The sequence below is a fragment of the Schistocerca nitens genome, chromosome 4, assembly GCF_023898315.1.
Source record: "Schistocerca nitens isolate TAMUIC-IGC-003100 chromosome 4, iqSchNite1.1, whole genome shotgun sequence".
In the NCBI taxonomy this organism is placed as follows: Eukaryota; Metazoa; Arthropoda; class Insecta; order Orthoptera; family Acrididae; genus Schistocerca; species Schistocerca nitens.
In genome coordinates this window covers 255,594,686-255,666,774 of record NC_064617.1, presented here as the reverse complement: position 1 = coordinate 255,666,774, position 72,089 = coordinate 255,594,686, and positions in this window count along the sequence as shown.

The window sequence follows — 72,089 nt, the reverse complement described above, 5'->3', positions numbered from 1 at the left end:
TATGACAGTCATGTGCGCCGGCCCCGGATCGAATCCGACCGGCGGACTCACGAAAAGCGTCGGTGGGGCAGCAAGCCTAGGTGTGGTTTCCCGCCTCCCACTAGGTGAATACTGTCAAGTACGCAAGCTTGGTCCCTGACACACGATTTCCAAACATTCTGAAAAAATTCTCTCACTTTCACGCGAATGACACTACATCAAGACAGTTGAGGTAGGCGACACATACTCCGTCCCAGGGCGAATGAGGTGGCGAAGGAAGGTCATTGTGAAACTTCCTGGCACATTAAAACTGTGTGCCGGATCGAGACTCGAACTCGGGATCATTGCCTTTCGCGAGCAAGTGCTCTACCAACTGAGCTACCGAAGCACTTGCCCGCGAAAGGCAAAGATCCCGAGTTCGAGTCTCGGTCCGGCACACAGTTTTAATCTGCCAGGAGGTTTCATATCAACGCACACTCCGCTGCAGAGTGAAAATCTCATTCTGGAAGGTCATTGTGCCACCCCTTAAGCTAACCACGTTCAATCCGTTAATAATCAGGGTGACCATGCGCCTATGGGGGCAAAACTAAACTAAACTCCGTCCGGAACGCCTTGGAAGGCCCAGCGGTACCGGCCGGCCACCGTGTCATCCTCAGCCCACAGGCGTCACTGGATGCGGATATGGAAGGGCATGTAGTCAGCATACGGGTCTCCCAGTCGTATGTCCGTTTGCGAGACCGGAACCGCTACTTCTCAGTCAAGTAGCTCCTCTAGTTTGCCTCACAAGGGCTGAGTGCACCCCGCTGCCCAACAGCGCTGGGCAGACCGGATGGTCACCCATCCATGTGCTAGCCCAGTCCGACAGAGCTTAACTTCGGTGACCTGACGGGAATCGGTGTTACCACTGCGGCGAGGCCGTTGGCCTATGGGGGCCAAGGGTACAAAAAAAAAGTAGAGACATGCGTGCCACAATTCCAACCTCTTCGTCAAAGAGTGGTCTATATCCATTGTATTGCTCCAATATAAAATCAACACACTGGTAGACGTTATATGGTGCGTCACAATCATGCACACAAGCTGGTTGTCGTTCCATACTACGGTTTCTTTGCCCAGATCAGTACCAAGTCGTCCCGGCATACCGTGCTCATTCATTCACTAACTCCGCCCACAAACCGCTGTGACATCAGCATAAATTACATCATGACAAACCCATTTCCAGGTAGTCAATCATTGCGACTAAGGAAACTCACTCATCGTGTTACTGCACCTTTTAACGACTTGCGATCACATTTATATTTGCTCTTATTAATCCAAATTTTTATTCATATCTCCATTATCGGAGCCGCATTTTCCACAAACGCTAACGTATCTTTCATGATGTCTGCCACGATAAAAGCCCATTCCCGAGGTAATCAACTTATCAACGACTAATTCAAATAAAAAACAAAAGCTGTCTCAATAATTTGGTATTCTGGTTAAGACTGATTAAAACGAAAGTAGTGTTTTCATTAGCAGTTTTCAAGCTGACAGGTAGGTTTATTTAAATTGTCTGAAATTTTTGTGTAAGTATTTTCCATTTTGCTACAGTACATCTTTTAGATAATTTTATTTTTATTATTCTTTCTTTTTTTGGATGTACATATACATATACACATATATTTCTGAAATAATTTCAGTCTAACAGTTATTGTTAGGCTACATCCACTGTTGTTCTGTACCCAGCCCTAAATCTTTGCTGATTTCCCGTCTAATATACAGAAACTAACTATCAAAACATCAACAAAAGTTAAATTTGGAAACCAAAGCAAACGTAAGTACATTATGTGAATGCGGTTCCTTTTTATCGGCATGGCAAATTTTCCTAAAGAAATATCTTGCCATAAATTTACGTTCAGAAAATTTTCTTAGTGGTTCATGGTGTGGGTTCCTGCATACATGTCCTAGTTCATGAACCACGGGCAACGTATGAATGGCCAAGTAAGTGGTCCCGACAGTCGGGATACCAGTTACTTTGGAATAAGGCTGGGCATCTCGGACATATTCTGAGTCGTGGTCACCTTTGTGCTCATACGGCAAAGACAACCAAATCCACCGGTTAGTCCCTCAACCGTTAGGGGTAAAACTCAATGGGACTCGGGGCAGGTAAGGCTAGCAACCTGCTTCCCTGGTACTTTAGATATGATGCTGCCAACAATCAGAACAAAATACCTCGGACCTTTGGAGGTGACGGAGTCCCACCTCTAACTGACAAACCAGGGACTCCTAAGATACGACTTGGCAAACAAATTGTAATGATATGGGGAGCTAGTAATATCAATGGGGACTACTCTGGGAAGAAGGTAGAGCTGGCATAGGCTGCAAGTAAGATGGGGCTGGACGTTTTAGCTGTTAGTGACATTCGGGTAAGGGGTGAGAAAGAAGAGGGAGTGGGAGAATACAAGGTCTACCTGTAAGGAATCAAAGCAGGAATAGGACAATGGGGTGTAGGGCTTTACATCAGGAAAGAAATGGAACCCAGCGTAGTTGCAATAAGGTATGTAAACGAACGACTGATGTGGATAGATTTGACAGTGTCTAGCAAGAAAATTAGGATTGTGTCAGTATATTCGCATTGTGAAGGGACAGATCAAGATAAGATGGATAGTTTTTATGAGGCACTCAGTGATGTAGTTGTTAGAGTAAAGGACAAGGACAGTCTTCTGCTCATGGGTGATTTTAATGCCAGGATTGGAAATCGAAGGGTATGAAAAGGTTATGGGTAAATTTGGAGAGGATATGGAGGCCAACAGGAACGGGAAACAACTCTTGGATTTCTGTGCCGGTATGGGCTTAGTAATCACAAACTCCTTTTTTAAACATAAGAACATTCACCGGTATACTTGGGAAGGCAGGGGAACCAGATCTGTCATTGACTATATAATAACAGATCAGGAATTCAGGAAGGCTGTGAGGGACACACGTGTATTCAGGGGATTCTTTGATGACACTGATCATTGTTTAATCTGCAGTGAAATTGGGATTGTGAGGCCGAAAGTGCAGAAGGTCAGGTCCATATGTAGGAGGATAAGAGTGGAGAAACTTCAGGATAAGGAAATCAGGCACAAGTACATAACAGCGATCTCAGAAAGGTACCAGTTAGTTGAATGTAGTCAATTACAGTCATTGGAAAAGGAATGGACAAGGTACAGGGACACAGTACTAGAAGTGGCTAAAGAATGTCTTGGAACAGTAGTGTGTAAAAGTAGGATGAAGCAAACAGCTTGGTGGAAAGACACAGTCAAGGCAGCCTGTAAAAGGAAAAAGAAGGCGTATCAAAAATGGCTACATACTAGAACTCAGGTAGACAGAGAAAGTTATGTTGAAGAAAGAAACAAAGCCAAACAGATAATTGCAGCATCCAAGAAGAAATCTTGGGAAGACTTTGGAAACAGGTAGGAGACTATTGGTGAAGCTGCTGGAAAACCATTCTGGAGTGTAATTAGCAGTCTTCGAAAAGGAGGTAAGAAGGAAATGACAAGTATTTTGGACAGGTCAGGAAAACTGCTGGTGAATCCTGTGGATGCCTTGGGCAGATGGAGGGAATATTTTGAAGAGTTGCTCAATGTAGGTGAAAATACGATCAGTAATGTTTCAGATTTCGAGGTAGAATGGGATAGGAATGATGGTGGAAATAGGATCACATTTGAGGAAGTGGAGAAAATGGTCAATAGATTGCAGTGCAATAAAGCAACTGGGGTGGATGAAATTAAGTCAAAACTCGTCAAATACAGTGGAATGTCAGGTCTTAAATGGCTACACAGGATAATTGAAATGGCCTGGGAGTCGGGACAGGTTCCATCAGACTGGACAAAAGCAGTAATCACACCAATCTTTAAACATGGAAACAGAAAAGATTGTAACATCTACAGAGGTATCTCTTTAATCAGTGTTGTGGGTAAAATCTTCTCAGGTATTGTTGAAAGGAAAGTGCGAGTATTAGTTGAGAACCAAGTGGATGAAAATCAGTGTGGGTTTAGGCCTCTTAGAGGTTGTCAGGACCAGATCTTTAGCTTGCGGCAAATAATGGAGAAGTGTTATGAGTGGAACAGGGAATTGTATCTGTGCTTTATAGATCTAGAAAAGGCATATGACCGGGTTCCTAGGAGGAAGTTATTGTCTGTTCTACGAGATTATGGAACAGGAGGCAAACTTTTGCAAGCAATGAAAGGTCTTTACATGGATAGTCAGGCAGCAGTTAGAGTTGACGGTAAATTGAGTTCATGGTCCGGAGTAGTTTCAGGGGTAAGACAAGGCTGCAACCTGTCTCCACTGTTGTTCATATTATTTACGGATCATATGTTGAAAACAATAGACTGGCTGGGTGGGATTAAGATATGTGAACACAAAATAAGCAGTTTTGCATATGCGGATGACTTAGTTGTGATGGCAGATTCGATTGAAAGTTTGCAAAGTAATATTTCAGAGCTAGATCAGAAATGTAAGGGCTGTGGTATGAAGATTAGCATCTCTAAAACGAAAGTAATGTCAGTGGGAAAGAAATATAAACGGATTGAGTGCCAAGTAGGAGGAACTAAGTTAGAACAGGCGGACGGTTTCAAGTACTTAGGATGCATATTCTCACACGATGGCAACATAGTGAAAGAACTGGAAGCGAGTTGTAGCAAAGCTAATGCAGTGAGCGCTCAGCTACGATCTACTCTCTTCTGCAAGAAGGAAGTCAGTACCAAGACTAAGCTATCTGTGCAACGTTCAATCTTTCGACCAACTTTGTTGGAGCGAAAGCTGGGTGGATTCGGGTTACCTTATCAACAAGGTTGAGGTCACGGATATGAAAGTAGCTAGGATGATTGCAGGTACTAGTAGATGGGAACAATGGCAGGAGGGTGTGCACAATGAGGAAATCAAAGAAAAACTGGGAATGAACTCTATAGATGCAGCAGTCAGGGCGAACAGGCTTAGATGGTGGGGTCATGTTACACGCAAGGGAAAAGCAAGGTTACCCAAGAGACTCATGGGTTCAGCAGTACAGGGTAGGAGGAGTCGGGGCAGACCAAGGAGAAGGTACCTGGATTCGGTTAAGAATGATTCTTAAGTAATAGGTTTAACATGAGAAGAGGCACCAATGTTAGCACTGAATAGGGGATCATGGAGGAATTTTATAAGGGGGCTATGCTCCAGACTGAACGCTGAAAGGCATAATCAGTCTTAAATGATGATGATGAAAATGTTCTTTTTTAGCGTAATGTAGTGTGCCTTCTTATTCAGCTAAACACTGGATAATGCTTAAGAAGATGAGATTACTTGTGAAATGGAGAAAAAGTTTAAATAAATAACAGCCAATGTGGAAAAATGCATTTTCCGTTTAAAAAAGAAGTGTCACACTTAAAGTAAATTAGCAGGTTGTCACAGACTTGTGTAATGAAAGTTAAGTTTCTCCTTTTTCCTTCTTTTCATTAACAGCAACAGAAGCTCGTTGGTTTTCAAAGTTTACCAAATGCTCGCCCGAGAGAGGAACTTCGAGAAGGGAATTTATTTTAAGCTCGTGGCTATGCCGATAGAGGTAAAATTTTCCAGCGTATCGTGGGATGAAAAAAAAAACAACACAAAAACACGACGTTAAGAGCAATACACGCAAAAATAAAGGTTTCCAGGTCGACCCCAGCTCGGTTACAGACTTTTAATCTCACAGGAAGTTTCAAAACCCTTATGGTAAAAAATGTAGGTGACGTCAGTAAAGTTTTCGTTAAGCATTGTGTTAACATGGTGTAAGTAGATATTATAAAAGTGTACCTTCTTCGAAACCACTGAACTGATTCCCACCAAACTTGGCATACATATCCCTTACTGCCTCGCAACAATTTCTGTCTGGTAAGAACCACCTACCTATCATAGTTTAGTAGACTGGTGTCGTAAACAATGAGATGCGTAAAAAAAACCTACCGCACATCTATAACGTTCAAATTTATTAATTCTGTGCTACTAACTCCATTCACAATAAATTTCGGAGGCAGAGTTGTAAGAGGTCGATGATTAAGGAATTTGTTGCTAGCGCACTCGAGAAGATGTAATTTCGATGGATTGCTCGCGCTGCCTGCGATATGTAAGCTATAAGAGAATCTCAGACCAAAGAGCAGTGTTGTATGCAGTAGGAACTGTGTAGCAGTAGGAGTAAGTTGTTGCTAGCGAGGAGTCGTGTGTATCGAGTTGGCTGGGCCGGTCGTGGGGAGCGATGGCGGAGCCTGAGCGATATAATACACTCCTGGAAATGGAAAAAAGAACACATTGACACCGGTGTGTCAGACCCACCATACTTGCTCCGGACACTGCGAGAGGGCTGTACAAGCAATGATCACACGCACGGCACAGCGGACACACCACGAACCGTGGTGTTGGCCGTCGAATGGCGCTAGCTGCGCAGCATTTGTGCACCGCCGCCGTCAGTGTCAGCCAGTTTGCCGTGGCATACGGAGCTCCATCGCAGTCTTTAACACTGGTAGCATGCCGCGACAGCGTGGACGTGAACCGTATGTGCAGTTGACGGACTTTGAGCGAGGGCGTATAGTGGGCATGCGGGAGGCCGGGTGGACGTACCGCCGAATTGCTCAACACGTGGGGCGTGAGGTCTCCACAGTACATCGATGTTGTCGCCAGTGGTCGGCGGAAGGTGCACGTGCCCGTCGACCTGGGACCGGACCGCAGCGACGCACGGATGCACGCCAAGACCGTAGGATCCTACGCAGTGCCGTAGGGGACCGCACCGCCACTTCCCAGCAAATTAGGGACACTGTTGCTCCTGGGGTATCGGCGAGGACCATTCGCAACCGTCTCCATGAAGCTGGGCTACGGTCCCGCACACCGATAGCCCGTCTTCCGCTCACGCCCCAACATCGTGCAGCCCGCCTCCAGTGGTGTCGCGACAGGCGTGAATGGAGGGACGAATGGAGACGTGTCGTCTTCAGCGATGAGAGTCGCTTCTGCCTTGGTGCCAATGATGGTCGTATGCGTGTTTGGCGCCGTGCAGGTGAGCGCCACAATCAGGACTGCATACGACCGAGGCACACAGGGCCAACACCCGGCATCACGGTGTGGGGAGCGATCTCCTACACTGGCCGTACACCACTGGTGATCGTCGAGGGGACACTGAATAGTGCACGGTACATCCAAACCGTCATCGAACCCATCGTTCTACCATTCCTAGACCGGCAAGGGAACTTGCTGTTCCAACAGGACAATGCACGTCCGCATGTATCCCGTGCCACCCAACGTGCTCTAGAAGGTGTAAGTCAACTACCCTGGCCAGCAAGATCTCCGGATCTGTCCCCCATTGAGCATGTTTGGGACTGGATGAAGCGTCGTCTCACGCGGTCTGCACGTCCAGCACGAACGCTGGTCCAACTGAGGCGCCAGGTGGAAATGGCATGGCAAGCCGTTCCACAGGACTACATCCAGCATCTCTACGATCGTCTCCATCGGAGAATAGCAGCCTGCATTGCTGCGAAAGGTGGATATACACTGTACTAGTGCCGACATTGTGCATGCTCTGTTGCCTGTGTCTATGTGCCTGTGGTTCTGTCAGTGTGATCATGTGATGTATCTGACCCCAGGAATGTGTCACTAAAGTTTCCCCTTCCTGGGACAATGAATTCACGGTGTTCTTATTTCAATTTCCAGGAGTGAATAAGGTAAAAGCAAATGGTTCAAATGGCTCTGAGCACTATGGGACTCAACTTCTGAGGTCATTAGTCCCCTAGAACTTAGAACTAGTTAAACGTAACTAACCTAAGGACATCACAAACATCCATGCCCGAGGCAGGAGTCGAACCTGCGACCGTAGCGGTCTTGCGGTTCCAGACTGCAGCGCCTTTAACCGCACGGCCACTTCGGCCGGCTAAGGTAAAAGCAGCCTAGCGCGTATCTACTATTGTTATGTCAAGTCCCATGTAAATGTTTTTTAAAAAATCTCTTAATAATAATCTTTCTTATAAAAAAATTAGCTTTTGATAATCATTTATCTCAATTTAAAGAACTTACTAATTTCTCCAATCCATGGTCACCCCGATTATTGTAAAGAAAAATCAGTTGTCTCTTTTTATACACGACAAATCTATCGGCCAGCATTGCACAGGGCTGTGCCAGAAAAATTTCTTATAGGAGCAGATATATATACGTTATCCGGCGACCTTATTGAGGTAAGAATTTTGAATTTATGCAGAATGATCTTACAGGGCCATGACGCAGCGCTGCTGACGTCCAAAATTTACCAGTTTAAATTCACAGTCAATTATTGAAAGGCTATCTATGAGTCAATTTTTTTTCTTTTTTTTATGAGAAAGATTATTATTAAGAGATTTTTTTAAAACATTTACATGGGACTTGATTTAACAGTACTACATATGCGCGAGGCTGCTTTTACCTTATACTACAACGCTCAGGCTCCTCCATCGCTCCCCACGAATGGCCCAGCCAACTCGATACACACGACTACTAGCTACTACTAACGCCTACTGCTACACAGTTCCTACTGCTGACAACACTGCTCTCTGGTCTGAGATTCTCTTACAACTTACATATCGCAGGCAGCGCGTGAGCAATACATCGAAATTATATCTGCTCGAGTGCGCTAGCAACAAATTCCTTAATCATGGACCTCTTACAGTATCTATATATGCAGCTAAATGCAACTACAAAATTGTATCATGATACCACGTGTAGTTCAGGAGATATGACGTCATAAGTACTGAGATGTCTAAAAAACTTCCACATTCTGCATGACGTTTAAATTTATTACTTCTCTGCTTGTAACTCTATTCGCAAAACATTTTGCATACAGTATCTACATATGTAGCCGAAAATACCTACGGGAGCATATCACTGTAAGACTCATAGTTCAAGAGATGTTGCGTCTTGAACAGCGAGATGAGTGAAAAAAATGGGGCATCATGCTTGAAGTTTTAATACATTTATTATTTTACTACTAAGACACACCTACAGTCCAATTACCTTAAGGAAATGCCTGACACCTGGTAACGCTTTTGACAGCTTTCAATTGCGAGGCGCAAACAGCTGTAGGCGGAAACAGTCGCCTTGTATAAAACTCTGTAGAGGCATTGCCATAGAGACGTTTACAAAATAGCATTGTAGGCACGCGAAGCAGCTACGATCAGGGGTACAGAAACTGTCCGGGAATTACACAGTTCATTTTTTGTTTTCGTTTCCAACAGAACATTGGCAAAATGAATACTGGCACAATCCCTGCTTTGTCAGTTAGTAAACAATAAAATACAGTAGATGGGTTAGCTGAATGTGAGATACCTCGTCAATAGCTGATATTGCCGTATAAAACGCTTGTCGTACTCCACAGTCACGTTCTTATACTCATTTGCTTATATCAGATGGTCATAGAACTACGTCTGCAACGCTTTTTGTTGTGTGACTCTTACAATAAACTAACCTTCAATGCACACGAATTTGGTGTAGATAGGCATTAAATCTAATGAAAAATATACAAGTTGTACCGAGATTCGCGGTAGTATGAATCAAGTGGCAGAATTTTTAAACGTGATAAGCTGCTAGCTCGCTGCTGCAAAGCGCAGTCATTGTCTCCAGCGTGAATGCCTTTTTCTTAAATGACGTTCTCCCTGTGAACCAGTGTGGCGAGTATGTTATGTGCAATGATGCAGCAGTCTTGTTATTGGAGAAGCGACAAACACCTTTGCACGCATTCCCGTGCCTCACACTGGGAGGGAGGATGGGAGGACGACGGGGGTGGCGCTGGCCGGCTGTCAGAGGGCAGCCATTTTTCTTCTCATTGAGCCAACGGAGGGTGGGAATCCAGCACATTCCAGCACATGAGCCGCCATCAACGCATCGTACGCTCTCTATACCCTGCCCGTAGCGGTCGCCGGCGATTTGTTCACAACATTCAGTTCACAGCTGTGTTTCACTACGCATCGGCATGGTTCACATATTTCCAGACGAAGCACATTGAGTAATTTATTTATACAAGTTTTAATTACACACCAAGTGACATAAACACCATGCAAGTTAAATTCGAAAATAGTTCAGTAAGTTGCATCACAGAACAAAAAGAAAAAACTAAAGAAAAACATAAAATAAATACAAAATACCTACATTCTCCTATAAGGAATTTATCTGTGGCCACGATGCAACGTTGCACCATTTATAAATGTGCTCGAAATTGTCGATGACGGTCAGTATTGCGGTTGATCACATCACTGATGTCATACGTCATACATATTTCAGTGACCCATGAAATGAGGTGTACGTAGTTGTACACAGCAACGAAGACGGTTTTCTTCCTTCTACATCTACGTGATTACTCTGCTACTCACAATTAAGTGCCTGAACCACCTTCATGCTGTCTCTCTACCGTTCCACTCTCGAACGGCACGCGAGAAAAACGACCATTTACAATTTTCCGTGCGAGCCCTGATTTCTCTTATGATGATTTCTCCCTATGTAGGTGGGTGCCAACAGAATGTTTTCGCAATCGGAGGAGAAAACTGGTGATTGAAATTTCATGAGAAGATCCCGTCGGAACGAAGAACGCCTTTGTCTTAATGATTGCCAGTCCAATTCACGTATCATGTCTGTGGCACTATCTCCCTATTTCGTGATAATACAAAATGGCCAGCCGTTCTTTGAACTTTTTCCAATATCTTCCGTCAGTCCCACCTGATACGGATCCCACACCACACGGCAATACTCAAGAATAAGGAGGATAAGTGTAGTGTAAGCAGTCTCTTTAGTAGATCTGTTACACCTTCTGAGTGTTTTGCCAATGAATCGCACTCTTTGGTTTGCTCTACCCATAACATTATCTATGTGATCGTTTCATCTTAGGTTATTCGTAATTGTAATCCCTAAGTATTTAGTTGAATTTACAGCGTTCAGATTTGTGTGACCTATCACGTAATCGAAATGTAGCGGATTTCTTTTAGTACTCATGTGAATAACATCACACTTTTCTTTATTCATGGTCAATTGTCACTTTTCGCACCACACAGATATCTTACCTAAATCATTTTGCAATTCATTTTGGTCATCTGATGACTTTACAAGACGGTAAATGGCGGCATCGTCTGCAAATAATCTAAGAGGGCTACTCAGATTGTTTGCTATGTCGTTAATACAAGATCAGGAACAATAGAGGGCCTATAACACTTCCTTGGGGAACGCCGGATATTACTTCTCTTTTACTCGATGGCTTTCCGTCTATTAACATGAACTGTGATCTTTCTGACAGGAAATCACGAATCAAGTCGCACAACTGATACGGATAAAACTGGCAGCAACATGTCTTAACTCGTGTGTTGCTGATATCTGTAAAACGTGAGTCTCAGATATACAGGGTGTCCCATGTATCTTGACCACCCTAAATAACTGTTTGTCCAGATGCAAATTACAAAATGCTTCAAGGAAATGTTCTTTAGCCGTCAGAGGGACATCAACCAGCATGATTGTCTTCGTTGTAGCTTTGTTTTTTACAAGGATATGAATAGCGTTATTGCTTTTTTTAAATGGCACCCTGTATTTCTTATTCGGTAATTCATTTCCTCTCCTAAAGACCTATTCAAAAATGTATCACAGTGTACCATTCACTGAAAACTAATAGAGTTTTCTTTTTTTTCTTTTTTTTAATCAGGCCTGACCTGGTTAACCCTCCTCCGTTATTAGCCTCAGACACAGTGGCCTCTTTGGTGCCCCAATCTGTCACACTCCTCTGTGTCGTCTTCCGTTTGACGTACGACATATACGTGGAGTACCACAAACAGTTTGCGTTCCTAAATTTTAAACTCATAGGTTCTGTTCCACACATTTATTTCAGCATCACAAAAACGAAGTATTGACGCACTGATCCATTTGAGCTTGATACGAATACTCACCTTCGCAGCTTGCGATCGGCTACATCAGTCTGTTTCAACTTCGTGTGACTGACGCCACGTATCACTTATCCATTTTTTTTTCATCCTAGTTCTGATGCAAGACTTTTTAGGACATGATATCGTTCAGATATAGATCTGTTTTGTGAAGTTCTTTTCTTAACACATCTTTTACTGTGCAATCTGCGATCCTGTTGCCTTGGAGTCAGATGTTTTGGACACTAATTACAAAGTGTGTTCACAGCAGAAAACAATCCGATGAATTTTGAATCCATTGTTTTTGTTTCTCTGATCAAAAGCATATGTATTTTTACAACTTCATCTTCGGTAAATCACCAACCGTTCTTCTTCAGTTTCTTTGTCAGAAGTATTTGAACACGTAAGAGCAATTTTCAGTCGGCTTATGTTCATCTGAAGAAAAAGAGTGAGAACCAGTGAAAATCGCACACGGTTGATAAAACATGACTGACTAATAAGAAGGTGTTTTTCAGAGAATAGGCTTCCAAATTCATCCAAAGAGGCTGTCAGCTTAAGGTGCCTCATTGGTGTACAATATACGCATGGAAAATTATTGGAGGGTGTTGTTGTTGTTACTGTAGTCTTCAGTAAGAAGACTGGTTTGATGCAGTTCTCACGCTACACTATCCTGTGAAAACATCTTCATCTCCGAATAAATGCTTTAAACTGTATACTGTAAACATTTCTTGGTCTCCCTCTACAATTTTTAACCCCCACACTTCCCTTCGGTACTAAATTGGGATCCTTCGATGTCTCAGAGTGTGTCCTATAAACAGTTCCCTTCATTCAGTCAAGTTATACCAGAAATTTCTCTTCTCCCCGTTTCTATTTAGTATTCCCTCGTTAATTACACAATCTACCCATCTAATTTTCAGCATACTTCTGTAGGACCACTCTACGAAATCTTCTATTCTCTTCTTGTCTGAAATTTTTATCTTCCACGTTTCACTTCTATAGGAGACTCCACTACAGACAAACACCTTCAAAAAAGGATTTCCGACACTTAATGTGCATTAGATGTTAGCAAATCTCTCTCTTCTTCAGAACTTTTAGCTTGCCATTGTCAGACTACATTTTATATGCTCTCTAGTTCGGCCACACCAGTTATTTTACTGTCCAGGCAGAAAAATTTATCTACTACTTTTAGTGCCTCGTTTTCTAATCTAGTTCCTTCATCATCGCCTCATTTAATTTGACTGCATTCCATTATCCCTGTTTTGTTTTTGTCAACGTTCATCTTGCGGGATAAAAGAGACAGTATTCGGAAACAATGTGTGTGTGTGTAGAATAGCTTTAGTTGTGACATTAAAAGTGGAGTCAGGAACAAGCATTCTTGTATAAAATCATGCATATATCATTGATATTCCATGGACGTAGATAATTCTATATTTGAATAAATTAATTTAGTGACTTTAAATTATTTATCGATGTTAAGTACTAAATATTGTTTATTATTCCACTAAATCCGTCACGTCTAGTATCACCGTAGAGATCGTTAACAAACTGTAGATGAATAAACAACTAAAAGTGTAACCAAGCGATAACAGAGAGCTGTGTCACGGAAGAATAAATAGTCTGCTTCGGTTTTGGACACATGCATGTCAAATGAATTAATAGAAACAAAAAAAACAAAGAGAATTACATGCCTACTCATGCGATCTTTCCACACTTGCAATGTGATTTTCATATTATTCGAGAGGTGAACTTTGAATGGTAATGGAAAAAGGAGTTATTCTTAACATGAGTTAGCAGCTCCAACAAACTGTCGGTGCTAGATTTTATATTCATTTACCAAATGAATCAACAATAATTAGAGTAAGTCACAATTGTTGAGTATTACGATCGTATATATACACCTACTTGGGCATCATCAATTGTTGCAGGTCGTTGTTGACGTTTCACATGTGGCTGAACACTTCCTGTTTCCTTAAATAACATAACTATCCGGCGTTCGGTCCGGACACTTGGATGATGTCGTCCAGGATACCAAGCAGCATACATAGCACACGCCCGTTGGGCATTTTCATCACAATAGCCATACATCAACTGGATATAGATCTTTTCCGCAATTGGTAAACGGTCCATTTTAACACGGGTAATGTATCACGAAGCAAATTCCGTCCGCACTGGCGTAATATTACGTGATACCACGGACTTATACGTTTGTGACTATTACAGCGCCATCTATCACAAAGCGAAAAAAGTGATCTGACTGCAACATTCATATTTCTTTACGTACTACACGAATATGTAATAAAAAATGGGGGTTCCTATTTTAAAAAGCGCAGTTGATATCCGTTTGACCTATAGCAGCGCCATCTAGTGGGCCAACCATAGCGCCATCTGGTTTCCCCCTTCAAGCTAGACGAGTTTCGTTCTTTGTAGTTTTTTCTTTTGATGCTTATATCGTGAGATATTTGGCCCGGTCACTATCAATGGACCACCCTGTATAAAGGAGACTGACATTGTCACGTACGTCTTGTAAATAGTTGTTAACGCTTATTGCATGAAAGGTGACGGAGTGTCTTTATTATAAAAACGGCGTAATGAATGATTGCCTATACTAGTAGAGGTTGGAACGCCAGTGGAAATGAAACGGCTGGCGAAACTGAAGCCCTGGGTGGAAGGCCCACACAGGTGTGTCAGTCATGCTTAAACACAGGAAACAGCAAGACAGACGTCGTTAACACCTAAGCGCCTTCTGCCGTCATAGTATTTGAAAGAGTTTATTTGTGACTGGAGTTCTTCCATCGTGGCAGACGTGTACGAGAACCATCACTTCGACGCATTGGACGCAGTACATACGGTGATATCGCAAATTGCTTCTGCTTATTAGGGCTATAAAAGCTGAACAGCTGTGATCACGTTAGTTAATTTCCACGGAGGTTCCACATCACCGTAGATCATCTCTGGAAGTAGTGTCTTCTAGGGTTTGGTACGTAGAGGATGTCAGTCATTCTTCGTTATTGATATTAGACCCCGCAGTCATAATAGGGGGCAGAGTTGTGTAATTGATCAGTAATTTTACTTAGGAAATGTAAACTTTGTAATATAAATGTCTTTTTTTTAATCTCTAATAAATACAGGGTGATTCAAAAAGAATACCACAACTTTAAAAATGTGTATTTAATGAAAGAAACATAATATAACCTTCTGTTATACATCATTACAAAGAGTATTTAAAAAGGTTTTTTTCACTCAAAAACAAGTTCAGAGATGTTCAATATGGGCCGGCCGCGGTGGTCTAGCGGTTCTAGGCGCTCAGTCCGGAACCGCGCGACTGCTACGGTCGCAGGTTCGAATCCTGCCTCGGGCTTGGATGTGTGTGATGTCCTTAGGTTAGTTAGGTTTAAGTAGTTCTAAGTTCTAGGGGACTGATGACCACAGATGTTAAGTCCCATAGTGCTCAGAGCCATTTGAACCATTTTTTGTTCAATATGGCCCCCTCCAGACACTCGAGCAATATCAACCCGATACTCCAACTCGTTCCAAAAAAATGGCTCTGAGCACTATGGGACTTAACATCTATGGTCATCAGTCCCCTAGAACTTAGAACTACTTAAACCTAACTAACCTAAGGACAACTCGTTCCACACTCTCTGTAGCATATCAGGCGTAACAGTTTGGATAGCTGCTGTTATTTCTCGTTTCAAATCATCAATGGTGGCTGGGAGAGGTGGCCGAAACACCATATCCTTAACATACCCCCATAAGAAAAAATCGCAGGGGGTAAGATCAGGGCTTCTTGGAGGCCAGTGATGAAGTGTTCTGTCACGGGCTGCCTGGCGGCCGATCCATCGCCTCGGGTACTTGACGTTCAGGTAGTTACGGACAGATAAGTGCCAATGTGGTGGCGCTCCATCCTGCTGAAATATGAATTGTTGTGCTTCTTGTTCGAGCTGAGGGAACAGCCAATGGTCTAACATCTCCAGATACTGTAGTCCAGTTACAGTAGCACCTTCGAAGAAAAAGGGACCAAAAACTTTATTGGCTGAAATGGCACAGAAAACGTTCACCTTAGGCGAGTCACGTTCATACTGAGTTGTTTCCCGCGGAGTCTCAGTGCCCCATATACAGACATTGTGACGGTTGACTTTTCCGTTAGTGTGGAAAGTTGCTTCATCACTAAACACAATCTTTGAAACGAAAGATTCATCTGTTTCCATTTGAGCAAGGATAAAATCACAGAAATCGATTCTTTTAATCTTATCAGCTGCAGACAGTGCTTGAACCAATTTCAGACGATAAGGTTTCATAACTAACCTTTTTCGTAGGACTCTCCATACAGTTGATTGTGGAATTTGCAGCTCTCTGCTAGCTCTGCGAGTCGATTTTCCTGGGCTGCGAACAAATGCTTGCCGGATGCGTGCTACATTTTCATCACTCGTTCTCGGCCGTCCAGAACTTTTCCCTTTGCACAAACACCCATCCTCTGTAAACTGTTAATACCAACGTTTAATACACCACCTATCAGGAGGTTTAACACCATACTTCGTTCGAAATGCACGCTGAACAACTGTCGTCGATTCACTTCTGCCGTACTCAATAACACAAAAAGCTTTCTGTTGAGCGGTCACCATCTTAGCATCAACTGACGCTGACGCCTAGTCAACAGCGCCACAAGCGAACAAATGTACAACTAAATGAAACTTTATAGCTCCCTTAGTTCGCCGAAAGATAGTGCTTAGCTCTGCCTTTTGTCGTTGCAGAGTTTTAAATTCCTAAAGTTGTGGTATTCTTTTGAATAAGCAGAAACAACGTTTATCATTTAGTAGGATTAGTTGCCTTTATCATTCATTTATGTTTAGATTGTAATTTATATGTTAAAGTCCATTAAGTGTTCCTAAGATCTGCTTCAGGGGATAGTGAGACAGGGCCCAATCTTCATTTTAGCGTTTAATATTTTCCGTTGCGCACTTTCATTTAACACCCGCCTGCAGTAGCTTCATGGAGACCTAAACGCATGGGACATTCCATTTTGGAAGTCGTTATGGATATCAGTATCCCGAGATCCACAGCGTCAACAGTGTGTCGAGAATACCAAGTTTCAGGCATTGCCTCTCGCCTTGGACAAGGCTTGGACATCACCTGTAGTGTATCTCCTGGGATCGTGACCATATCGATTGTACCCTAGACGACCGGAAAACTGTGGTGTGGTTAGATGAGTCCCGATATCTGTTGGTACGGCACGATGGTAAGATTCAAGTGTGGCGCAGATCCTACGAAACCGTGGACTCACGTAGTCAAAAAGACCTGTGCACCTGTTAGTGGCGCCGTAATTCCTGTGTTAACATGGAACCGAACAATGGCTGGAAATGTTTTTGTTCAACTACTTGCAGACGATTTGCAGCAGTTCATGGGATTCAATTGTGGATGACAATGCGCCATGTCACTGGGACACAACTGTTGGCGATTTTTTTGGAGAGCGTTCTGGACAATAGGAGAGAATGATTTAGCCACCGAGATCGCCCGACACGAATCCCATCGAACATTAAACTGAGAAGTTAGTTCGTCCACAAAACCTTGCACTGGCGCCATTTAGCAGTTATGGGCACAGCATGGTTCAGCATTTCTGTAGGGGACTTCCAACAATTTGTTCAGTCTATGCCACGTCGAATTGCTGCGCTGCGCCAGATGAAGGAGGTCCGACACGATATTAGGAGGTATCCCATTACATTTGTCACCTCAGGCTAAAGCAGCAACTGTGAGAGAATTGTTTATGGACAATTATATTCCTAAAATGGACAGGCCTGCCAACAGTGCCAACCTAAACCCAGTGAAACATCTGTGGGGATGAGTTAGAATGTCGACATCGTTCCAGACCCCAGCGTCTAACATTTCTACCTTCTCTGATTTCGGCTATTGATGAAGAATGGGCCACCATTCCCCCACAGTCATTCAGCCTCCTCGTTGAAAGTGTCCCCAGCAGAGTTTGTGGTGTCACAAGGCTTAGGCCTGTTCCGCCCCTAATTAAATCGACCAAGACTTATACGAATATTTGTAAGAACAGTTATTATTATTATCTTCTTTAAGTTTGTTTTTGGGTTTTCAGAAATACTGGGTGAAGAAAGTTTATTTATGTTGCAGATAACGTGGAAGACGTTGCCCAACGATCACCACGAAAGTTCGACGTAGCGGCAAGTGGGCAAGGAATAAAATGAATACTGCAAACTACCGCGAGCCATGGAAGAGCCTGGGCCACAGAGCGTCGAGCTTCCTAGGTCGTTGTTGGACATCGTCAAAGGAAGAGATATTCTGCTTTCTCTTTGTAAACAGATCGATCGAGTCTTGAAAGGTTCATGTAAAACGTGTAGACGGGTGACACATTAGGTGGGCCCCGATGCCTGTAATACTTCCACAGTTATTAAAAAGGTGTTAAACGGCAAAACCAATAGTTCATCATTTATACAGATAAAAAGTAGTAAAGATATAGGAAAGGAAGAGTTGCGGCGTCTCAACGAAAAGTGATACATCGCTCAGCAACGAAGAAGGACGTAAACCGCGGGTGTTACGTGATGAAAACAAATCAACTGATGAAACAGTAAGTCTGTAATTAAGCATAAAGCCATGTAACACTGCAAGTTCAAACCGTCATAAACGCGATAGGTGGACGCACACCATATAAATGTCCAGTAACAGGTGTTTGGATACTTTTGTCAGATAGTATACGCAGAGATTCCGGAGCAGGAAGGAGCGCCTGGTCCCTGGCACGAATCCGCCCAGCTAGTTTGTGGATGGTTTTTAGGCGGTTTTCCATCTGTCTCGGCGAATGCGTGCTGGTTCCCCTTATTCCACCTGAGATACATTATGTCGGCGATTGCTGCGCTAATAAGTTCTCCACGTACGCGTACTCCACCATTACTGTACCACGCAAACATAAAGGTTAGACTCGTCTGGTGTGAGACGTTCCCTGGGGAGGGGTCCACCGGGGGCTGAACCGCACAACAACCCTAGGTTCGATGTGGGGCGGCGGAGGGGTGAAGTGGACTGCGGTAGTTCAAATGGCTCTGAGCACTATGGGACTTAACATCTGAGGTCATCGGTCCCCTAGAACTTAGAACTACTTAAACATAACTAACCTAAGAACATCACAACATCCATGCCCGAGGCAGGATTCGAACCTGCGACCGTAGCAGTCGCGCGGTTCCGGACTGAAGCGCCTAGAACCGCTCGGCGACAACGGCCGGCGACTGCGGTAGTCGTGGGATTGTGGACCACTGCGGCTGCGGCTGCGGCGGGGACAGAGCCTCTCCGTCGTTTCTAGCTCCCCGGTTAACATACAACATACATACATACATACGTAGAGATAGAGATGCAGACGAACTGTGCAAGCAGAACAGTCTGCGCCGTTGAGTCTGAGGCAGCGCTGTGCTGACGGCGGCCGCCCGGCGGCGGCGGTGGCGGCAGGGGGAACAATTAATAAAGGAACTGAGGGGGCGGCCGGGGGGGGGGTTAGGACGAGGGAGGGGGTGGCCACCCTCGGGCCGGTTCCAGCCCCCCCAGCGCGGCATTCCTGCCCCCTGCGGGCCGCGCGGGCGCATTTGTCATCGCCGGTTGCGCCGCGGCTCCACACCGCGTTCGCGGCTTTTCTCTCCTACCTGGACGGGTGGCGGCAAATACAGGGACAGTCGCCACGGTTAGAAACGCAGAGCCGCTGGCCTAGCCTTGCCTAGCCTAGCAGTGCAGGCAATACGACGTCACCCCGTCAGTTATTTATCCAGCACGCTCAAGCTTCAGAAGCAGCTCTTCGCCTGAGACGGGTTCGGTCCCTACCCAAGACGCAGACAGATGCCTCTACAGTCCGGTTACTGTTAGAGAGCCAATACAGGGTGATTTTGCTAAATGGTGACAATCTGCAAGAAAATGCATACCAAGGACGGCATACCCTTTTGAAGGTGGTGGTAAAAGTCCACTATGCTACTCCAGGCAAGTGCAAAAATAAATGTGCACAACGGAAAATAATAAACGCTAAAATGAAGATTTGGTTCTGACTACCCCCTGAAGCAGATTTTAGGATCCCTTAATGGACTTTAACATATAAATTACAACCTAAACATAAATGAATGATTAAGGCAACTAATACTACTAAATGATAGTCGTTGCTCCTTCTTATATAATAAATAAATACAAATGTCGTGTGACTAGGACCTCCCGTAGGGTAGACCATTGGCCGGTTGCAAGTCTTTCGATATGACCGCACTTCGGCGACTTGGGCGTCGATGGGGATGAAATGATGGTGATTAGGACAACACAATCCAGTCCCTGAAGGGAGAAAATCTCCGATCCAGCCGGGAATAGAAACCGCGCCCTAAGGATTGACATTCTGTCACGCTGACCACTCAGCTACCGGGGACGGGCTCTCATATATTTATTGTTGATTACAAATAACCTTTATATTACAAAATTTACATTTCCTAAGTAAAATAACTAATGAATTGCCCAACTCTGCCCCTTCTTGTGACTGCACGATCTAATATCAATAACGCGAAATAACTGACATCATACACGTGCCAAACACTAGAAGACACTACTTTCAAGATGATCTACGGTGGTGTGAAACCTCAGTGGATATAAACTAACGTGATCACAGCTGTTTAGCCTTTATAGCCCCAATAAGCCGAATCAACTAGTGATATCACCGTATGTGCTGCATCCGGTGCGTCGAAATGATGGTTCTCGTACTCGTCTGCGACGATGGCAGAACTCCAGCCACGAATAAACTCTTCCAACCACTGCGACGGCAGAAGGCGGTCCTCTGACTAATATACTCTAATACTGTCTTCTACTCTCTGTGTTCTACAGACGAGAAACGCGAACTCCCAGCCACAAGGACAGAGTTCAGATAACGTCTCAACGTAAGTATAGGCAGAGGAAGTGCTGTCAATTACTGAACGCTGCGTACTCAATGACGACTTCCAACCCGGAGGTGAAGTCCAGAATCGTATAAGTTCGCAACAGTACAGTGCCTAACGGTTCTAACTATAAACTCTTCTGAGGGTAAAGACAGCAAGTCCGTCTGTACCAACAAAGCTGATATCGAGCAACAGTCACACACGGGCGCTCACAACGGAGGACCTCGTCTCTCCACCACTGGCCTTCCAGCAAGGCTCAGCTCCCCATCATCGTAATTCCGAAAACGAATCATATTCCCCAAACCACTGAATATTCTCCCTCTCTACATATTTCTCCGAACACCATATTTTAGTGTTTTGTCGTCCAGCGCGGAAAGTTTGCGAGGAAATACCTATACTTATGCAATGGTACGCTTCTGAGTAAAAATCAGCGGAAATAAACCAGCCAGTGTGGTTGCCGAGGTGCCGCTTCTTCGTTCCTCTCACCTGCGTTGAAGATCTGCAGAGTTCAGAAGTATTACCCGGTAATCCTTCCGGCCCCTACTACAATAGCGGCCGGTAGTCACCCTATTGTGCTCCAGAGCTCAGGTGCCACGACGTCCGTCTAGCTACCTCCTGTGTTTAAACAGGACAAACACCTGTGCGGGCCTTCCACCCAGAGCTTGAGTTCTGCCTGCCGTTTCATCTGCACTGCCGTTCCAACCTTTACTAGTATAGGCAACCATTGGTTACGCCGTTCTGATAATAAAGATACTCCGTCACCTTTCATGCAATAAGAGTTAACAATTATTTACAAGGCATATGAGATAATGTCAGTCTCCTTTAAATATTCATATATACAATGTACAACCTATCACATGATACCTAATTGTGTTTGTAGATGACGGCAAAGTATGTGGATGGGTGCTTGTAAGGTGAGAAATTATTGCCGTCTTACAAAAGAGTTTCGACAGTGTGGTTTTCAGTGGCTTAAGGCACACATGCAAACACACCAGGCAGGTACGAGTGTTCTGCCTGTTCTAGAGCTTTATGATGTAGCAGCCAAATTACCCTTCCTACCAACAGTGGCAGATCTTCCGTCAGGGAAGGTAGTTTACCCACAGGAGAGGCAAATATGCTGCACTCTCTCTCTCTCTCTGTGTCTCAACAGACAGTAATAGCCTCCAGCATTGGAAATATAGCGAGCTGCAGCTTTACTTTGCCTGTTAGAATCACAAACGTCGTGTAGGATCACGATGCTTGCAGACCTTTGACCTAAATCTTAGTCTTTCATTGGCCTCGCTTCATACTGATTTTAAAAGATGGTTCAAATGGCTCTGAGCACTATGGGACTTAGCATCTATGGTCATCAGTCCCATATAACTTAGAATTACTTAAACCTAACTAACCTAAGGACATCACACAACACCCAGTCATCACGAGGCAGAGAAAATCCCTGACCCCGCCGGGAATCGAACCCGGAAATACTGATTTTACATGACTATCACCTTTCTTAGGATTACCCATAAACAACTATACGTCGTGACCTTGTCAAGAGGCTCACCGCTAATTTTGTAACCAGATGCCATCACGTTCTTCCTCTTTATGCCAGACATTATCTTACATCTATCTACATTTAGAGACAGCTGTCATTCGTTGTACCAAGAGTAAATTTCGTCCAGTTTCATCCAGAATTGTTTACCATCGAACACAGACGATACTTTCCTGTACATATCAGGTTAGTTAGCGAAAAGTTTTATAATGCTACTGATCCAATACGATAAATCGTTTATGTAAATTGACGGAAGAAACATCGCAACACGAAGAAGGAGTTGTGACGCATAACGAAAGATGGCAGGCGTATGTCTACGTATGAAAGATGATTTCTATTCAGATTTAAAGTCAGTCGCTTACGAATGGAGCTAGTAGCGCCATTGAGAACATGCTAATCAGGTTTGCTTTAAATACATGCTGTAACGGTCGTGAGAGTTTGTGAGCTGATGTTAGTCAACAACGGCACAAGACGACAAAGAAGCCATTATCCACACGTCAGTGAGTTTAAACGAGATCGTGTAGTTTATTTATTTAATCATATGGCTAGGGCCCCCCGCCGGGCAGGCCGTTCGCCGGGTGGCCCGTCTTTCAATTTGAACCCACTTCGACGACCTGCAGTCTATGAGGATGACAGAATGATGTTGAGGACAGCACAACACCCAGTCCCTGGGAGGAGAAAATTCCCCGACCCAGCCGGGAATCAAACCCGGGAATAGAGGATTGACAATCCGTCACGCTGACCATTCAGCTACCGGGGCCGACATCGTGTAGTACATTGGACGACAACTTTAGCGTCATCCACAAACATCATTAACCGTCCCTATATTGATCGGCCGAGAGCAAAATGGTTCAAATGGCTCTGAGCACTATGGGACTTAACTTCTGAGGTCATCAGTCCCCTAGAACTTAGAACTACGTAAACCTAACTAACCTAAGAACATCACAAACAAAAATGCCCGAGGAAGGATTCGAACCTGCGACCGTAGCGGTAAACGCACATTGGAAGCGTGTATTCGTCGCCACCATACTGGCGTATCACCCGGCATGAACGCACATTGGAAGCGTCTATTCGTCGTCGCCATACAGGCGTATCACCAGCATGATGGTATGGGATGCCATTGGTTACACGTCTCGGTCACCTCTTGTTCGCATTGACGGCACTTTGAACAGTGGACGTTGCATTTCAGATGTGTTACGACCGGTGGCTCTGCCCTTCATTCGATCCCTGCGGAACCCACCATTTCAGCAGGATAATGCACGACCGCATGTTGGAGGTCCTGTACGGGCCTTTCTGGATACAGAAAATGTTCGACTGTTGCCCTGGGCAGCACATTCTCCAGACCTCTCACCAATCACTACTGTTGATGAACTGTGTTATCGTGTTGAAGCTGCACGAGCAGTTGTAGCTGTACACGCCATCCAAGCTCTGTTTGACTCAATGCTCAGCCGTATCAAGGCAGTTATTACGGCCAGAGGTGGTTGTTGTGGGTACTGATTTCTCAGGATCTATGCACCCAAATTGCGTGAAAACATAATCGCATGTCGATTCCAGTATAATATGTCTGTCCAATGAATACCCGTTTATCATCTGCATTTCTTCTTGGTGTAGCAATTTTAATGGCCAGTAGTGTATGTTACCTAGAGAAATGTGTTACTGAAATTTCATTACAGGCATTAATTCTTTTTTGGGATTGCTTTTTTCCGTCAGTGCATACTGGAGACCTTAGAGTTCTCATACCTTCTTGGCCCGAGGAAAGCCCACCTGAAGTCGTTACATTTGCCTCATATACTGTGCATGAAACCGCATCGTGGTACTCCACAGCATGTTTTCAGCTTCTGTGACGGCATTTGCCTTTTCGATTAAACTGCGAGGGAAATATAATCATTGTGCTGCAGTCATTATTGACAACCACTTGTCTCTCCACTGTGGTTTGGGACGTGGGCATACCGCCTGTTGAACGTGTTCTGCTTTGCCCACCCGTGCGGTACCGGCTGCGTGCGGGCTGCAAGCAGAGGGATTGCGGCAAGGACCGGGAATGCGGCGCCACCGCACGGTCCGCGCATGCGCGTTAGCCGCCCGGTTGCCAATTAAAGTAACGAAGCGTCGCGCTGCGCTGCGCTGCGGGCGCTGACGCCGGCGCCGAATGATGGACGGCTGCGCCGCTCGGTAGCGGGCCGGCCGCTGACGGGTATTGATTCCGGCGGCCGGCCGACATGCCCGCGGCTAACTACGCCGCCACGCCGTATTAGCCCGCGGAGTGCCCTCCAGAGAGCGGGCCCCCCAGCCAGGCAGGCTCCTGTTCGTGTCTCTTCTGAGCGTACCGGCTCTGCAAAATGGACGTGACACCTGCTCATCCTGAAGGCTGGTTGTGCTGTCTGCATGCAAGGAAACTAAGATTAGTCACATTTCCGGTGCTTCGTCATCCTTCAGCAGACAAAATACGAGTACCTGCTCAAACAACGATACGATCTCAATTTAGGTATTCCTGAGGCAAGAAATTTTTGGTCACCAGAGCACATATGTCTTTGTTAGATTGCGCGTAGATTGCAACGATGACGTCCGGCTACACAAGGATGACGGAGTGACTTCCGTGTGTTGCGACATCTCGCGAATGGCCGTGGAGGTGGAGGAGTGGGGAAGCGGCTTCTCAAATGGGCCCCCCTACAAGCTGTGGGTAACGAATGCACCATTATTCTTATACACGGTTGTTCATAAATACATCTGGGGTTTCAGATGACAACTTCGAGGAAACTGCAAGACATACACTACTGGCCATTAAAATTGCTACACCAAGAAGAAATGCAGTTGATAAACGAGTATTCATTGGAGAAATATATCATACTAGAACTGACATGTGATTATATTTTCACGCAATTTGGGTGCATAGATACTGAGAAATCAGTACCCAGAAGAAACACCTCTGGCCGTAATAACAGCATTGATACGCCTGGGCATTGAGTCAAACAGAGCTTGGATGGCGTGTTTAGGTACAGCTGCCCATACAGCTTCAACACGATACCACAGTTCATCAAGAGTAGTGACTGGCGTATTGTCACGAGCCAGTTGCTCGGCCTCCATTGACGAGACGTTTTCAGTTGGTGAGAGATCTGGAGAATGTGCTGGCCAGGGCAGCAAGCGAACATTTTCTGTATTCAGAAAGGCCTGTACAGGACCTGCAACATGCAGTCATGCATTATCCTGCTAAAATGTAGGGTTTCGCAGGGATCGAATGAAGGGTAGAGCCACGGGTCGTAACAAATATGAAATGTAACGTCCACTGTTCAAAGTGCCGTCAGTGCGAACAAGAAGTGACAGAAACGTGTAACCAGTTGCACCCCATACCATCACGCCGGGTGATACGCCAGTATGGCGATGAAGAATACACGCTTCGAATGTGCGTTTACCGCGATGTCGCCAAACACGGATGCGACCATCATGATGCTGTTAACAGAACCTGGATTCATCCCAAAACATGACGTTTTGCCATTCGTGCACCCAGCTTCGTCGTTGAGTACACCATCGCAGGCGCTCCTGTCTGTGATGCAGCGTCAAGGGTAACCGCAGCCATGGTCTCCGAGCTGAAAGTCCATGCTGCTGCAAACGTCGTCGAACTTTTCGTGCAGATGGTTGTTGTCTTGGAAACGTCCCCATCTGTTGACTCAGGGATCGAGACGTGGCTTCACGATCCGTTACAGGCATGCGGATGAGATGCCTGTCATCTCGACTGCTAGTGATATGAGGCCGTTGGGATCCAGCACGGCGTTCCGTATTACCCTCCTGAACCCACCGATTCCATATTTTGCTAACAGTCACTGGATCTAGACCAACGCGAGCAGCAATGTCGCGATACGATAAACCGCAATCGCGATAGGCTACAATCCGACCCTTATCAAGGTCGGAAACGTGATGGTACGCATTTCTCCTCCTTACACGAGGCATCACAACAACGTTTCACCAGGCAACGCTGTTTGTGTATGAGAAATCGGTTGGAAACTTTCCTCATGTCAGCACGTTGTAGGTGTCACCACCGGCGCCAACCTTGTGTGAATGCTCTGAAAAGCTAATGATTTGCATATCACAGCATCTTCTTACTGTCGGTTAAATTTCGCGTCTGTAGCACGTCATCTTTGTAGTGTAGCAATGCTAATGGTCGGTAGTGTATCTTTGTTAGACTGGGCGGAGATTGCAACGATGACATCCGACTATGCAAGGGCGGCGGGGTGGCTTCGGTGTGAGGTGGCGTCTCCCAGGTGACCGTGGGGAGGTAGGGTCTTCTCCTAATGGGCGTCACTACCAGCTGTGGGTAACGAATGCACCATTATTCTTATACAGGGTTATTCATAGATACATCTGGGGTTTCAGATGACGACTGCGAGAAAACTGCAAGACATACATACAACAGTTACATGAAACATGGCGTCTATTCAGATTTTAACTCACTTTACAGGTGTACAAGACTCCCATCTGCCCCATATTGTCACATCAAATTATGAGGGCCAGGTGCACAATAAAAAGTGGTTCAAATGGCTCTAAGCACTATGGGACTCAACATCTTAGGTCATAAGTCCCCTAGAACTTAGAACTACTTAAACCTAACTAACCTAAGGACATCACACACACCCAAGCCCGAGGCAGGATTCGAACCTGCGACCGTAGCAGCCTCGCGGTTCCGGACTGCAGCGCCAGAACCGCACGGCCACAGCGGCCGGCTGGTGCACAATATGGGCGCCATTTGCGACACAGAAAATTTCAGTATGTGCGAGCAACAACAGAAGTTGCTGACACGAACTGCCTGGATTAAGGGCGACAACAGCCCACTTTGGAAATCTGTTCATTGGGTTCCGTGTAAGGAGGCACAAACTATGAGGGCGTGCAATAAGTAATGCAATACACATTTTTCTCCAACAGTTTCGATAGACAAAATGCGGATTGTGTTGTGCGACATCGTGGAATATTCTGAATTCATCATCTATAGTTTCAGGAAGTTCTGACAGGTGACGGCGCACTACGTAGCTTTCAAAACGGCATCTGTAGCGGGGGTGTGTTGCAAGCATGAGAGCTGTAGCTGAGTTTCCTTTGGTGGTAAACCAGAGCATCACAGATATTCACAGGTGTCTGAGGAATGTCTACGGAGACTTGGCAGTGAACAAAAGCGTGGTGAGTCGTTGGGAGAGGCGTCTGTCGTCATCGCAACAAGGTAGCGCAAGCCTGTCGGATCTCTCGCGTCCTGGTCAGCAGCACGCAACTGTGACTTGTTGCAATGTTGGAACGTGATGTAGCGAGGAGTTGACTCTTGACGTCGACCAGTAGAGTGGTCCCTTGCAGGCTCAAAAATGCTTCAAATGGCTCTAAGCACTATGGGACTTAACATCTTAGCTCATCAGTCTCCTACACTTAGAACTGCTTAAACCTAACTAACCTAAGGAGTTTTGAGTTTGATTTAGTTTTTCATGGGGGACTCATTGCCTGAAAGGCACACCTGTTGGCTCTTGCAGTGGATACCTGATATTATAATTTCTTTGAGGTTGCAAACATAATTTGCGGCAATTTGCCAGTATTTGCTCATGGATTACTTGTTCCTCAAAATAGAAACATACAAGCAAGTCTTTCTGCAAAACTTTTTCACATATGAGATGTAATACAGGCTGATTTTTCTTCAGAAAATCTATACCAAAAATTAGGTTGATTAATAGCTTTAGCACTTAGAAAAAAATCGATTCTAACTGGTGACCTTGACAAACAAACTCCAGCTGCACCTGCTGCCTTAGATCAGTACTTTTTGCGACTCTTTTTCCTTTAACTTTGGTCTTCTTTAGCCCTAATGTCGGCCAGTTATTGTTCTCGTCCCATCTTGGTTTGGTATCTTTGAGATGGTCTGAACCTGACTACAACTGTGCAGAATGTCCTCCGATTAGATCACCTTCATCTTAGTGAGTAATGGGTGTAAATTTTGCTTATTGTCACTTACCTGCTCCTCTGCTCAGTCAAATTTAGTTTCGTTGTTCTGAGGATAGGGTCTTCTAATTCCATTCATGTGCCAGTCACCCGTCATTCTGGTGACGTATTTCGGACGTTGGTATTGGTTTGGGGATCGTGAGACTGAGTCTCAAGAATTCGGCCTCTGGTCTAAGCCTCCCTTCGTCATTCAACCCTAACCCTAACCGTCGGCCATTATTAGTAGTTGTTTCAGCTACAGTTTTGTTTATATCGGTGATAATGTCCTCTGTCCTGTGGCCGGAACTGATTATTCTGATGTTGATTGTGATAACGCTGTGCCCAGTAAAGTTGTATTCTAGATCGAATTGCATCTCTCAATTATTGTCCTTTCCTTGGACGAACTGTAACTGTTGAAGCAGTGTTTTGAAGGCTTAGATGTTCTCTCCACAACATCTGGCAAGAATATTTTGGTAACTTGCAGGTAGTTTCAAGTAACAAAACCATACATTTTTGAACGAGATGAACAGTACATCAGGGAACTGATTCTTCTGTAATGAGGCTTCAAAGAATTTTATTAGACTTTGGAAACCAGATCCTTTCAGGTTCCAACTCTTTATTAGCTCTTGTCCGATACTCTCCTGCACTGTCTTAAACAAGTAATAAAGGGACAAGAATACTTCCTCAAAATCTTTGTATGAAGTACCTCGGTGGCCTTCTTTTCGCTGTTTCGCCCTCGAAATATCTGTGCAGAAATTTTAGCCGATATCTGAATGGTCACGAGGGTGGCAAAGAATGATCAAACGGTTGAGTCCAAGCCATCAGGTTCAGTGCGTGGCCATTGACCCGAAAGATTTGGAATTTTCATGCTAGAGGAAAGCTCTTGTAGTAAAAGAGTTCATCTTCAGCTGACCTTGCATAACTGTTGGATTCACGTAAGGCAGGAGAATATTCCTAACCATGGCTTGTCCCTGGACTAACACGCCCTGGTTCATACACGTGGCTATCTGGAAGCCATGCACAGCTATATGCACCAAGCACATCGTCTTGTAAACGTAACAACACCACAATCTTTGCCTTAAAACTTCCATAACCGTTGGCCAAAACTTCACTCCTTTGCCACTGTCACCGATTTACTCCTTCTTGCTTATGTTTATACGCGAGAAGCGACTACCTTCCCCTGTTTCTGCTACTAGCACTAGACACGTGTCATCCGACCTTTCACGCACTATCCTGGCTTCCTGCTCGATCATCTATCAGTAGTAGACCATAAGCTGCTCTGTTGCTTCACATAACTTATTTTCAGTTTCGCCGATATCTACCTCACTTACTCCTCCCGCTTATTTGTCTAATGTTCTGTTCGCTCAACAGATCTCATTTGCTCATCTTGTCACTGTTCTACTCGGCCAGTTGTTGTTGCATTATTGGGATTTTCTCCAGTTGGATCCCAGTTTCAAGCAAATTTGTCTCGTGCTCATTCAACATGTCTCTCGTCCTGTCCCAATGCTTTCTTGCTTCTTCACACTTCACCGACATATGCACACATTTTTGTTCTTTTCATAAATTCGGCTAATTCATAAAGCTTCTTCTTTTCCCCAAAGGGTTTTACCGGTGACGTACTAGGATGGCTCAATAGAGCCCTCCAGGTGCCATGAAATTTGATCCTGTGCCACTTTTCACATTGGCCATTTCAGAGGTCTTGATTCTGTTTTCATTTCCTGATACTACCGCTTTTGACTTACACTGAGCACCCTCGTACTAACTCACATCTATGCTTCCTACCATCACTGGTTACCTAATCAACGCACCACCTAACGACAATGAATCCCTAATGTATCACACACTAAAAAGCCTTCTAACAAAGGTGTAACAAAACATGCAAGCACAGTGTAAGAAAATGCTGAAAGAAGACGTGGGACCAATTAAATATGACAGACGCTTAATAAACTTTCCCAATTTTATACAATTCGTTAAAGACTTCATCCAAGTGAATTATAAACTGTGTTGCTAATTTTTTATGCAAAATGTGAACAAATTTATTATGCAAGTGTGAACAGTTAGCTTCAAATATCGAAAAACGAATCTGCACTTGATCCTTTATTTCATGGTAGAAAATCTGACTGCAATCTGAATATTTTGGCTAATAAAGTCTTGAGCAGGGTCAACAAATGCTTTAAGACGCCAAACGAACTAGCAAGCTTTTTGGATGTAAAAGGGATCTGCACTAGCTGGTCCGATAAGGAGACAGATAGCCCCCACGAAAACAGATAAGTAAATGATTCTTTTGCGCAACAGATTGAATTCTCGCACTCCATTGCACAAAGGAATCATTGGATGGGCCTCGTAAATGAGTCCTGGATGCTGGTTCCTACAAATGGTAGTAAAGATTTAATAGCAAAAGGAGGTTTCATCTAACGACTGAATCAAAATTCTGGGACCAATTTAATCCCAGTTTGTTACAATCAATCCTCGTAAACACGTACTGTAAATAATTAAGAAAGCTACAATTACACAATAACATGAGCAATAAATAAAAAAGTTAGAGGAACCACTTGTTTCGAGCTGACTGATCTGGAAAAGACTACAGGCAACAAATAGGTCGGGATCGACTATTGTCTCAAAAATGGTTCAAATGGCTCTGAGCACTATGGGACTAAACATCTGAGGTCATCAGTCCCCTAGAACTTAGAACTACTTAAACCTAAATAACTTAAGGACATCACACACATCCACGCCCGAGGCAGGATTCGAACCTGCGACCGGAGCGGCCGCGCGGTTCCAGACTGTAGCGCCTAGAACCGCTCGGCCACTCCGGCCGGCGTCTATTGTCTCAGTAGGTCATACTCGAAAATGCATAACCAATACACAACAACAGTGGATGTGCAATGGTTACTCCGATTGTGTCAGAAAGTCATATGCAATCTGCTTGCGAAAGACAATCTACTTGGTCATGGATGAACCCTCGAATATCTGAGCAGTTGTTAAATCAAGGAACCTAATCAGTTTTGGATGCAACAGACCGAAAAACGCTTAAAGGTTTCTCCACCTACATCTACATCTACATCTACACGGATACTCTGCAAATCACATTTAAGTGCCTGGAAGATGGTTCGTCGAACCCCATTCACAATTCTCTATTATTCCAATCTCGTATAGTGCGCGGAAAAAACGAACACTGTCCTTCTTTGAACTTTTTCGATGTACCCCGTTAGCCCTATCTGGTCAGGATCCCACACCGCGCAGCAGTATTTTAAAAGCGGTCGGACAAGCGTAGTTTAGGCAGTCTCCTTAGTAGGTTTGTTACGTTTTCTGAGTGTCCTGCCAGTAAAACGGAGTGTTTGGTTAGCCTTCCCCACAATGTTTTCTATGTGCTCCTTGCAATTTAAGTTGTTCGCAATTCTAATACCTCGGTATTTAGTTGAATTTACGGCTTTTAGATTAGACTGATTTATCGTGTAACCGAAGTTTAACGAGCTCCTTTTAGCACTCATGTGGATGACCTCACACTTTTCGTTATTTAGGGTCAACCGCCAATTTTCGCACCATTCAGATATCTTTTCTAAATCGTTTTGCAATTTGTTTTGATCTTCTGGTAACTTTATTAGTCGATTAACGACAGCGTCATCTGCAAACAACCGAAGACGGCTGCTCAGATTGTCTCCCAAATCATATATATAGATACGGAACAGCAAAGGGCCTATAACACTACCTTGGGGAACACCAGAAATCACTTCTGTTTAACTCGATGACTTTCCGTCAATTATTACGAACTATGACCTCTCTGACAGGAAATCACAAATCCAGCCACATAACTGAGACGATATTCCATAAGTACGCAATTTCACTACAAGCCGCTTGTGTGGTACAGTGTCAAAGGCCTTCCGGAAATCCAAAAATACGGAATCGATCTGAAATTTCTTGTCAATAGCACTCAACACTTCATTTGAATAAAGAGCTAGTTATGTTTCACAGGAACGATGTTTTTTGAACCCATGTTGACTGTGTGTCAATAGACAGTTTTCTTCCAGGTAATTCATAATGTTCGAACACAATATATGTTCCAGAATCCCGCTGCATGTCGACGTTAACGATACGGGCTTGTAATTTAGTGGATTACTCCTACTACCTTTCTTGAATATTGGTGTGACCTGTGCAACTTTCCAGTCTTTGGGTACGGATTTTTCGTCGAGCGAAAGGTTGTACATGATTGTTAAGTATGGAGCTAGTGCATCAGCGTACTCCGAAAGGAACCTAATTGGTATACAGTCTGGACCAGAAGACTTGCCTTGATGAAGTGATTTAAGTTGCTTCGCTAGTCCGAGGATATTTACTTCTACGTTACTCATGTAGGCAGCTGTTTTCGATTCGAATTCTAGAATATTTACTTTGTCTTCTTTTGTGAAGGCATTTCGGAAGGCTGTGTTTAGTAACTCTGCTTTGGCAGTACTGTCATCGATAGTATCTCCATTGCTATCGCGCAGATGAGGCATTGATTGTCTCTTGGCGTTAACATACTTCACATACGACCGGAATCTATTTGGACTTTCTGTCAGATGTCGAGACAAAGTTTCGTTGTGGAAACTGTTATATGCACCTCGCATTGAAGTCCGCGCTAAATTTCGAACTTCTGTAAAAGATCGCCAATCTTGGGGATTTTGCGTCTGTTTAAATTTGGCCTGTTTGTTTCGTTGTTTCTGCTACAATGTTCTAACTAGTTTTCTGTACCAAGGAGGATCAATCAGCTCCGTCGTTCGTTAATTTATTTGGTATAAATCTCTCAGTTGCTGCCGACACTATTTCTTTGGATTCAAGCTACACCCAGTCTTCACTTATAGTATTAATTTGGAATGAGGGGAGATTGTCTCGCAGGATGGCCTGCTTTTTTGAACAGGTATATGTTTTGCTTATTTTTCGAGGATTTGGGCATTACAATATTCAATCTCGCTACGACAACCATGTGGTCACTAATCCCTGTATCAGTTTTGATGATCGTTATTAACTCAGGATTATTTGTTGCGAAAAGGTCAAGTGTGTTTTCACAACCGATTACTATTCGCGTGCGCTCATTAACTAACTGCTCGAAATAATTTTTAGAGAATACGTTTAGCACGATTTAGGACGATATTTTATGCGTACCTCCAGTATTCAACATGTATTTTCGCTACCATATCGACGGTAAATTACAGTCACCACCAACTGTTATCGTGTGAATCGGATACGTGTTTGAAATCAAACTCAAGTTTTCTTTGAACCTTTCAGCAACTGTATCATCTGGATTGGGAAGTCGGTAAAAGGATCCTATTATTTTTTTATTTCGTTTACCAACAATGACATCAGCCCATACTAACACGCAGGAAGTATCTACTTCAATTTCTCGACAAGTTAAACTACTTCTAACAGCAACAAACACGCCACAGCCAACTGTGTTTAGCCTATCCTTTCGGAACACCGTTAGGTTCTTCGCAAAAATTTCGGCTGAGCTTATATCCGGCTTCAGCCAGCTTTCAGTGCCCATAACGATTTGAGCATCAGTGCCTTCTATTAGCGCTTGGAGCTCTCGTACTTTGCCAACACAGCTACGACAATTTACAACTGTTATACCAATGGTTCCTGCATCTACGTTCTTCCTGTGTTCAGCTTGCACCCTTTGTGACTGAAGCCCTTCTTGTGTTTTCGCGAGACCCACTAACCTAAAAAACCATCCAGTCCACGCCACACAGCCCCTGCTACCCGTGTAGCCGCCTCCTGCGTATAGTGGACACCTGACCTATTCAGCGGAACCCGGAACCCAACCACCCTTTGGCGCAAGTTGAGGACTCTGCAGCCTACACGGTCGCTGAACCGTCTGAGCCTCTGATTCAGACCCTCCACTCGGCTCTTTACTAGAGGCCCGCAATCGATCCTGTCGACTATGCTGCAAATGGTCAGCTCCGCTTTCATCTTACAAGCAAGACTGGCAGCCTTTACCACTTCTGTTAGCCGCTCGAAACCAGAGAGAATCTCTTCTGATCCAAAGTGAAACACATCATTGGTACCGACGTGAGCAACCACCTGCAGCTGGTTGCACCCTGTGCTCCTCATAGCATACGGCATGACCCTTTTCACATCTGGAATGATTCCACCCGGTATGCACACGGAGTGCACATTGGTTTTCTTTCCCTTCTTGTCAGCCAAGTCCCTAAGGGATCCTATAGCGCGTCTAACGTTGGAGATTCCAACTACCAGTAATCCCACCCTCTCTGATTGCTCGGATCTTGCAGGCTGAGTGGTTTCCACTGAAACAGGACAGGCGACAGCATCTGGCTCACCGACAGTGTCAGCCACAGACAACACCTGGAAGCTGGTTGTCATACAAACCGGGGAGGCCTTACGTGCGGCCGCCTGGTAAGTCTTTCACCACCTGCTTCTCCCCGGGGCGACCTCCCACTCGACTACAGGTGAGGGGTCAACCTCAGTGCGAGCAGTAACTGGGTTGGCCACCGGTGAGGACCGATCGGAGGACTCGGACGTGCTGGACGTCAGTTGGATCCCAACGGTCGGTCTACAACAGTGGTGCCCAACCACTGCAGCCTCAAGCTATGTAACCGAAGCCATCACAACCTGAAGCTGAGAGCGAAGTGTCACCAACTCGGCTCTCATCTGGACACAATAATCGAAATCACTGTCCATACTAAAGACCGTGGAAAGCTAACGTATGCAGACAAACGGACTATCGGCACGTGCTACGCAACTCTACTGTAGACCCTGATGAAAACGCAGGAACTGTGTCTAATAATACGCAGAGATTCAAAAGCCTAACTACTGAAGCATTCAGGTGAAAATAAATAATTCGCCCCTGATTAGGAACTTTTAATATGTCACAAAATCGATTTACTTTCCGACGTAAACGAAAACTCGAGAACTGTGGCTATAGATATTAAATTTACACGCAGAAACACAAGAAACTGAACTGTTAAAGCACACAGATAATATAATGAAATACGCTCTTGGTTAGGAACTCGTAAATGTCACAAAATCGGTTACTCCCCTGTTGCTTCGTCTGCCTCTGTCGGCTACTGCTGACTGACGGACAGATAATCTCACCGTAGTTGACACGTCTGAGTGTCGAGTCCCACATAGGGTGAAGTCTCCTGCCAGCAGCTAGTCATTCAGCCGCCATGTGAACCGCTGGCCCTCAGAAACACTAGTGGGGTCTCTGCCACGCCGTCAAAGTCAGAAGGTCCGCTTGTCCACATATCCAAGCCCCGAACGTCTACTTCAGCGTCTTCATCCAGGGAGTCCAGTTCCTCATTCTCCTCCAGAACGTCCAAAAAACTGTACCTTTCATGTCTTCTCTGTACAAAACCGAAAGAATATCCTACCAATCACGAGGCTTCGTTAAACTTTGGCCAGTGAGATATTTTTGTTAAATAGTAATCCAGTGCACTATCTATCAAACATTTTGTAAGCTATGCAATTGGCTTCCTTCTGAAATATATATTTTTGAGAAAGCCGAACTCAAAACTCCCACTTCTCAGACATCTCCTTACCTCGCCCAATTCACTGCTTTCCTTCGTCCAGATTATGTAGAGAACGGCATCCTGAACTCTCACTTACAAGATTTTTTTAGAACAGCCAATGGGCGTCCTTTCAGCTTTGCAAGAGAGACAAGTCGTTACTCAATACGGAGTGATGCAGACTGTTGCACTTCCTTCAGCATAAGGCGGGAAGCAAAAATGCCAACAATAAGCAGCCCTAAGGTTCCCAGGAGAAAGCTGGGATGTAAATCTCTTCATCAGACTGAGAACTTCCATTTTTCTACGAAAAGTTTTACCGAAAAATATTATTCCAGTGTGATTGTGTATGTGTTTTGGCTTATGGGCGCTCAACGGTGAGGTTATCAGCGTTCTGACACATTTCAAAATGCAGATTAAATCACTTAAACTGTTGCTCGGAGTAAGGATAAAACCTATAAAATGGCACTCATCCACTCATTTCCAACTCACTGCCACTCACTCACACAAATAATCCGTCTCACACGCTTTAAGACAATAGAGGAAGGGTGGAAGGAGCTACACAGAGGATAAAAACACAAGTAAAATGAGAAAGGAGGTAAAAAAAACGGCATAGGCAAACGTGACCGGCTGACCACTTACAAAAAACATGAGAAAGCCAGTCACGCTGGCAACACATTAGGACTATATCCCTAAAATACTGGGAAAAATGTTGGACAGTTCACAAAACTTTAAATCTCTAACAACTTTCGTTGGAAAGTCACTTAAAACAGGGGGCACATCTGTCGGCAAATCTGTCGCTACCCTCTGGTCTGAAAACGGAAGAGTGCAATAAAATGTGACTCACAGTGATCTGTACGTCACAAGCACCACACATTGAAGGGTTCTCTCGCTGGAGCAAGAAGTTACGCATCGTAGGGCTGTGGCCTATGCGAAGAAGGGCGAGGAGGACCTTGTCCTGTTGATGTGGCTGGATGAAGGTACGCCACAGCCGCGTTATGTGGATGGCACACCGAAGTAACTCAGGGTCAGGACACGTCCCCTTGGCTGCTACATCTGATCTTTTGTTCAGTAAAGTCTTGAGGCAGTCAAATTGAGAGGATACGCTCAGGGAAAAAAATAAAGCAAAAAACGGAGTCCCCCTTTTTCGACCCATCCATAAAAACAGTTGTAAAGGTGTGTTGCTCAGTTAAAATGCCCTTAAATAATAAAAGTACATTCAGGAGTGCCACCTCTTCCATACTGCATTAAATCTAAAATTGCTTTGGGCCTCTGCAGTAACTAGCATAGTAGTCGGTTAAAGCCCTGTATTTGGGGTGGTACTTGCTCCACATCAAGTGACTCCAGCACACACCTACGTGGATCCCAAACGGCCTTGTTACTCGTGGACGATTGTAGAAAAAGCTTTCCAGAGGCAGATGAGCAACAGTATGGTGTGCAGGTCAATTCGGAGCTGCGACGAACTCACATGTCTGACGCGCCATAAGGAGCTCCCATCGCAGTGTAGCTAGAGGTTTACCAACCACAGCACAGAGACTGGGTATTGGGCTAGTACTGTAAGCACATGTGGCTAACGGAACCCCATATGGGGCATAGCATCAATGATCTTCAGGTGGGAATTCGTCCATGCTGATCCATAAACTGTGCATCCACAGCCTAGCTGCGAATGCATGAAAGCCATATAAAACTCGAGCGGAAGCACCTTGTCGCTCCCCTAGACCTGTGGCTACGGTAATTTATGATATTCAGTGCCTTAAGGGTTTCGGTTTTCAGGCCTCTCAGGTGTGGCAACCACGTTAATTTGGAGTAAAAAATGAGGTCCAAAACCTCACTGAGTATTTAAAATGTAGAACACTGTTCCTCGTAAGCAAGGTAGGTAAATTAAAACTAGGACGAGGACGACTAAAATGAACACGCACATACATTTATCTGCAGAAAACTGAAAACCAGTCTTCGCAGATCTCTCATCTAATCCCTGCATTGTGAGTTGTATATGGTGAGCTGCTGTTGCATAAATGGAGGTGGAACAAAAAACGGCAAAGTCATCCACATATAAGGAGCATTGTACAAGGCTCTTCACCGTAGACATTACACTGTTAACTGCTATGGCAAAGAGGTTAACTCCTGAAACACTACCCTGATGCAGGCAATTCTCCTACTGAAAACGATCCGACAGCGTGTCACCAACACAAGACCTAAAAAGAAAAAATATACACTCCTGGAAATTGAAATAAGAACACCGTGAATTCATTGTCCCAGGAAGGGGAAACTTTATTGACACATTCCTGGGGTCAGATACATCACATGATCACACTGACAGAACCACAGGCACATAGACACAGGCAACAGAGCATGCACAATGTCAGCACTTGTACAGTGTATATCCACCTTTCGCAGCAATGCAGGCTGCTATTCTCCCATGGAGACGATCGTAGAGATGCTGGATGTAGTCCTGTGGAACGGCTTGCCATGCCATTTCCACCTGGCGCCTCAGTTGGACCAGCGTTCGTGCTGGAAGTGCAGACCGCGTGAGACGACGCTTCATCCAGTCCCAAACATACTCAATGGGGGACAGATCCGGAGATCTTGCTGGCCAGGGTAGTTGACTTACACCTTCTAGAGCACGTTGGGTGGCACGGGATACATGCGGACGTGCATTGTCCTGTTGGAACAGCAAGTTCCCTTGCCGGTCTAGGAATGGTAGAACGATGGGTTCGATGACGGTTTGGATGTACCGTGCACTATTCAGTGTCCCCTCAACGATCACCAGTGGTGTACGGCCAGTGTAGGAGATCGCTCCCCACACCATGATGCCGGGTGTTGGCCCTGTGTGCCTCGGTCGTATGCAGTCCTGATTGTGGCGCTCACCTGCACGGCGCCAAACACGCATACGACCATCATTGGCACCAAGGCAGAAGCGACTCTCATCGCTGAAGACGACACGTCTCCATTCGTCCCTCCATTCACGCCTGTCGCGACACCACTGGAGGCGGGCTGCACGATGTTGGGGCGTGAGCGGAAGACGGCCTAACGGTGTGCGGGACCGTAGCCCAGCTTCATGGAGACGGTTGCGAATGGTCCTCGCCGATACCCCAGGAGCAACAGTGTCCCTAATTTGCTGGGAAGTGGCGGTGCGGTCCCCTACGGCACTGCGTAGGATCCTACGGTCTTGGCGTGCATCCGTGCGTCGCTGCGGTCCGGTCCCAGGTCGACGGGCACGTGCACCTTCCGCCGACCACTGGCGACAACATCGATGTACTGTGGAGACCTCACGCCCCACGTGTTGAGCAATTCGGCGGTACGTCCACCCGGCCTCCCGCATGCCCACTGTACGCCCTCGCTCAAAGTCCGTCAACTGCACATACGGTTCACGTCCACGCTGTCGCGGCATGCTACCAGTGTTAAAGACTGCGATGGAGCTCCGTATGCCACGGCAAACTGGCTGACACTGACGGCGGCGGTGCACAAATGCTGCGCAGCTAGCGCCATTCGACGGCCAACACCGCGGTTCCTGGTGTGTCCGCTGTGCCGTGCGTGTGATCATTGCTTGTACAGCCCTCTCGCAGTGTCCGGAGCAAGTATGGTGGGTCTGACACACCGGTTTCAATGTGTTCTTTTTTCCATTTCCAGGAGTGTAGTTAGACAGGAAAGACCTTACGAAGATGAGGATGTGGCCACGAATGCGTCACTGACAAAAATGCTCTAGATTGCTGTGCCTCCAGGCAGTGTCGTATGCCTTAGCAATTAAACGAAAATTCTAAGCCACTCATGTTTACATAGGAAAGCTTGCGGGCTACTGTTATCTATTTACCCGAGGGTCTTTGGTCAAGGCGAAACTCCACTGCCTACTGGGACATAAGTGGTACTTTCTTGGTTTCCCGAGAGGGATCAGAACTGCCTCACTCCAAAAGCTGGGAAGGTGGCCTGTCAGCCATATCAAATCAAAACATTTGAGGAGGATTTCCTTTGATGCTGTAGCCAAATGTTCAAACATGGTGTGTCAGATTTGGACGTGACCGTGTGCAGTATTATATGTCTCAGACAGAGTGGATTCCAGCTCCACCATGGAGAAAAGCTAGTTGTAAGGCTCAGAGTTGTTGTATTTGAAGACAAACTTGCCACTCTCTACAGTCGCACTGTAGTGAGGAAACAGTGATCCTCGCTGGCATTGGCGGTAGTCTGTGCAAAATACTTTGCCACCGTCTGAGTAATGTCTCTGGATATAGTTTGGAGACCACAATGTTTCAGCACCGCTGCTACTGGTAAACGACTGTGTTTGCCAGAAATCCTCCTGGTGGCTTCCCATAGTTTTGTAGAACAAGTAGAACAGTTTATGGAGTCCTGGAACCCCCATCATGTCCTTTTCTTGCTTCCCTTAATTACATGTCGGTTCTTGGCTCTCGCGACCCGAAAGGCTGTGATGCTGTGTGCTGTTGGTTCATAATTAAACTGTCGAAGAGCTGCAGGCCTGTTCCAGATCGCTGAGAAACACTCCCCAGTCCACCAAAGTACAGGCTGTCTCCTGACATGACCTGAGGACTCTGGGATAGATACGTCAGCGACATGTACTGTGGTCCTCCCATTCCAGGTAGCTGTGGCTGACCATCGATTCTGGTACCTTCTGTTCAGGTAATGCTCCATCTAATGGGTGGATTCAAAGTGAGGTCATCAGTTGCTTCGACCTGAGCCGTGTCTGTAAGGGTGGGAGAGCAGAAAGAGAGATGGCTGAAGGCTATCCAGTAACAGCCGCCGGCGGCGGTGGTCTAGCTGTTCTAGGCGCTCAGTCCGGAACCGCGCGACTGCTACGGTCGCAGGTTAGAATCCTGCCTCGGGCATGGATGTGTGTGATGTCCTTAGGTTAGTTAGGTTTAAGTAGTTCTAAGTTCTAGGGGACTGATGACCACAGATGTTAAGTCCCATAGTGCTCAGAGCCATTTGAAACAAGTAACAGCCAAGAAATGAATGGGACTACCTGCATTGAAGATGCACAGTTCCTGAGACATCATGAGTTATTTCAAGACTCGATCTCTATGGAAAGTATAGGACGAGCCCCACATCACATTACGGACATTGAAATCGCCCAGTAGGAGGAGAAACTGGTAGGTGAGTTGTTCAGTGAGGTGTGAGAGAGACTCAGAGTCTATCACATCCTTTGCAGGTAAGTAGGGTGAGCAAATAGTGGTCTTCTGACGCACCTGAACTAAAAGTTCTACTGCATGTAGGTCAGTATCCAAGAAAAGAGCAGAGGATGGGTATGTTTTATTGACAAACACAGTAACCCATCTACAGGCTCTGTCCCCTGTCAGTTCGTCCTTTCAGTGGAGGGTGTAGCCCCATAGCGCCGGGGTGTCAGCACAGGGGGGGGGGGGGGGGGCTCTATCAGGAGTTTCAGCTCTTCCACATGTGTCTTGAAACCATTAATGTTCCACAATAATATGGGAGCCATCTATCATGAGGATAGCATTTTATTATGTCTTTCTGCTGGGGACAGGAGCCCATAACAGGTTGAGGCTCAGTCTTGCGGCGACATGATGGCCCCAGTTCGAAATCAAGGTCCACTAACTCTACAGATGAATCATGAGAGACGTCTGTGAGGATGATGTTGACATTTCTGGATTGTTTACTTTCCAACTACGTCAGTGGCAGAAGCTTGGCTTTTGATTTTTGCCCTGAGGAGAATTTGGAGCGACAGCCACATCTGTGGTAGTGGCAGCACTAGACAGAGTACCAGACTGAATCTTTGGAGGGGCTGGCAGCTCTGAAAGTCGACAATCAGAGCCTTTTTTGAAGTTATGGTGGGAGATACAGGCGTCGAAATAACTGTTGCAGCACAAGTGAATTGGGAAATGCGGGTGCTAGTGCTGGCGCTGGCAACCTCCATTTGCTTTTTGCACTAGCTGTTTAAGAACTGAAGCAAAGGAAGTGGCGGACGTTGGCAGCAGCACGGCTTTGTACATCATTTTGATCTCTGCATGAGGAATGCGGTACGTAGTCTTGAGCTCCTGTGCCTTTCGTTCTTCAAGATATACTCTGCTGCCTCCACTCCACATAGGGTGAGCCCCGGAGCAATTCGCGCACTTCAGAGGAGGGCGACCTTTGCACATTTACCACAAGTGCCTTCTGCTTACACCCAAGAGTACTATGTCCGAAGAACTGGAATTTGAAAGAACAAGTTGGGTTGGGGACATAAGGCTAGACACTTAATTGAAGAAAAACTGCCTTAACATGCTCGGGAAGTTTTGTGCTACTGAACTTCAGGATAAAGGAGCCATATTTTACAAACCCCATCCACTCTCTTCGTTATGTTTCGCACGTCGACTATACCTTCTGGAGCCCACTCATCTTTCAAATTCTCATTGAGAATGCCTACCAGATCCCTGCACGTCAGAACACCTTTTCTGTAACTCAAGGTGGTTTGTAGCTCAGTTTCGATGGCATATTACCCAAGCAACTGAGCTTTCTGCAGGTTCTTAACTTGTTGGGAACTAGAAGATTCCACCAACAGTGTCCCGTTACGCAATTGCTTGACTGATTGTAAAGTATCTGTAATGCCTTCTAACCCTCTCTGAATACTGAAAGACGAAACTTTCTCGAAGGTACCCTCTTTCGTTTTCACTATTAAAAACATATTCTGATTACCAAAATCCATTCCGTTACTGTACCCAAAACCATTAGAATTAACCCGTGAGTCAGGAGCACTGGCCACAAGAGCCCTGTTGTTTGACTGGATGTTGGTATCTACCAGCGGCCAGCCCATTACGTTGGTAGGATAAGAGGGGAATTTCGAGGGATGCATCTCGATTCCACGAGCAGGTACATACATAAAAGTCCACCTAGAAAGAACCCCGTATTCCTAGATAAGCCTTATACAACTGCCGTGCAGCAGGTTACCCGCTAACAACTGTTCCGCCTCAACAGTTATGCATCTCATTGGTGCGAAGCACACCTTGAGACTGAGGAGTTTGTTATAGAGATTTTTAGCATCTTCGCGATCCGTGCAATCACGTCAAGATCCCCATTCCCTGCGACACATAACGTTCCACCACCGCAAGGTACGGTGGTTGATGAAGCACGTCCAGAGCTTACAGCGACAGAGGACTGGTGGCGCTTATCTGTCCCCGGCTCAGGAATCCTGGGGTCACAGAGCCCGTACCTAGCAAAGGAATTATAGACCCCTGAAGTCAATAACATTCCACCGAAGTGTTCTTTGAGCAGAGAGACCGAGTTGTGACAGTAACTTATTCAGCACTGCCCAGACACGTGACGTGGCTTATTATACAACAATTTTTTTAGACAGGTTCTGGGACCTCACAGTATATGGCCTCATCTGGCGCAGTCTTGTCCAATCTCACTGTGCCAATGCCAGTGTAGACAATACACAGCCTCGCAGCTGCCAATCATTTATCCAATTTCCAGGTCACTGCCCTGCTCTCTGTGGCTCTATTCTGTGAAGCTGCCTGCTGTCCCTTGGGATCTCTGGGAGGCTGAGCAGCAGTGGCGCCTGTCCCCTCTTCCGTAACGACTCATCTTCGCTCTGTCATACTCATACTGCACAACAGGCACAGGACATGCAGTTCACTAGAAAGATAGAGGGAAATTAAGAGATGTGTTAGCGAATCACCCATATTTATCAGCATCACATATTCATCGATAAGTAGAAACATAAGGCATGCGTTAAAATGAGCCAAAAGGAAGTATATACACTACTGGCCATTAAAATTGTTACACCAAGAATAAATGCAGATGATAAACGGGTATTCATTGGACACATATATTATACTAGCACTGACATGTGATTACATTTTCACGCAATTTGGGTGCATAGATCCTGAGAAATCAGTACCCAGAACAACCACCTCTGACCGTAATAACGGCATTGATACGCCTGGGCGTTCAGTTAAACACAGGTTGGGATGGCGTGTACAGGTACAGCTGCCCATGCAGCTTCAACACGATACCACAGTTCATCAAGAGTACTGACAGGCGTATTGTGACGAGCCAGTTGCTCGGCCACCATTGACCAGACGTTTTCAATTGGTGAGAGATCTGGAGAATGAGCTGGCCAGGACAGCAGTCGAACATTTTCTGTATCCAGAAAGGCCCGTACAGGACCTGCAACATGGGGTCGTGCATTATCCTGCTGAAATGCAGGGTTTCGCATGGATCGAATGATGGGTAGAGCCACGGGTCGTAACACATCTGAAATGTAACGTCCACTGATCAAAGTGCCGTCAATGCGAAGAAGGGGTGACCGAGAGGTGTAACCAATGGCACCCCATACCATCACGCCGGGTGATATGCCAGTATGGCGATGACGAATACACGCTTCCAATGTGCGTTCACCGCGATGTCGCTAAACACGGATACGACCATCATGATGCTGTAAACAGAACCTGGATTCATTGGAAAATATGACGTATTGCCATTCGTGCACCCAGGTTCGTCGTTGAGTACACCATCGCAGGCGCTCCTGTCTATGATGCAGCGTCAAGTGTAACCGCAGCCATGGTCTCCGAGCTGGGATCCAGCAAAGCGTTCCGTATTACCCTCCTGAACCCACCGATTCCATATTCTGCTAACAGTCATAGGATCTCGACCAACGCGAGCAGCAACGTGGCGATACGATAAACCGCAATCGCGATAGGCTACAATCCGACCTTTATCACAGTCGGAATCGTGATGGTACGCATTTCTCCTTTTTACACGAGGCATCACAACAACGTTTCACCAGGCAACGCCGGTCAGCTGCTGTTTGTGTATGAGAAATCGGTTAGAAACTTTCCTAATGTGAGCACGTTGTAGGTGTCGCCACCGGCGCCAACCTTGAGTGAATGCTCTGAAAAGCTAATCATTTGCATATCACAGCATCTTCTCCCTGTCGGTTAAATTTCGCGTCTGTAGCACGTCATCTTCATGGTGTAGCAATTTTAATGGCCAGTAGTGTATGAGATATAGCAGTATGCCACTTCAGTTATTTGCTTCATACTGAGCCAGTACGAAATGTCTCGTGTGCTTGGCCAGTAGCTGATTTTCCTGTGAAGTCTGGGTGAGCAGAGAGGGCATTCGAAACTCCAGCGTTAGGTAGGTCACAGGACGCGTCAGGTAATAGGAGGCAGCTCAGGAAGGTAGGCCACTGGACACTCGCTATGCAAATGCTTCTTGCTAGGAGGTTTCGTCTCAGATGTGTAGGAGGATGAATGCACTGTGTGGAAGTGACTGCTGTCTGTATTCTCTGTGCACCCTTGGTTTCTTTAGAATCTTGGCTGAACTGAAAAAGACTGCTAGTCTCGAACACAGAGAGGAGGCATGGTTCTGTATTTGCGGCAGTGTACTCAGAATCGATGCCGCTCTTGTGGCTTGGTGTCGACGGTATGTCTAAAACAGAGACGCAGACAGTTCTGCGATGATCTGGGATGTGAATTTCTCGACCTCCTCTGTAGGATAGAGAAGTGAAGGACTGACTGTTCAAAAGTAGTCAGGCTTAGAGAAAACAAGTGGAGCGGCTGCTACGAAGTTGAGTATGCGTGTAGTGCACATCGAGGTTAAAAAAAAAAAAGGTTCAAATGGCTCTGAGTACTATGGGACTTAACATCTACGGTCATCAGTCCCCTAGAACTTAGAACTACTTAAACCTAACTAACCTAAGGACATCACACAACACCCAGTCATCACGAGGCAGAGAAAACCCCTGACCGCGCCGGGAATCGAACCCGGGAACTATCGAGGTTCTTAAGGTTACAGAAACCTCCCCATAGCAAGCTTCTAGAATTTGTCTAACTTGTTAAAGGTAAATATGCACAAGTAGTAATAGGAATAGATGATGGTTCTAACCTCGGGTAACCAGCAGCAAAGTGTATATTCAGGTTGGAATACAAATTGCAAGAATAGGCTAGGCACCAGTGTAGTTGGGGTATATATTGCTGTGATCAACTCGATGCTGTTTAGTAAGGTTGTTTTACATTCTAGATGTCAAATAATCTCGATGAGGATAAGCATAGAAGGTAAGGAAAACAAGGTAATGGGATATTTTTATAGACCACCTCCTCAGGAGTGGTAATGGCATGAGCGCTTAAGTGAAAACTTCAAACGTATTGAGAGTAAATTTATTGATTATACTACTGTAATAGGGGAAGGCTTATATATACCACCTGTAGAATGAGAGCGACATGCGGATGAATCTGGTGCCGATGACAACGATTGGTATGATACTGTTGTGATGTTTTTCTCTGAAAAATACAGTTAGAATATTTAGACCTTCTAATGTGTAACAGACCGGAACTTTTCGAATTAGTTAACGTCAAGGAGGACAACGGTGGACATACGGCTATGGTAGCTGCGATAGCAACAAGTGTTACAAGGATTGTTAGAAAATGTAATGAAGCTTTTTTGATTGGGAAGAGTGACAGTTTGCAGAGTATCTGTTTAGTGAACCTCAGGTATCCAACTCGGAGGACAAATATGTGGAGCACTGATGGATAAACTCGAAAAGAACTGTTCAATACAGCGTAGACCAACGTGTCCCGGACAAGGTGTTGAGGGATGAGCAAAACCAAGCTGTGGTTTGATAGCCATGTTAGAAATTTGCTACGAAGCAAAGAGAACTTCATGACGATGTAAGCGACGTTACAGTATATCTCTTATTATGTTTGTGTGTATTGTTGTATGTATGTGTGTGCGGATATACTGTAGTGAAGATGCAATTGATCGTGAAAAGAAAACAATCAGACTTGAAGTAATTATAACTTGAAGCTAACAGAGATGCACCAATCTCCCCGAATATGTGTTTACTGCTCTACGCTGAGAATGTGTGTGTAGTGAATAAGCAGAAACTCTCTTGCAATACTTAAAAGTATTAATTTCTGGATCACGAATTACTATTCTTGTTGTACTTCCACAGTCTTTCAGAACATGAGCATGTATCATTCAGTCTTCGTCAGAAACGCCAAACGATAAGATTTTAGTGTAGAAAGAATGTTAAATCTGTAGTGGTGAAATCTCGTTGAGCTCGTGGACCAGAAGCAACTGCTAATATCCTCCTATCACCTGTAAAACTTCTACTGCGCATAAATAGGAACTTTTGTGGGATCCTCGGATACCGATTCTGTACGACAAAGTCCACAATATATTATATGATGAGTCGCCATTTACTGATTTCCGTTAATAAAAGGGCACTTCTAATTCTCTCAGCCGTGTTTGCAGAACGACCAGCAAACATCGTCAACAAACGTCCCAAGTTCCTGCAGAAACTCAGCACAATTTATTTCCCCAAATTGCACTTCAGAAAATAATTGAGAACTACTGAATTACCTTTTATAGAATTTCTATATATTCTCGCATAGGTTTACAATGATAAAATCTCAGATCCCTCTCCCTTTCTTTATACAGCTCTGTACAGGTTTCTTTTTCCTAAATGGTGCTTAACAATCGACACTTATCCGCCTCTGAGCCGCATAGTTCCATAAATTAACACTCATCTACATCAAGTCTCTTTTTCCGATGGCAAAACTTTTACTATAACCGACTGCGAGTCAGTAAGCCACTCTATTTCTCGGAGTAAACGCATTCCTCCCGCAGGCAAAATGCACTCACTTAACGTATTTTATCAATTTTAGCTGTTGAACAGCTGAGTCACATGATGTAGTGACTTCATCATTGCCACACTGAATCATACGAGAGAGTTGGAATCGTATTGCATAAAACAAATCAGTGAGTGCCGCATTGCATCATGATAGATGAGAGTCATCATGGGAAACCTCATTGCCACACTGAATCATACGAGAGAGTTGGAATCGTATTGCATAAAACAAATCAGATGAGAGTCATCATGGGAAACCTCATTGCCACACTGAATCATACGAGAGAGTTGGAATCGTATTGCATAAAACAAATCAGTGAGTGCCGCATTGCGTCATGATAGATGAGAGTCATCATAGGAAACCTCATTGCCACACTGAATCATATGAGAGAGTTGGAATCGTATTGCATAAAACAAATCACTGAGTGCCGCATTGCATCATGATAGATAAGAATCATCATAGGAAACCGATAACTGTTGGTTCACATGATGAAGTGACTTCATCATTGCCACACTGAATCATACGAGAGTTGGAATCGTACTGCATAAAACAAATCAGTGAGTGCCGCATTGCATCATGATAGATAAGAATCATCATAGGAAACCGATAACTGTTGTTGAAGCATCCATGTGAGTTGCATTTCCCGCAGTGTCAGTGAGTGCCGCACTGCATCATGACAGAGAGGTTGGAATCATCATAGGAAAGTGAATGCATTATTACAGTATATGCTTAGTCATTTCAAGGGGAAACTTCAGCCGTAAATTTTCCCGAGGGCATGCAGCTTTACTGTGTGGTTAAATGATGAAGGCGTCCTCTTGGGTAAAATATTCCGGAGGTAAAATAGTCCCCCATTCGGATCTCCGGGCGGGGACTACTCAAGAGGACGTCTTTATCATGAGAAAGAAAACTGGCGTTCTACGGATCGGAGCGTGGAATGTCAGATCCCTTAATCGGGCAGGTAGGTTAGAAAATTTAAAACGGGGAATGGATAGGTTAAAGTTGGATATAGTGGGAATTAGTGAAATTCGGTGGCAGGAGGAGCAAGACTTCTGGTCAGGTGAATACAGGGTTATAAATACAAAATCAAATAGAGGTAATGCAGGAGTAGGTTTAATAATGAATAAAGGAATAGGAGTGCGGGTAAGCTACTACAAACAGCACAGCGAACGCATTGTTGTGGCCAAGATAGACACGAAGCCCACGCCTACGACAGTAGTACAGTTCTACGTATATGCCTACTAGCTCTGCAGATAACGAAGAAATTGAAGAAATGTATGATGAGATAAAAGAAATTATTCAGATAATGAAGAGAGACGAAAATTTAATAGTCATGGGTGATTGGAATTCGACAGTAGGAAAAGGAAGAGAAGGAAATGTAGGTGAATATGGATTGGGGGTAAGAAATGAAAGAGGAAGTTGCCTGGTGGAATTTTGCACAGAGCACAACTTAATCATAGCTAACACCTGGTTCAAGAATCATAAAAGAAGGTTGTATACATGGAAGAATCCTGGAGATACAAAAAGGTATCAGATAGATTATATAATGGTAAGACAGAGATTTAGGAACCAGGTTTTAAATTGTAAGACATTTCCAGGGGAAGATGTGGACTCTGACCACAATCTATTGGTTATGAACTGTTGATTAAAACTAAAGAATATGCAAAAAGGTAGGAATTTAAGGAGATGGGACCTGGATAAACTGACAAAACCAGAGGTTGTACAGAGTTTCAGAGAGAGCATAAGGGAACAATTGACAGGAATAGGGGAAAGAAATACAGTAGAAGAAGAATGGGTAGGTCTGAGGGATAAAGTAGTGAAGGCAGCAGAGGATCAAGTAGCTAAAGAGACGAGGGCTAGTAGAAATCCTTGGGTAACAGAAGAAATATTGAATTTAATTGATGAAAGGAGAAAATATAAAAATGCAGTAACTGAAGCAGGCAAAAAGGAATACAAAGGTCTCAAAAATGAGATCGACAGGAAGTGCAAAAGGCTAAGCAGGCATGGATAGAGGAAAAATGTAAGGATGTAGAGGCCTATCTCACTAGGGGTAAGATAGATACTGCCTACAGGAAAATTAAAGAGACCTTTGGAGAATAGAGAACCACTTGTATGAATATCAAGAGCTCAGATGGAAACCCAGTTCTAAGCAAAGGAGGAGTATATAGAGGGTCTATACAAGGGCGATGTACTTGAGGATAATATTATGGAAATGGAAGAGGATGTAGATGAAGATGAAATGGGAGATACGATACTGCGTGAAGTGTTTGACAGAGCACTGAAAGACCTAAGTCGTAACAAGTCCCCGGGAGTAGACAGCATTCCATTAGAACTACTGACGGCCTTGGGAAAGCCAGTCCTGAAAAAACTCTACCATCTGGTGAGCAAGATGTATGAGACAGGCGAAATACCCTCAGACTTCAAGAAGAATATAATAATTCCAATCCCAAAAAAGCAGGTGTTGACAGATGTGAAAATTGCCGAACTATCAGTTTAATAAGTCACAGCTGCAAAATACTAACGCGAATTCTTTACAGACGAATGGAAAAACTGGTAGAAGCCGACCTCGGGGAAGATCAGTTTGGATTCCGTAGATATATAGGAACACGTGAGGCAATACTGACCTTACGACTTATCTTAGAAGAAAGATTAAGGAAAGGCAAACCTACGTTTCTAGCATTTGTAGACTTAGAGAGAGCTTTTGACAATGTTGACTGGAATACTCTATTTCAAATTCTGAAAGTGGCAGGGGTAAAATACAGGGAGCGAAAGGCTATTTACAATTTGTACAGAAACCAGATGGCAGTTATAAGAGTCGAGGGCTATGAAAGGGCAGCAGTGGTTGAGAAGGACGTGAGACAGGGTTGTAGCCTCTCCCCGATGCTATTCAATCTGTATACTGAGCAAGCAGTAAAGGAAACAAAAGAAAAATTTGTAGTAGGTATTACAACCCTTGGAGAAGAAATAAAAACGGTGAGGTTTGTCGATGACATTGTAATTCTGTCAGAGACAGCAGAGGACTTGGAGGAGCAGTTGAACGGAATGGAAAGTGTGTTGAAAGGAGGATATAAGATGAACTTCAACAAAAGCAAAGCGAGGATAATGGAATGTAGTCGTATTAAGTCTGGTGATGCTGAGGGAATTAGATTAGGAAATGAGACAATCAAAGTAGTAAAGGAGTTTTGCTATTTGGGAAGCAAAATAACTGATGATGGTCGAAGTAGAGAGGATATAAAATGTAGACTGGCAATGGCAAGGAAAGCGTTTCTGAAGAAGAGAAATTTGTTAACATCGAGTATAGATATAAGTGTCAGGAAGTCGTTTAGCCGGCCGCGGTGGTCTAGCGGTTCTAGGGGCGCAGTCCGGAGCCGCGCGACTGTTACGGTCGCAGGTTCGAATCCTGCCTCGGGCATGGATGTGTGTGATGTCCTTGGGTTAGTTAGGTTTAAGTAATTCTAAGTTCTAGGGGACTGATGACCATAGATGTTATGTCCCATAGTGCTCAGAGCCATTTGAACCATTTGAAGTCGTTTATGAAAGTATTTGTATGGAGTGTAGCCATGTATGGAAGTGAAACATGGACGATAAATAGTTTGGACAAGAAGAGAATAGAAGCTTTCGAAATGTGGTGCTACAGAAGAATGTTGAAGATTAGGTAGGTAGATCATGTAACTAATGAGGAGGTATTGAACAGGATTGGGGAGAAGAGAAGTTTGTAGCACAATCTGACTATAAGAAGGGATCGGTTGGTAGGGCATGTTGTGAGGCATCAAGGGATCACAAATTTAGCATTGGAGAGCAACGAGGAGGGTAAAAATCGTAGAGGGAGACCTAGAGATGAATACACTAAGCAGATTCAGAAGGATGTAGGTTGCAGTAGGTACTGGGAGATGAAGGAGCTTGCATGAAACCAGTCTCAGGACTGAAGACAACAACAACAACAGTCATTTCAATCGCCATATAAAAGCAAAAATGGTAGATACTATGACATGCGAACACGGAATAGAAAATCAACCAACACCACTCAGCACTGAAAGGCATCTGGACCGAATGCGCCACTGGTGAGATTCTCTAGAGACTATGCGAAATATTTTGCCTATCTGCTAACCACTGTATATTGCCGTTACAGCTTCTATTTATACAATAATTTTTCTCGTAAGAGCTACAATATAATTTAATGTTTATCGTACAATTATTTATGCCTGCCACTTCATAATTCTGAAAAGTTAAGGATGACAGTTTACTCCAGAACGTTAATCTTTGACTGTATGATGCAGCAGTGTCGAAGGTAAAGAGGTTGCAATAATTTAAGGGTCCCATATGCGTACGTGATGTTAAAATTTCCCCAGTTAATAATAAATGTATGTAACTGACAAGCCCAACAAACAGTGAATCGTGAACTTAAATACTTTAAATAAATTGTCTTTTTAATTGTACTGCCTTCCGTATGCTTGGAGCAACGAGCCATTAATACATACACTCCTGGAAATGGAAAAAAGAACACATTGACACCGGTGTGTCAGACCCACCATACTTGCTCCGGACACTGCGAGAGGGCTGTACAAGCAATGATCACACGCACGGCACAGCGGACACACCAGGAACCGCTGTGTTGGCCGTCGAATGGCGCTAGCTGCGCAGCATTTGTGCACCGCCGCCGTCAGTGTCAGCCAGTTTGCCGTGGCATACGGAGCTCCATCGCAGTCTTTAACACTCACTGGTAGCATGCCGCGACAGCGTGGACGTGAACCGTATGTGCAGTTGACGGACTTTGAGCGAGGGCGTATAGTGGGCATGCGGGAGGCCGGGTGGACGTACCGCCGAATTGCTCAACACGTGGGGCGTGAGGTCTCCACAGTACATCGATGTTGTCGCCAGTGGTCGGCGGAAGGTGCACGTGCCCGTCGACCTGGGACCGGACCGCAGCGACGCACGGATGCACGCCAAGACCGTAGGATCCTACGCAGTGCCGTAGGGGACCGCACCGCCACTTCCCAGCAAATTAGGGACACTGTTGCTCCTGGGGTATCGGCGAGGACCATTCGCAACCGTCTCCATGAAGCTGGGCTACGGTCCCGCACACCGTTAGGCCGTCTTCCGCTCACGCCCCAACATCGTGCAGCCCGCCTCCAGTGGTGTCGCGACAGGCGTGAATGGAGGGACGAATGGAGACGTGTCGTCTTCAGCGATGAGAGTCGCTTCTGCCTTGGTGCCAATGATGGTCGTATGCGTGTTTGGCGCCGTGCAGGTGAGCGCCACAATCAGGACTGCATACGACCGAGGCACACAGGGCCAACACCCGGCATCATGGTGTGGGGAGCGATCTCCTACACTGGCCGTACACCACTGGTGATCGTCGAGGGGACACTGAATAGTGCACGGTACATCCAAACCGTCATCGAACCCATCGTTCTACCATTCCTAGACCGGCAAGGGAACTTGCTGTTCCAACAGGACAATGCACGTCCGCATGTATCCCGTGCCACCCAACGTGCTCTAGAAGGTGTAAGTCAACTACCCTGGCCAGCAAGATCTCCGGATCTGTCCCCCATTGAGCATGTTTGGGACTGGATGAAGCGTCGTCTCACGTGGTCTGCACGTCCAGCACGAACGCTGGTCCAACTGAGGCGCCAGGTGGAAATGGCATGGCAAGCCGTTCTACAGGACTACATCCAGCATCTCTACAATCGTCTCCATGGGAGAATAGCAGCCTGCATTGCTGCGAAAGGTGGATATACACTGTACTAGTGCCGACATTGTGCATGCTCTGTTGCCTGTGTCTATGTGCCTGTGGTTCTGTCAGTGTGATCATGTGATGTATCTGACCCCAGGAATGTGTCAATAAAGTTTCCCCTTCCTGGGACAATGTATTCACGGTGTTCTTATTTCAATTTCCAGGAGTGTATTTTGTAGTTTCTGCATCAGGTTTTGTGTCGGTGTATGTCAGGCATGGGCAACCTTTCGACGTCCGCGGAGCTGATTCACATACTGACAAAAGCTCGTTGACAGGCTTGTCACCTGACGCAAAAGCAGAGATTCGAGCGCATAAAGTCAAAACTAGTTTGACGCACGAATACGAATGGCACTCATTTCCCGACGTGCCACGCCAAAGAATCATCCACCAAAACACGTGTGTTTGAGTGCACATTTGTCTTATATTCGCCCCATCTTGAGGTGATTAAATTTATTTACACATCGTGAACGTTGTTTCCTATTTACAATATCTTACAATAGCTGAATTAAAAACTTCTGTTGCCAAATTCTGCAATGCCTTTAAGAAAGCAACGATGTTCACGACACGTAAATAAATGTAAACATCTGAAGATGGAATGCCAGTCAGATTAAAGTGACATGAACGCCTACATATGCATCTGGTTGCAGCTGATTCATTACAAATTTCCTTCAGTTTCAAACGGTTGTGGTGTTCTACTACGCCCACAACGGAGAAGAATTTTTAGTGGTAATGCGAGGAGGAATAAAAAATAACATTCGGAAATGAGAATCGCAGTTCCAGTCGACAAGCAGTTAGGAATAACTGGGCGTTTTTTGACCACAAGGCTGTTTTTGAAATGTTTGGAATTTTGTGTTGACATCCACAGTCACTTTATCAAGCCCTATGATTCGTCTACGAAGAAATGGTTCAAATGGCTCTGAGCACTATGGGACTCAACATCTTAGGTCATAAGTCCCCTAGAACTTAGAACTACTTAAACCTAACTAACCTAAGGACATCACACACACCCATGCCCGAGGCAGGATTCGAACCTGCGACCGTTGCATCCGCGTGGTTTCGGATTTAAGCCCGTAGAACCGCTCGGCCACAGCGGCTGGCTGCTCACAGGTGATCTAAAGTTTGCAAATTTGTTATTTTAAATGTTTCAGATTGATTCTTACTGAGATCCTGCCAATTTATTTAAATTTGCTTAGTGTATTACTACTACATTTATAACAAATGTTGTGTGTCCTAGCCGGCCGCTGGTGGCCGAACGGTTCTGGCGCTACAGTCTGGAACCGCGCGACCGCTACGGTCGCAGGTTCGAATCCTGCCTCGGGCATGGATGTGTGTGTTGTCCTTAGGTTAGTTAGGTTAAAGTAGTTCTAAGTTCTAGGGGACTTATGACCTCCGCAGTTGAGTCCCATATTGCTCAGAGCCAGTTGATCCATTTCTTTGTGTGTTCTTTTTCATGTTTTTCACTTTCCCCAGCTATATTACTTTCCCTGTAATAATGAATACAGGCCAAAGCAATTAATTAACATTTATATCAAGGTCGGGATTCAAATTCGCGTCTCCTGCTAAGCAGACAGGTGCACTGACCACAGCGCCACAGCCCGCATCTCGTGGTCGTGCGGTAGCGTTCTCGCTTCCCACGCCCGGGTTCCCGGGTTCGATTCCCGGCGGGGTCGGGGATTGTGATGGCTGGGTGTTGTGTGCTGTCCTTAGGTTAGTTAGGTTTAAGTAGTTCTAAGTTCTAAGGGACTTATGACCACAGCAGTTGAGTCCCATAGTGCTCAGAGCCATTTGAACCATTTGAACAGCGCCACAAACACCGACACGTGGATTACCCTACTACGTCTCCCTCCCTAACACACACTCCAATTCACGTCTTAGCCCATTCTGATCTTCCTCTTGTTAACTAGTATCAATCAGTATTGCAAAGGCCCTTGAACACCGGAACAGCACCTTAGCATTCAACGAATGGGAATAGTCCCACCTGTAACAGAGGTATATTAGATATATTAATCATATGATATCATATGTTCCAGAGACATATTAAGTGTCAACCGTTATCTAGTAAGCAGGAGACCCGGGTTCGAATCCCAGCCTTCGTAGAAGTTTTAATTCATTGTTTCGGCCTGTATTCATTGTCGTAGATAAAGTTGAGTCTCAATATGTGTCTAGAACCAATAATTTCATTATTATTAAGGCTTTCGTGGCCACTTGTTGACAAACTGCCTATTGGCTTCTGTCTCGGGTTCTTCGGCCGACGTTCATCTAATGATTTTTCTGACGTTTCGCCAGCACGAGTGGCTGGCATTGTCGAAGCTTCACCCTCCATTGCCGGTGGTGAACTGGAGCCGAGCTCGCGGCCGCAGACTATATGTACCTGGCGCGCCAACGTCCGAGGGCTTCTCCGCGGTCATTTCCGGTGCGGTTCTCCTCTTGCTACCTGTGACGGTCGTTCGCTGCAGTACGGGAATCCAGGATCCGTCTACCTTAAGGCTTTCCTCTTTCTTGTTCAAACTGTTCGCGTGTTTTTGTATTTCTACAGCTTCTCTGAACAAGCGCGTGTGATAGTGCTTCTCTACAGCCAGAACTTCCGTGTCGGCGAATTTTATTACGTGGTCGGTCTCATTCAGTGCGTGCTCTGCCACGGCCGATTTCTCCACCTGCCCCAACCTGCGATGTCGCTTATGCTCTTTGATCCTGGTGTTGACGGATCGTCCAGTCATTCCGACATAAACTTTTCCGCATGAGCATGGTATACGGTATATTCCCGACATTGCAAGTGGGTCTCTTTTCTCCTTCGCCGATCTAAGACACTCTTTGATCTTCCTTGTCAGTTTGAAAATCGTCTTTACGCCATGTTTGCGCAATATACGGCCGATTGTTGTTTCGTTATTTACGAAAGTGCCACTCAGTGACGCTCTGGAGCACATCGGTTCCATTTTCCCGCAGGACATCAGAAAGCTCTTCCATGCATGTCTCACTACGAGCTATTTCACGTGGAATGGCGACTTCTACGAACAGCTGGAAGGCGTCGCCATGGGTAGTCCTCTCAGTCCAGTGGTGGCCAACTTCTTCATGGAACAATTCGAAGCACAGGCACTGGACTCGGCCACTTGCAAACCTAAGGTGTGGTACAGGTACGTCGATGATACTTTCGTGGTGTGGAGCCATGGTGAAGAACAGCTCGGTGATTTCCTAAGACACTTGAACAGCCTCCATGCCAACATAACATTTACCATGGAAGTAGAAAAGGACAAGAAACTGCCATTTCTAGATGTGCTGGTCACAAGGGACGGCGAAAACCTGGGACACAGCGTGTATCGAAAACCGACACACACGGACCGATACCTGCACAAACTGTCAAACCAGCACCCGAGCCAGAAAAGAGGCATGATTAGTACGCTCGTAACGAGAGCAGGACGACTATGTGAGCCTCAACACCTCAAACGAGAAATGCAACATCTGGAAACTGTCCTGAGGAGCAATGGGTACTCCACAAATTACATTAGAAGTGTAACAGAGCCCAACACTCGGCGAAGTAAGGAACCAGGAAAAGAAATGTCGGGTACGGCCTTTCTGCCATACATTCCCAGAGTGACGGACAGAATCGGCCGTATATTGCGCAAACATGGCGTAAAGACGATTTTCAAACTGACAAGGAAGATCAAAGAGTGTCTTAGATCGGCGAAGGAGAAAAGAGACCCACTTGCAATGTCGGGAATATACCGTATACCATGCACATACGGAAAAGTTTATGTCGGAATGACTGGACGATCCGTCAACACCAGGATCAAAGAGCATAAGCGACATCGCAGGTTGGGGCAGGTGGAGAAATCGGCCGTGGCAGAGCACGCACTGAATGAGACCGACCACGTAATAAAATTCGCCGACACAGAAGTTCTGGCTGTAGAGAAGCACTATCACACGCGCTTGTTCAGAAAAGCTGTAGAAATACAAAAACACGTGAACAGTTTGAACAAGAAAGAGGAAAGCCTTAAGGTAAACGGATCCTGGATTCCCGTACTGCAGCGAACGACCGTCACAGGTAGCAAGAGGAGACCCGCACCGGAAATGACCGCGGAGAAGCCCTCGGACACTGGCGCGCCAGGTACATATAGTCTACGCCCGCGAGCTCGGCTCCAGTTCACCACCGGCAATGGAGGGTGAAGCTTTGACAATGCCAGCCACTCGTGCTGGCGAAACGTCAGAAAAATCATTAGATGAACGTCGGCCGAAGAACCCGAGACAGAAGCCAATAGGCAGTTTGTCAATAATTTCATTGTTTTTTTTTTTTTTGTGGTCTGCAGTCCTGAGACAGCTTTTGATTCAGCTCTCCATGCTACTCTATCCTGCGCAAGCTTCTTCATCTCCCAGTGCCTACTGCAGCTTACTTGCTTCTGAATCTGCTTAGTGTATTCATCTCTTGGTCTCCCTCTACGATTTTTACCCTCCTCGCTGCCCTCCAATACTAAACTGGTGATCCCTTGATACCTTAGAACATGTCCTACCAACCGATCCCTTCAAATAGTGAAGTTGTACCACAAACGTCTCTTCTCCCCAATCCTATTCAATACCTCCTCGTTAGTTATGTGATCTACCCATCTAATCTTCAGCATTGTTCTGTAGCACCACATTTCGAAAGCTTCTATTCTCTTCTTGTTCAAACTATAAATCCTCCATGTGTCACTTCCATACATGGCTACACTCCATACAAATACTTTCAGAAACGACTTCCTGACACTTAAATCTATACTCGATGTTAACAAATTTCTATTCTTCAGAAACGCTTTCCCTGCCATTGCCAGTCTACATTTTATATCCTCTCTACTTCGACCATCATCAGTTATTTTGCTCCCCAAATACAAAACTCGTACTTTAAGCGTCTCATTTCCTAATCTAATTCCGTCAGCATCACCCGATTTAATTCGACTACATTCCATTATCCTCGTTTTGCTTTTGTTGATGTTTATCTTATATCCTCCTTTCAAGACACTGTCCATTCCGTTCAACTGCTCCTCCAAGTCCTTTGCTTACTCTGACAGAATTACAGTGTCATCAGCGAACCTCAAAGTTTTTATTTCTTCTCCGTAGATATTAATACCCACTCCGAATTTTTCTTTTGTTTCCCTTACTGCTTGCTCAATATACAGATTGAATAGCATCGGGGAGAGGCTACAACCCTGTCTCACTCCCTTCCCAACCACTGCTTCCCTTTCATGTCCCTCGACTCTTACAACTGCCATCTGGTTTCTGTACAAATTGTAAATAGCCTTTCACTCCCTGTATTTTACCCCTGCCACCTTCAGAATTTGAAAGAGGGTATTTCAGTCAACATTGTCAAAAGCTTTCTGTAAGCCTACAAATGCTAGAAACGTACGTTTGCCTTTCCTTAATCTAGCTTCTAAGATAAGTCGTAAGGTCAGTATTGCTTCACGTGTTCCAATATTTCTACGGAATCCAAATTGATCTTCCCTGAGGTAGCCTTCTACTAGTTTTTCCATATGAATACTATATTACTTTCATTTCTTCTCTACCAGTGTTTGCCTACTTTAAGCACCCTGGCTGTGGCATTTCCAGTAGTATTTAGTGGTACATAAGTCAATAGTTACTATTTCCAGATGAAATGGTTGCGACTTCGCCATTTATAACGCTGTCGGCGCCCAATCATGTGCGTTGCTTAGGTGCTGCTATTGGCTGCCGGCAGCAGCGTGGACAACTTTTAACTTCTACAAGTTCTGGGCTTGTGTGATACTACAGTGTTTATGTCACTTTATTTTGTTTTTGTTTGTGTCTCACAGCAACGAATTTTGGCAGGATGATGTTCTTTTTCCGTGTGAGTAAAATATTTTACACGAATCAGATCAGTGGTTCACAGGTAGATCGTTACTGTTAATGCAACTAATTACCTTAGATGAGAGCAGTAGCTCATGTTTTGTGAAAATGTTTGAAATGTTTATTATTTTATCTTGAGTATAGAGTACTCTCAGGAAGTGAGACACGGGTATTTTGGGATTTCGTTGTGAAATTTCTAACAGACAGCATCCGTATTCAAAGAGCTGATGGTGAATTTTTCGGGTTGTATGGTCGTGGTCCATGAAACTTTCTCGTTCATGACTTTTCGTGCAGGGCTGGGTTGGACATCTTCAGAGGTGTACCTGAGTCTTTCTATCTGACTTAGGTGAACCAGGTGCACCTATGGGGATATCGAAAAAAGTTGTGGAGGGAACGTCACCGAAGAAAACGTTTCGTGGACCACGACCACATAACACGAAAGATTCACCAACACTGAAGACAACCCGCCGTGGTGAACGCCTCCAGTGTATGTTCAAATAACATTTGCAACATCATACTAAATTGTTTCCTCCTCACCGTCATTAGAGAACATTGTCCTACTTATTTCCACATTTGTGGAAAATTGAGAGTAGTATTACAAAAGGCAATTATTTTGATTTCAGAAGCAGCAATATTTGTATTTGTAACATTAACTCATTTTGTTACACCTCCTAGCAGTAATTTATCGTAGATCACTGGAGAATGGAAGGATGTCAGGTGCTTGGGAAGAAAAAACAAATTTTCGCGTTTAAAAAAATTACATCCGATAGATGCACATAATTATTGGCCTATATCACCAAAGTCATTCTGTTATTGAATCGTTGACCACGTTTTGTGCTCATGCATATTATCCTTTTTCGAAAACCGCAATCTTCTCTATAAAAGTCAGCATGGATTCCGAAATCAGATACCTTGCAATGTTTGGCTCGCTCTGATCGGTCCATGAGTACAAAAAAGTGCTCCGTAGACGATGATGCCCTGGTTGATAAGTGTTCCTTTAGTTCCGGGATGCATTTGATGTAATTGGACATATCGTTTAATGCACAAAATACGAGATTACCAAGCATCGGACGGAATTTGTGATCTGGTTCACTGTTCCCCTGACGTAGAAAACACATCGGTCTTAATGGACGACATCGACAGATGTGAACCTAAAGGGACAGTCTACAATATGCACCGTAGGACAGCTAAGGCAGACCAACTGTATGGCGATACCTGTGTCTTGCGTTTCTTTATTTCTGGCACGCTTGGTGAATGAGAATGATACCACTTTACTGACTGACATCTGCTCTGAGAATTCACGCAGGAAATTCTTGTTTCCTCAGTTATAAAAGCTTGTGCGATAGGTATGAGAGTTTGTTTTCTTCACGTAACTATCAGTAGCGGATATATGTCCCCGGAAATTCGTGATACTACACTGCATTAGAATAATTTATTAATTTGCTGGTTACTGGCCATCATCTGTCACGGAAAAATAGGCTACTACAAGTCACATGTCAAGCATGCTGAAACATGCAATCGTATTAACTGTCAGTCTCATGAGTAATAACGCAGAAGAACAGTAGTTTTCATTCATCAACAACCTTCTTCATGCATGCACAACAGTAGTTTCAATTGCAGCCAAGTGTCACGAATTTCCTGAAAGGTATGAGAGTATTTCATTATAATTACATTAGGGGATACAAAGTACGCCAAGTTTTCCTATTGCATTCAGCTGTAAACATGCGAGAAAGCCATAATATCGAATGTTTATTTTTGTGCATTTCGGATGTATCATTCCAATTCACGAATTACAGCATATCCTTCACTAACGACATTATTATGTGCGACACGGCAGTCATTCCACAAGAATTGGTGTCTTGTCTGTACCTTACCTTGGATGTTGGAAACCTTTTTTATTTATTTATTTAAATGTCAAGTTCCGTAGGACCACATTGAGGAGCAAATCTCGAAGGTCATGGAAAGCGTCAGTACATGAAATCACAACATAAAAGTGATAACAAATAAAAATGTTTATGAACCCGAAAAAGTCAAGCCATATGTTTAAGTAAACGCAATCAACAATACAACAAGAATCAGTTAAATTTTTCAAGGAAAACCTCGACAGAATAGAAGGAGTGACCCATGACGAAACTCTTAAGTTTCGATTTGAAAGCGCCTGGATTACTGCTAAGATTTTTGAATTCTAGTGATAGCTTATTGAAAATGGATGCAGCAGTATACTGTACACCTTTATGCACAAGAGTTAAGGAAGTCTGATTCAAATGCAGGATTGATTTCTGCCGAGTATTAACTGAATGGAAGCTGCTTATTCTTGGGAATAAACTAATATCTTTAACAGGAGATGACAGTAAGGAATATAGATATTGAGAGGCCAATGTGAAGATACCCAGCCTCGTGGAAGGGGTCGACAAGAGGTTCGTGACCTCACACCACTTACTGCCCGAACCGCCCGTTCCTGAGCCAAAGATATCCGATTAAAATGGGAAGAGTTACCCCAAAATATAATAGCACACAACATAAGCGAATGGTAATAAGCAAAGTAGACTAATTTACGTGTCAAACGATCACTGACTTCTGAGACCGTTCCAACAGTAAAAATGGCAGCATTAAGTCTTTGAACAAGATCCTGAACGTGGGATTTCCATGACAGTTTACTGCCTATCTGAAGACCTAGAAAATTGAACTGTTCGGTTTCACTAATCACATGCCCATTCTGTGAAATTAAAACGTCAGGTTTTGTTGAATTGTGTGTTAGAAACTGTAAAAACTGAGTCATACTGTCATTTAGCGGTAGTTAATTTTCTACAAGCCAAGAACTTATGTCATGAACCACACTATTTGAAACCGAGCCAATGTTGCACAAACATCCTTTACTACCAAGCTAGTGTCATCACCAAAAAGAAATATTTTAGAGTTACCCATAATACTAGAGGGCATATCATTTATATAAATAAGGAAGAGGAGCGGCCCCAACACTGATCCCTGGGGCAACCCCCACTTGAATGTACCCCACCACGACCCCACATAACAGCCATTCTCAACACTGTGAATAATGACCTTTTTCTGACTGTTGCTAAAATAAGAGGTGAACTAATTGTTAACTACTGCCCTTATTCCGTAATGGTCCCACTTCTGGAGCAATATTTTGTCATCAACACAGTCAAACGCCTTAGTTAAATCAAAAAATATGCCTAGCGCCCGAAACCTTTTGTTTAACCCATCCAATACCTCACAGAGAAAAGAGAATATAGCATTTTCAATCGAACAGTACATTTGATAGCAAATAGTGTGATATAAAATGATCAATTATCCTTACATACACAGCCTTTTCTATAACTTTTGCAAACATTGGTGGCATAGAAATAGTTCTAACATTGTCTACATTATCACTTTCTCCATTTTTATAGAGCGTCTTTACTACTGATTACTTTAATTGTTCAGGAAACTGAACATTCCTAAAGGAAAAATTACAAATATGGCTAAATACAGGGCTAACATATGCAGCACAGTACTTTAATATTCTGCTAGGCACTCCACCATATCCTTGAATGTCCTTAGTCTTCAATGATCTCATTATTGACTGAATCTCCCCCTTGTCTGTATCACAGAGGAGTATTTCAGACATCAATCTCGGAAAGATATTTGCCAAGAGAGTTTTATGATATCCTGTAGAAACTAAATTTTTATTTAATTCACCAGCAATGCTTAGAAAATGATTGTTAAATACTGTACATATATCTCATTTATCAGTAACAGAAATATTTTTACTATGAACTGACTTTATATCGTCGACCTTGTGCTACTGACCAGACACTTCCTTCTTAACTTACCGTATGGTTTTAATTTTATCCTGTGAATTAGCTATTCTATTTGCAAACCACATACTCTTTACCTTCCTAATAACATTTTAAGCACCTTACAGTACTGTTTGTAATGGGCTACGGTAGCTTGATTTCAACTACTTCTAACATTTTGATATAATTCTGAGTTTGTTCTACATGATATCCTTATCCCACTAGTCAGCCACCCGAGCTGCGTTTTACTGCTAGTACCCTGTTCAGAAAGTTTTAATGGAAAGCAGCTCTCAAACAGCGTGAGAAAGTGTTAAGGAAACCATTATATTTGTCATCTATGTTATCGGCCCTATAAACATCCTGCCACTCTTGTTCCTTGACGAGGTTTAAAGAACTCTGTATTGCTTTTGTATTAACTTTCCTGCACAGTTTGTAATTATAAGTGACATTTGTTTGGGTACAATAGCCTTTTAGGGTTAAAATTTGTGCATCATTGTCTGAAAAGCCAATCACTCTTTTACTAACAGAATGAGCATCTAGTAATAAAGAATGAATAAAAATATTATCTATGGGTGTGCTACTATTCCCCTGCACCCTAGTTGGAAAGAAAAAAGTCTGCATCATATCATATGCATTTAGGAGATCTACCAACATCCTTTTTCTTGCACCATCATATACAAAATTTGTACTGAAGTCACCAAATGCAACTAATTTCTGGTACTTCCTATAAAGCGAATGAAGAAACCTCTTTAGCCTGAGCAGAAATGCTCTGAAGTCAGAGTTTGTTGTTGTTGCGGTCTTCAGTCCTGAGACTGGTTTGATGCAGCTGTCCATGCCACTCTATCCTGTGCAAGGTTCTTCATCTCCCAGTACCTACTGCAGCCTACATCCTTCTAAATCTTAGGGGATTTATAAACAACAACAATTAGAAGATTAGTTTCACTAAATTCAACTGCCCCTGCACAACATTCAAATATCTCCCTCACCCCGCGAGGGACTCTTTGAAAAACAGCTAACTAACATGCATCCTGGCAAAGGAAGCCTCTGAATTGTCAAATTATTTAAGTGGTGCTGCGATATACCAATAACTTCAGAGTCAACATCTATAAGCAGTTCACTAACCTCATTTCTTATACCGCTTATATCTTGATGAAATATGCTAATCCCTTCTCTACTTGGAAACATGATGTCCTCTGAAGGTGGGCTCTTAGTTGGAGGGACTTCCTTTAAGCTTGTATACCTATCAGCTGACTTCAATCAAAAAAAGGTTCAGTTCTAACACTAACTACTACGGCAATTTTCCTATGAGTGAACCCACCACCACCCACTATGCTGTCACCTATAAATTTTGCCAGCCTCCCCTCCCCATACCAATGAGGTGCAGGCCATGCCTAGTGAAACCCAATCTACTGACAGACTCAAATAGCACCACTGAACTGTGACCCATGCCATCTGCCTTCTCCAACCTCATGTCAACGCTCCTAACAGCCGCATTAAGATGAGGCCAATCATGACGCTGAAACAGTTGCACGAAATGCACATTAGTGCCACCAGTTTGGGTAGCTATCTTTACCTGGTCACCACCTACATCATAGTCCCCGGCCCTATCAAGACTGTTCCCTGCTCAACCCATGATCACTACCTGACCCTCCTTCGTAAAATTCATGCACAATTCCCATATGCTGTCAGTCACCGGAGCCAACCCTGCACTAGGCTTCACAGTGCTAGCGACCTGGTACTGACTCCCCACCTGCTGGCCCACACCTCTACCGTGCGCGCTACCTAACAGCAGAACCTCCTTCTTTCTGTTAGACTTTTCAACTGACCTAGGCCTCCTAACTGCTGAGGACTGCTGCCTGTTCTCTACACTTTCCACTCAACTCTGACAGTTGATCAAATCTATTTCATATACTCAAATTCCTTCATGCAAGTCCTTCCATAAGTACTTCTCAGAACTGTTATGATGGGGTCATCCATTTTCTGACTTCAAAACATGAATAAGTGTCGATTTCGGAAGGGGTGTTAGTGGGGTGGAGGGCGGTTTTCCTCTGTCACATCAAAAAAGATTAGTTTTGCATAATTTTCCTAAACCACATCACGCCAATGCCGGTGTGGCATTTTCAATGAAGATACGATTCACTTTCTTTACCATACTTCTCGAGTATAACCAGTGCCCTTTATCTAATAACTGCGGCGTCGATGAGACGTTACACATTAATTTTCCCTACTTCGAATCAAAGCTTACACTTCACAGTTGATGTTGTTTTCCTTTTTAAACAAACTCTTGCAACATTACATAAACTGCGATTACATTGATAGATTAATTTTAAAGAAAGGAAAGGAGATTAACGTATAACGTTTCGTCATAGACGGAGTACAAGGCTGTACGGAACAAGAATGAGGCAGGAAATTGGTCGCATCACTTGCAGAAGAACGATCTAGTCTTTGGTGAAGCAGTAATACAGGGAACTTAAATCTGAACTGTTCGACGGGGTTTCAGTCCTGTTCCTACCGAGTATAAGTGTACACTAAGCTATTTTTATTGGTCAAAATTTCTCACACGGAGTACATGTGTGTGAGTGAAGTTAATCCACAGCAGCGAGTACCTTTTCACAATAACGGGGAGGTACGACAGTCTGTATGTTATATTTATTTCCACAAGTAAACTTAATACTGTTTCAGTATATTGATCACGGCGAAGGTGGAAATGGTTCTTTGAAGTTAACCCACTGTCAATAGCTGACACCTTTCTTCCCAAAAAAACGAGGAATGTCACCGACAGCACACTAAAGTGTAATCATTCTTACTTCGTCGGTATGTTTCGAAGATGAAATAATGAAATACAAGTTTCCAATATCTTTGTGCAGAAAACATAGTATTCAGCTTTATTAAAATATGCAGTGTATGTGTTTCGACCACCATTACGTAGTTAGCGATGTTTTGAGGTCCGCAGCTCGTGGTCGTACGGTAGCGTTCTCGCTTCCCGCGCCCGGGTTCCCGGGTGCGATTCCCGGCGGGGTCAGGGATTTTCTCTGCCTCGTGATGACTGGGTGTTGTGTGATGTCCTTAGGTTAGTTAGGTTTAAGTAGTTGTAAGTTCTAGGGGACTGATGACCATCGCTGTTAAGTCCCATAGTGCTCAGAGCCATTTGAACCATTTTTTGATGTTTTGTGGCACCTGTAACGTACATTACCAAAGGTATTCATCAGCTTGATTCATTAAATGACTCTACCTACGTTCAAAAGTTCGTGACTCATACGCCTCACAAACGAGATTTGATAAAGAAATGGTGTGTAACAGTGTTACACTGTTTCAGAGGTGTTATTAATAGACGTTTCCAGTAATAAAATGTTGGAAAACGGCACTCAGTTCCGAAACGTAGCCTGAAAGCAATACAAATTTGTCATAAGAATTGAGAAACTCTTTATAGCGTAGGATACATTTCTCTATATTCTTGCCTTGTTTATAATTTAGTTACACTCACTGCGGTGGCTGGACGGTATTAGCCGAATCGATACAAATCGAAGGTACTCGATCAGAATTGACAGCTTTCTCATAATTGCCAACCTACCCTGACTTCGTTAGCAAACAGTTCTGAGTTCGGCTTGTCGTCTGCTTTTGAATGCGAAACCAGGCCTGTCTCATTACAACAAACACACAACGAATTGACGAGAACATCGTATGGGTACTATGTATTGTGTACTGGGTTTTAAGGTTCACGGCACCAAAAAACAAACGAAAATCTCTCCGAAGTCGTACATCGTCTTGTGACTTTCGTCTTTTCCGCTATTTGCGTCTGTCAGCACGCCGACTGTCTTCCTAGACTGCGTAGTTAGCAGATCAATGAAAATGCACAAAAGGATAGTTCTTTACATTTGTTGCATTATTATTCACTCTTGCTTGATTACAATAAGGAGCTGCCTACGTGCTAAACGTTGCAACTATTCAATTAATGTCGTTCCTATTCTGCTTTATAGTCCTGTACATGGTTCGTGTTTATCCGCCACTTGGTGTGCTCTTGAAACGGGGCGAGTTCACGTCTTTATAGCAAGACAGGCGGGTCCTACTGCCTACGAAACCAAGGGTTATTCTCACATTAATCTATAAAGTAACTACTTTTAACTAACTAAAGCCGGCTGGGGTGGCCGAGCGGTTCTAGGCGCTACAGTATGGAGCCGCGCGACCGCTACGGTCGCAGGTTCGAATCCTGCCTCGGGCATGGATGTGTGTGATGTCCTTAGGTTAGTTAGGTTTAAGTAGTTCTAAGTTCTCGGAGACTGATGACCTCAGAAGGTAAGTCCCATAGTGCTTAGTGCCATTAGAGCCCTTTTTGAACTAATTAAAAACAACTCCGCCTAGCGGTACTTAGTTACAATAGAAACTACAATACCCATTCTGGGTGTCTCAATTTCTGGAAAATATATCATACTTACAACGTGAAGGGTGGGAGGGCGGCCTTATACTTACGACTCACTGTGACTACCGCTTATCTATGTCTCCATAAAAAAATGTGTCTCACAGTATTTAGAAATCCCCGATGACACTTCTTTTTAACGTAACACCTGTAAAAGACACCGATATTTCCTGTGGCACTTGAAACATGGTTAAATACATGTACTTAAACCGAGCGAGGTGGCGCAGTGGTTAGACACTGGACTCGCATTCGGAAGGACGACGATTCAATCCCGCGTCCGGCCATCCTGATTTAGGTTTTCCGTGATTTCCCTAAATCACTCCAGGAAAATGCCGGGATGGTTCCTCTCAAAAGGGCACGGCCGACTTCCTTCCCCATCCTTCCCTAATCCGATGAGACCGATGACCAAGCTGTCTGGTCTTCCCCAAACCAACCAACCATGTACTTAAAATTTTGATTACGCAGATGGGCATGAAACATTTCAGCGGCATTTTCCGTACTTTGGGAACGTTACGCTCTATCAATCACTACCATGATCTAAAAAGGTAACACAGACACACCAGTAAATGTTGTAAGAAGTTTTACAAAAATCACTTCCATGATCTAAAAAGCTAACACACAGACACACTAGTAAATGTTGTAAGAAGTTTTACAGAGTTCTTTCCGAAGCACTGGCGATCGGAAAACACGCGGCATAAAGGATCCAAACGACAAAGCTTCAAGCGCTAATCTCTGTGGAACAAACGAATAACAGTAGGCGAGAAGCGATGGTGAACACAACACAGACATAAAATCACATACAATCACACTCACACACACACGCAGTAATGCCTCAAGCAGATGCAAACTAACAGCGTAAATAACGCTAATTGTGATTGGAGCGAGCGATAATCCACGTCAATAATCAAATCTGTAAGCGGCGTTCATTACCGTTGGCGGGATCGAGCGGCGCTGCGATTATATTTCTGCCCGCACCAGTCGAAAACCTCTGAAGCCACCGATTGTAATGCGGTATTAATAGGTATAATCCTTGTTTTGACAAGGGAGCCGCGGGCACATCTCGTTAATACGGGCTCCCGTTTTGCAAAGCTAAAGAGGCGCAACAAGGGCGAACAGGTCGCGCGTGTTTGAAGGGAGGTGGTTGTGTTGGGGTAGTTTGGAAGCGGGGGGTGGGGAGGGGGGGGCGGTTTCAGTTGACAGGATCGTTATCTGATAATCCAATCACATAACCATCAAACAATGAAATAGATTTAAGCCGCTCAGATCGCGCATGGCGAGCAGTGCGTTGTTGAGTCATCAGCAGGGGATTAACAGCGAATGCTGAGGGTTAGGTGGGAGGGGGGGATGGGGGATGGTGGGGGTGGAACAGAGAGTGGTAGCGCTGGTCGAAAACTGTCGACACTAACACAACGGGGCACAGGAGCGGCAAAGCCTTCCGGCGAAAAACTGCGCCCGAAATAAAAGAGGATTACAGACCGTTAATTTTTTGGGGTGGAGGCGCGGAGGACGACAGCAAACGAGCGCGCGCTAGATAACTGGGAGATTTTTCTGATTGCGCGGCGAGGGAGGGGGAGGACGCGGGATTTACGCACAAAAGCAAAGCCCGACAAAGAGAATTTCATTTTGTTTTTTGTTCGCTCATATAGTATGCTTATGCCGTGGGTGATCTCCGCGCTTAGGCCTTCCCACTCTCCGCTTCCCCTCCTGCGTCCTCCAGCCCTCTCTCCCTCCCTCTCTCTCCATTCAGCCACCTGTCCTCGTCCCCACTTTTATTTATTCTTTATTTGCGTTTTTCTCGCCGCCGGCCGCTGTATAATGCGAGTAAGTGGTTAATTACGGAGGAGGTAGCAGCGGCGGCGGCGTGCCGGCGTGTTTGTTTTGAGCGACGGACGTGGATGGATGTTCGCGGGCCGCCAGTGATCAACCCATTACGTCACCACGCCGCGTGCAGCTCATTTCATTAGCGCCGCCAGCCAACACCAAACGAAGCGCCGCCTGCCGCAGGGCGACGCGTCGTTCCCAGCCGATTTCAGAGCTTCCTCTGCAAGTCAAGCATTGCTCATTTTTAAATTAATTTCTTGCTCTATTCTACTTCGCAATTCCTAAGGAAAAACTGACACTTGCTAAGGAACAGCTGGTAACTGCTACAGAACAGTCGACATTTGGTATGGAACATACGAGCAACGATAATAAAACGAAGTGTAGAGGGCGGTTCATTTTCACTGCAACGAAGCCTCTGCACGAACGATCTGTATAGATTCGGCAGTTCTTGCAGCACGGTGTTCGACGAAGGTTGTTGTAGAACCAATCAACGCGACATTCCGTGTGATACGGCAATATATCTGCAGGACATCCTTTGAGAACTTACGGTAGTGGACGAGCAGTTGTATGGCTTAATGACGGCTAAAGTGTCACCAATGTGGCTCCAGTAATGGGTGTCATCTCGCGATTAAAAACGTACACTGAGTTTGGAAATGACAAGCAAAAGCATGCCGGTGGTAGCAGATGGCCCATCCCACCGCAAGAGGATCGATACGTAGCCCTACTATCGAACACGAACACACATCTTACTCCTAGACAGATCGGTGCAGACGTTACAACCGCTGCACGTGGTTAAATCTAGCTGGTCTGTATACTCGGAAGCTTGTTAAATATGCCCCACTTGAACCACGTCATCGTCGAGAATGATTTCGTCGGTGTACGGAACATGTTTGTTGGGTCAGCGACAGCAGTCCAGAGTGATTTTCTCCGAAGAATACCGCTTCGCTGTGGCAAGTTATTCGTGTCACATTCGATGGAGAGACAGAGCCATACGTTACACACGACAGAACGTTCATAAGCGTCATCAGTATGACGTATGCGTTATGGTGCGGGCAGGCATTGTGGATTCTGGATCTTACCCGCCTTTGTAGGAGTGTGGTAGGTCCAAAATTTCTGACGACAATGCCTGCCCACACAGGACCATTGAGACGTCGGACATACAGGTATTCTGTGGAAAAGCCTCAGTGCTCCTAGGACGTAAACATGATAAATCACGCCTGAGATGCTCTTGGGAGACGTATTTCTCAAAGAAAATTGTCTCTTCGGACCTTGCAAGAACTGCAAACGAGACCGAGACAGTAGTGGGACGATATTCCCCTAGGACTGTTAACAGTTTGTAGCCAGGATGAATAATAGATGCAAAGTGCGCATTAGTGCCCGAGGATGCCAAATTCCTTATTGAGAGTCCGATATCGACCTTTATGTTATTTATGTGCCTGTTGTCCCGCTTTCCCATGTGATGATGTCTGTTCAAAAAATGGTTCAAATGGCTCTGAGCACTATGGGACTCAACATCTTAGGTCATAAGTCCCCTAGAACTTAGAACTACTTAAACCTAACTAACCTAAGGACATCACACACACCCATGCCCGAGGCAGGATTCGAACCTGCGACCATAGCAGTCCCGCGGTTCCGGACTGCAGCGCCAGAACCGCTAGACCACCGCGGCCGGCGATGATGTCTGTACCATTGTTGGTTATAAATACACCATTCAATCTCTGTTGTGTATATATCGTGTTTCATGTTGTCCTTCACTGCCTTTGATTATTCCTGTCTAACAATGCCTCTGTTCCTTAGCAATAGTAAAGCAGTGTATAAAAAAAGATCGTTAACAGAAAGTGTGTTACGAAAATCCCTAACTCAACGTCGCACGTGCGAACCCTGTCAGCACTTAAACAATCCGAAGGGAGCTCATTAAGCAGGGTGCTCCACACGAGCTGGAATTCCATAATCAGTCATCAGTGATGCAAATGCCCATAACAGGAAGACGTGGTGCCGATCCCGAATAATGGAACACTGAAAGGCTGTCTTTTAGTCGGCTGAGTCTTGTTTCACACTGTTTCCAACACCTACCCGAGTTTACAATCCAAGAGTGAAACATGGCGAGGATTTGTTGACGATTTGGGCAGGCGTATGGTGGTACTCGATGGCTCCTATATTTACTCAAATGGTTCAAATGGCTCTGAGCACTATGGGACTTAACATCTGAGGTTATCAGTCCCCTAGACCTTACAACTACTTAAACCTAACTAACCTAAGGACATCACACACATCCATGCCCGAGGCAGGATTCGAACCTGCGACCGTATCGGTCACGCGGCTCCAGACTGAAGCACCTAGAACCGCTCGGCCACATCGGTCGGCCTATATTTACTCTGCAATGTCGCACTACTGCCAACGTTAATGTGCCCATTCTTACCGATCAGTTGCATCTCACGGTACAATGTTTGATGCTGTGTTCCAAGACAATACGGCGCATGTTCACAAAGCTCGCGTCATTATGGACTGCTTTTTTTGCGTCTCCCCTGCCCACCACAGTCACCATATATTATTATTATTCAGCATTTGTGTTCTACATTAGAGAGGGGAGTGCCTGAAAGCTAGCAACCTCCATCATTGTTCCCCAGACTTGCCACTATGTTGCAGGAAGAATGGTATAAGATTCCCTCGAAAACCTTTCAGGACCTTTATTTATACATTCCGAGACGACTGGAAGCTGTTTTGAATACCAACGGCTTTCCTAAAACATATCAGGCATGTACTTACTGTGTTTTGTTCTGTGCGTCGGAATTTTAGTCCACCATTGTACATGAAAAGTAATCACACACACAACACATTTACATACATTTAGCGCAACGGAAAGAAAGGCCACGAGTTTCGAAATACCCTATATATTTCAGGGATAAATAGTTTCAAGAAAGCAGCACATTACTGCCAATATGTGTTAGCTTTCCATTTATTGCGTTCAGCTGGTCTATTAAGAGCCTCTCCGGTTGTGTACGAAGACGTGCTGAAAAGCACATTTTCCGAATTTTTCGTGCGAAACGTTTTAAAACTTTTAAAATAAAACAAGCGCTATTAACATTCTACATCTTTATGCTTCATGTCTACGTATTTGCAGCCCCCTGTCGATAGCGGTCACCGAAGTGTAGCGTATAACATGGAGGGGTGTAATGTAACTATGTAGTTGCGTGAGAAACAGCGCGCTGTA